The 53,699-nt window shown below is 33.0% G+C and overlaps 1 protein-coding gene across 4 annotated transcripts; it reads left to right on the plus strand.

Moving 5' to 3' along the window:
- The first annotated feature begins 13,292 nt into the window (after positions 1 to 13,292).
- LOC137396926 (uncharacterized) lies at positions 13,293 to 53,399 on the plus strand. 4 transcript variants are annotated; one of them, XM_068083215.1, is made up of 7 exons: positions 13,293 to 13,386; positions 21,781 to 21,894; positions 41,557 to 41,568; positions 41,720 to 41,792; positions 47,223 to 47,396; positions 50,616 to 50,749; positions 53,084 to 53,399. In XM_068083215.1, the coding sequence occupies exons 4-7, from the start codon at positions 41,740 to 41,742 to the stop codon at positions 53,248 to 53,250; spliced, it is 528 nt and encodes a 175-aa protein (XP_067939316.1). In that variant the 5' UTR covers positions 13,293 to 13,386; positions 21,781 to 21,894; positions 41,557 to 41,568; positions 41,720 to 41,739; the 3' UTR covers positions 53,251 to 53,399. The 4 variants fall into 4 exon arrangements, with proteins under 4 accessions (XP_067939316.1, XP_067939317.1, XP_067939319.1 ...); XM_068083216.1 differs by having other exon boundaries at positions 50,619 to 50,749; XM_068083218.1 differs by having other exon boundaries at positions 41,720 to 41,756.
- Positions 53,400 to 53,699: the final 300 nt, after the last annotated feature.

Below are 53,699 nucleotides of genomic sequence, written 5' to 3' on the forward strand. Positions count from 1 at the left end.
TTGTTTTAACATTTGCTGGTTGTCCAAAGGTATTTGTAGCGTCTGGTGGCAACAAGATTGATAGAACTAAAAGGTAAAGCAGTGAAATAAAATCGAAATGTTATTAATTATTGGTTATTGATTAATGCTATTGACCTTGACACAGTTATAAAAGGCTGTTACATTTATTATTCAAATACTATTACTATAACATATTACTATTACTATTGTTCGTAACAGAAGGCATAGTTTGTATGACAATACACCTTCAGGATACGGTTGCCCTGATATACGCATTTTTTACCTTTCGAAGTTAAACATGATGATTTTTTCACCTCCCTATACGAATCTTATTTCACTATACAAGTTCAACAAAATTTTCGCCCGAGTTCAAACTTAGCAGTTGGTGTGCTTATTTTTGTACGTCTAAATAACAAAGACACCAAAATGCTGTTTACCAAAAATTGTTTCACAATGTCTGAAAGAGACACGGTGACAAATTTTTTTCAGTCCAGCAATTCTCATGGGTAAAATGGTAGTATTGTCCCACTAGCAAAGTTGGAGTTGCGATCCCTTCATACAAAAGATCTTTTGTTGTAACAGCAACCTTTTTTTATACACACAGACTTCTATGCACAAATTGCTATTATTAATTTAACATATTCAGGGTTTTTATTTTGTTTTCTCAGTTCGTATTAGTTGCATCATTACCAAACCATCTTTTATGGTAATCGTAGCAAAACAGATTTAGCTATTAACAGTGATTTAGCTATTACCTGCTAATTATTTCACATTTACATTTAAACACTTTTATATTTGTTTTATTTTGTTTCTTTATTTATTTGACCTCCACAAAACATTTTTCTCATGATATGAAGTTTAAAAGTTGTTTGAAAAGTTTTGAAAACTTTTTTCTGATTTACAAAGTTTGAAAACCTTTACAGTTGTTTCATTTTTTCTTTTAATTATTTAAACTGCACAAAACACTTTTCGCATGACATGAAGTTTGAAAGTTATAAGCCCGAGCATTCACCTAGTAAAAGAATAATTATTGATTATTGATTGCTTTTATAAAATTATCAATTTACAAATTATTGTTCTTTCTCATAAATTATTTTTGTATAAAACATGAATTACTTGAGAGATTATTTCTATTTTTGTGCATTAAATATAATAATAGTTTTATTATGGGATTTGTTAGGCTCAGGATATATTGGTGTCTGTGCTCAAGGCAGTACAGGTGGTCTTAGTAATTACTGTGAGTAGGTAAAGCTGGATAAAGCTAGTGGGTAAAGCTAGTAGATTAGGTCGTATAAGGCAGTGTGGAGAGGATATGAGGAAGTGTAATGAAATGTTTGTTTTTCTTCCTTCTTTGCATCATGTAAGTTCATTCATTTATACAACAGATAATGTTGAGATTTTTTCATCTATTTATTATTTTTAATTCAATTATACAGATTTAATGAGATATTTTGTCAAATTTCATTGCATAACATCTCTCATTAGTGAAAAACTCCAAAAAAAAAGAAATTTATGATAGTCAGCTACCTACAAGAAAATAAAGTAATTATATCAGCCATCTTTGACTGTAATTTACTTTCATTTTGTAAGTTATTATTTTATAGTTTAAATCTACTATAAAATAAAAAGTGCAAACATCATTTATATGGTTCTTTAAAAATGGGTGATGGGAAAAAAATCCTGTGCATGACTCGTGACCTAACAGCTTATCAAGACCACAAATACATTTCCACGTCTTCAGGTCACCTGAAACAACAGCAGTTCTTTACCATTGCTGACCTGATGACAGCAGGTGTGAGCAGGTGTTTTATTAATCATTACTTGTATGTCAACAACTGGTACATAGTTATCCTTGCCTCTGGGTTAAACTAATCTAGCTTACTGAGCTGGACTCCTTTATGGGACGTAGCCGATTTTTTCTGAGCTAGTTTCATTGGAAACAACAAACAGTTGTTTATAAGTTCAATGCCGGTACAAAGCAGTCTTTTTGTTCTTATAACTTTATCGCTATGACAGGATGAAAAACGAGAAGCTAATTTTAATTTATATGTAACCTAATATAGTGAGTTAGTCAAACAACTTTTAACGCCTTTACACTGTATTATATTATTCTTATTTCATTCTTGGTTAAATACTAAAGTTTTTCAATCAACGTTAATTACTAATAAATAATAAAGAAACCGAAATTCAGAATTGTTTTCAAATCAGAATATTAAACATTTGATTGTTCTAAAGAAATTGATTTGCCATAAATCAATAAATCAATAAGGGTATCGTGAAGATCCTTTTTCTCATGAGAAGGCTTTAGGGATTCTGTTTAAAGAGATTGTTAAACTGGTGTTTACTAGTTGAAACCAGTTTAAACCAGTCTAACCAAACAAATGCATAAAAACTATAACAGCAGCTATGTTCTTTATAAAAAACCACTTGGTAATGAGGTGGCTTTTTGTAATCAAAAGCTGATTTCCAATAGGAATCAACAGTGAGAAGTAGCTTATCGCAATTGTAACAAAAAATAAAATATTTCACACACACTTTTTACAAAACTATTATTATTGTTTTATATATTGCTCTGCTGTAGACATATGTAGTTGCGATTCATGGAAAAAACATCTTGATTGCGGTCACAACATCCAGACAGTGAGATGATCTTTGCCTATTTACTTTGGCTGTTCAATTTCTCATTTGAAAGTCATACATTGACCAGCTTTTTTTATTGAACTCTCTCCGGCGTACAAACATGTTTTGGTAAAAATCATCAGGTAGTTGACATCCTGTTATTGTTTTTCCAAGAATTATCTTTGTCTCTGCAGGTCAGAATTCCAAAAGAACAATTTACAAAGATGGCTCCACTACACTAGACACTGAAGCAATGAATAAACCATAAAATTGTCTATACATGTAATGTATATCATTAGATTGGCTATTGCTGTCAGGAGGTTGGTTAGGCATTTTTTACAGAAATATTAATACTTCTGGTTTCAGAAAGCATCCCTAGCTTTATTGATAAGTAAATAAATATCTTGTTTCCTTTTACATAACATTCCGATATGTTTGTAAATTATTAAATAGATTGCTTATATCCTATTACATAACATTCCAATTTGTTTTAAATTCTAGAATATTATAGTTTACCGTAAATGGTGTAAATTAAGACACAAATTGTGAAGTTGAACAACCAAAAGTTCACTTTTGTGAGATTTTTATGAAGCAGAAACAAAAATTTGTTTATATGACAATAAATACTATTATTGCCTATTATTTATTGATATTTTAGTCAATATTACTATTTATAATTCAATAAATATTATTATTATTAATTTTTATCTCAATAAATATTATTACTGTTTGTTTAAATCTTAATCAATACAATATTCTGTATTTATATCTCATAAATACTAATAGCATTTATTCATAAATAATAATAAATACTAATAATAAATATTATTACTGATTAGAAGTAAATTTATAATCCAGATTAGAACTTCAAATAAAAAAACGTCTTTGTATAGAAAATTTGTTTTTATTTAACATTTAACAACCGTAATCATTCTAACTTTTAAACTTAATATTATGAAAAAAGTGTTTTGTGCAGTTCAAATAAATTAAGAGAAAAAATAAAACAACTAAAAGCTTTCAAACTTTTTTAAAGGTTTGCAACTGTTAAATCTTATAGCATGAACAAGTGTTTTGTGCCAATTTTAGTAAGAGAAAAAATAAAACAACCGCAACCACAAACGATGGTAAATTTATAATCCAGATGAGAACTAAATATATAAATATATATCTATAAATCTCTCGATAATCATATTTACATTATTTTAAAATATGGGTTGCTATAGGTGTCTGTAATCACTGAGGTCGGAAGATCTTTGTGGCACGATATACACCAATTTTAAAAATAAAACTATTGTAAAAGTGAAACTAAAGTGAAACTACTCACTTCAACACTCAAGAGTCTGATTTCATTTCACCACAAAAAGTGAGTAGTTTCACTTTTCCATGTGTTCTACATTGATACTTTTATCTTTAAAATTGGTGTATATAACATTGTGTATATCGTGCCACAAAGATCTTCAGACCTCAGTGATTGCAGACAACTATAGCAATCAATATCTTAAACTAATGTAAACATGATTATTGAGAGATTGAAAGATATATGTCTATATATCTTACATATGTTTACAGTGGTGATCATAATTATGGAACCACTTACAATAACTACTTTTTTTGGTAAGCTACTATTACCTCTACATTTACGACTACAATGACCTCTTCCAAGGTCTGTTAATATACTGTTGCTACACTGTGCCACTTGAAGGCAATACGTATTGATGAGAGCCACTGATTGGGCCAAAAACCTAAGAGCATATAAAAACCTATAAAAACCAAGGCACTGTAAGGCGCCATATAAGAGTACTAGCAATTTTCAAGCTTTGTCGATTGCCAATAAACATCGCCTTTTGAAATCACAATTAAAACCAAATTGTTGATATCCTTCCAAAATAATGAAAATATTGAGCAGCAAAACATAACTTTGCCGTGATAAAATTTGTACACCTTTGACTCGATTTGCGAGAAATAATTTTTAGTCTTTTGTATTATAAGATTGTCCTTCTTGATGACTCGACAGGCTCTGTAAACACAATAATAGACTCTGATATACTCTACTTATAGACTTGCTCTATAGTGACAGGCTTATTAATAATCCCTTCATAATATCTTTCAAGAAATAAATACATAGTAATCTCTTTTAGTAATAGTTTACCTATTGGATGAGATATTTGATTAAATGATTTATTATTATTATTATTATTTGATTATTGATTTCTTTATTTTTTTGCAAAGTTTTTTGTAATAAAGTGTAATATTCAAACTATTCAAAAACAACCTGTTTCAAAATATTTATTGTAGTTGGTGAAAGCAAAGCGCATACTAGCCAATAGCTATTGTTTTTGTTGCGTTATTCTGAAAGCTGTCTTAGATCTCTAGCTTTCATTACCGTGATGATGCTGGGATTTCTTTAGTCACATTCCAAAATAACTTTATCATGGCACAGCTCATCATTCGTGTAGTCTGTGTTGTTACCATGCAGTATTGAGTGTACTCCATTGTTTAGCATTGAATGTTACCATGCAGTCCTGAATTTGTCAAGTCTGTAGCATCTGATGTTACCATGCAGCACTTATAAGCTCTGTCGTAGTTGCACCTGACATTACCATGCAGTACTTGACATATTCCGCTCTAGGCCCCAAGCATCACTGAGTAGATCAATTTACAAATTCCCTACATTTAGTTACAATTTTTATTACGTTATATTGCCATTTGATATGCAAATATACAGTAATGTGTTAATATTATTTTAACACACTATATACAATGTTAAATTCCTAAAGCCATTCCACCAAGGTAAGGCATTGTTAATTTATGTGAAGTATTTGATTTATGAAGCCATGAGTGATTGTTGATTATTTTCTCACTCTTGCAGTAACGACAGCAAGTAACAGTTCACTTTGTGACGCCATTCGCTATTCATTCTGTGTAAAACGTGATAGATCTCTTCGGTAAGACAACTAGAATAATTGTCTGAGCTGATTGTAAATTGTAACAAATTTTTTCCACTCGCCATTAGCTTCGTGTGTAATTTCTCGCAATTGCAGTAGATGTGAGGATTTTAAAGCTGGTCAAACGGATGGAATAACTACATTCATAAAATGTGAAATAGAATTACTTGCAACTGTACATAATTATATGAAAGGTTTTCCTATCGAGGTCACTTGAACTTAATAATAACTGTTTATGGAGCTTCTCGAAGCATTTATTGATTGTATTATATTAAATTATTATTAAAGTGTTTTACAATACAAGTTAATACTTAATTCATAAGTTTGTTTAATAGTTTGGTTTTCATTCTCCAATATTTAATACCTAACTAATAGAACCAGCCCGGAAGTGTAGAGTCATATACTGAGAAAGACAGAAATTTGATATGTTTTACATAAAAGTGGTAAAATTTATTGATTTATAGTAATCTACTGTATGATTATTATTGTAGAACTATAGATCAATTGAGGTCTATCGTGTTGACTAGCCTCACACTTGCAAGTGCAGGTATGTTGTTCCTGCATCAAACCAAGAACTTGAGGCCAGTTCTTGGGGATTTTGTGTAAGTATAGTACCAGTAATGATCAGTACCCTCTTCATGCATATATTATTACTTACATTGCAGTGTGAAATAGACTCTTTGACAGTACTGTTACAGAAAATACTATAAACTATAATATCTATCTATATATCTACTAATAAATTATTTGAAAGCAATACTTATCTTTTTTTTCCAGCTACTGTCCAGCTAAAAAAAAAAAAAAAAAAAAAAAAAAAAAAAAAAAGATAAGTATTGCTTTCAAATAATTTATTAGTATATAGCTGCTCCAATATATTTGTTGAGCACTCTAATTTTAGTAATACTAGCCCATAATTCTTAGGAATTTATAGTTTATCTATATATCTATATATTATCTATATACACCTACATGTGTAGTCAACCTTTATAGACACGAATCAACACTAATATAGAAACATAAACATAATGCTACTAATTATTTCCAGGAGATCTTATATGGAGGTGAGACACTCGCTGAAAAGTGGCTCTCCGGTTAATAGTTTCAATACTACCTCCAGGAGGAGTACAGTGCAACCTCGGTTCTCGACCATAATCCGTTCCTGAAGGTTGTTCAAACACCGAAATCATTTTTCCCATTACAAATAATGTAAATCGTTTTAATCCGTTCCAACACCCTGAATGTTTACCTTGTTAGTACACATACATTTATTTGTACAGCAAAATGGCAAAGACACAAATAACATAAATGTAACTTGTAAAATGTAATGTAATTACTATTGTAATCTTCCATATGAAAGATTACGCTAACACGAACGTGTAAAAATAAAAAAAGGATAAAGAAAAGAATAATGAATAGGATTTTTTAGGATACAGGATGTTCTTTTCTCTTAAAATATCTATCCAATGACATTTGCCTCTGCATTCTTTTTAGCACTTTTCGGAAGTGGTTCATGATAGTGCCGTTAAAGTCATTGATGACTCTTGTGGCTGCAGCTTTATCGGGGTGGTGGAGTTCGCCAAAATTCTGTAACTCAGCCCATTTGCTACACATTTGTTTAATCTCGGACGTCGGGGCATTCTTTCTTGGCGACAACAGTTGGTCACGGTCAACGCCGCTCAGCATCCGGCGTTCGAACTCTGATTTTTGTTTGAACTACGAAGCAAGAATTGCTTGGATTTTTTTTTCGGACTCCGATTTGTTCGAACTGCGAGTCGTTCGAAAACCGAGGTTACACTGTACTGAATTGTCATCGAGAGACGTATCTGTCCAGACAATTGAGAGAAAACAGCAAAAGTCTAGACATGTAACCAAAGAAACAGCTAGTGTTGGGACTGAGAACCATCATGTCCTCCTATATATCCGCTCACAGGAGTTTTAAAACCACCATCTATTTACACCTACATGCCTCTAACAGTACAACAACAACAACTCACCGAAGCTGTTGCGATAACCTCTGAAGGTAAGCTGGAACTATTGTAGACGTTGTAATCTTTGTTCAGATGTGTTATTATTACTAGTATATTTATAATAATAATTTATAGCCATGAAAAATGCAAAATGGGCTGAGAAGCATCACGCTTTTCCCAAATGCACGCTCACCGGAGCTACAAAACAACCACCAGTGTGCCCGCACATGCCTCCACCGGAACAACAACAAAAACGGTATGAAGCTGTTGCAATGACCTCTGAAGGTAAGCTGGAACTAGTGTAAACGTTGTAATATGTGTTCAGATGTGTTATTATTATTCATATATTTATAATAATAATTTATAGCCATGAAAAAGGCAAAATGGGCTGTACTTATTATGCAACTATGATCTCCTCTTTTCTTTTTAATTTCTCTGTAGTCTGCCTCCCATTTTCAAGTTCTCTTCTCACCTTCAGCTTCCTCCCTATTAAACTCCTCACCTTCTTTTCACCTCTTTGTATCCTTTCCCCTTCTTTTTGACTCCATATTACCCGCTTCCTTTTTCGCTTCTCATGAAATTCTCATGATTAATGGATCAAGGTTTAGGAGAAAATTTTCAAGAATTGTTCAAACAATTCACTGATTTAACAAACAATGTACAACAGTATTACTATAAGACCACTGTAACCCAAACTGATTATTTTGCATTGCAGAGATTCTAAAAGACCTTCGTGATTATGTTATATAAGTACCGTGTATTACTGCTTGCTCAATTGGCCAGTTAACCTGTCGCTTGTTTAAAGGTATCAACCTTGACTGTTCAGAAACTACTAATAATTCACCTCTAGACATCTGATGGTAGAAATTTAGTTCAATTACCCATAGTGCATCTGATCTTCCTCACTAGTTTCAACATACGCCTGCATCTCTTCACTTAGGATTATTTTAACATTGACTAGACTAGCTCTTGTTTGTTACTGCGCCTAAGCGGGTCTCCTTTCCTACCTTTTAGTGACGTGACTGGAGATGACACCCTCGAGTATGCCAAGATGATGATAGCCCCTCAAAAATATCGGGATTAATCGTGCGTGTCAAAAGAGCCACAAGATTTTTTGTCTGCTGACGGTCGTGGAGATGGAAAAACTCTAATGTAATTTTGTCTCAAAGTATGAAATTACTTAGACTATTGTAAATATTAGTTTTATTTTATCCCGACAATATAATTATTTCTTTCCGACTCAACACCACCATTTTGATGTTTTTAGTAAGGTTTCAGGGCTTGGCATTCATAAAACTACCAAAAGCATACTGCAACAATTTGTTTTTCTTTAATGAATAGTTCCTGGCAGTCAAAAATTAGAAGTTATCTGCCTCAATGGATTGGCCATTTCAGATATTGGTCATACTTAGGCGCAATAATAAAATATTAATGGAAGTTGTCTGCCTTCGTGGAATGGTAGTTTTGAAAACCAGACATGCTTTGGTGCATAATAGTAAAATCTATCAATAGAAGTTGTCTGCCTCCATATCTTTGGGTAGAGGTAACATTTGTTCACACAATAATAAAATATTAATAAAAACAAATAAACACAACAGTTATCCTTCACATCTGACAGCTTTCACTAATATTATTCATATGCAGATCTGTTACACAATGAGATTGTACAGCAATATCTATCTTTGTTCATATCACTGTAAAGTCAACTAATTTAGCTGCAGATGTGTTAACAAGAACCTGTTAGTGATTGACAGAGAAACTGTATCTATCTGGAACTGACAGAGAGGAGCTCACCACTCAACTAGATACTTGCATGAATGCAAAGAGTGTCTATAAAGTCCTTGAGTGGCAGACTTGATATTGTTACTGGTAAGGCAGGTGTGTTCAGTTGAGACCATATAACAGTAATAAAAGTTTAACAACTTTGGATCGTTGGACAGATTGATCAGGGTTTCTGATGCGCTCTGGCAAAAAGGCCAGGGTTAACAAGCGGGTTATCAATCTGTGTTGAGAATGCAGGGCACAATAGACCGAGTTTTTGTCCAGTCTACGTGTACCAAAACCCGAACTCGCAACTAAATATTGAACCAGCAAGATCGAAATACTCAAAACCTCTATTACCCGAGACTCGAGAAAAGATAAACCCTAGAGTTCAACGAGTTTTATTACTCGTGTCCAGCACTAATACATGTATATACAATAAAAAGATTATTCCTAGACTACTGAAAACTTTTACAGTTTAATAATCAATCCAAAGTGTTCTTGGTGCTGGGGGGCTAGTAATTCAATCGATATGTACCCGTATATGTATATATATTTCTCAAAGTTTGTTTTCTGCTTTTGGTGTGTCCAGCTATAGCTATTGAAATTTTGAAATAACGATGCTGTTTTGCAAAAAAATTGAACTCAAAACTCACCGGTGCACCAGTCAGAAGCCATACCAACTCAGCCACACGGACTTGTTCACTTCACTACGCGATATATATCACTATATGGGAGCTAATACGCGACGGGCTTTGTGCACTACGCAGGGTGATTGCCTAACGTTACCAAGAGGGTAGCTCTTATTTAGTATGCTTACTCAAATTATGCATCGTTAATGTGCTAGGCTATTAGCAAGTGGCAGGCAGCTCTCATTACCTCTCATTGTTTATACGCTGATTTTGAATACCTGGGCAATGCCGGGTAGCACAGCTAGTCTTACTATATACTGTGTATACCTTTTTCCAGATTTTATACTCTAAATGACGTATTAATTGAAACTCTATGAACACTATTAATATTTCTTTGAAACACGATGCTTTTTCATCCTCGCCAAACTAGGACTAATTTGTTTTCTACAAAACGGTGATATTAACAATTATTCCACTCAGAATTAAAATTTGTCGATTGTATTTCAGTTCAGTGTCAACCGTTATGGTAAAAAGTGGTTCGTAATCAGATAAGTGATGAAATTTTAGTTAAAGGTTTACTAAAATGCATACTGAAAATTCCTTCAAGTATGTTCATAGTAAGCTAAATTCATATGCGTTAGATTCTGCATTTATGTTACTGTCTGTCTTGAAGGTAAAAACTCTGCATATAGTACATTGTAATGTTACATTTTCTTGCAGATCATAACCACAAAAGGCACTAAAGTTATTGTAGCCAACTATAGTTACTAAGATTAACATATTGTTTTGCTACTATTTTTTAAAGATGTTGGTGAATTTTACCAGGCAGTGATTGCATTAGATAATTGGGTTTCTAATGCAATCACTCTATACGCTTATACAATATTTTTGCCTTTTGATGCCAACACTGAAATGACCTGAAATCATATAATCTTCTACAAAATAATTTTCATTGTATTCGTAGCAAAACGGAATTTATTTAGCCGTTTCTTGTTAATGATTTTCCATTAACAGCTTTACAGTTGTATTTTTCCTCTTAATTTATTTCAACCAAAGCACCTCTTTCATGATAGGAAATTTGAAAGTTGCAGCTGTTTGAAAAAATTTTGAAACCTTTACAGTTGTTTTATTTTTTCTCCTAACTCATTTGAACTGCACAAAAACACTTTTCCCGTGATATGAAGTTCAAAAGTTAGAATGGGAAATGATGTATATGTTAACTAAAAACAATCTTTCTGTCCAAAGACTTTTTTATTACCCGGGCAACACCGGACATTTACCTAGTCATGTATAACATTGACTAAATTGAATCTATACATATAAACCTCAAAGTTGTCTGTACATCTGTGGTTTGTCTGTACATCTGTGGTTTGTCTGTACATCTGTGGTTTGTCTGTACATCTGTGGTTTGTCTGTACATCTGTGGTTTGTCTGTACATCTGTGGTTTGTCTGTACATCTGTGGTTTGTCTGTACATCTGTGGTTTGTCTGTACATCTGTGGTTTGTCTGTACATCTGTGGTTTGTCTGTACATCTGTGATTTGTCTGTGTGATTATAGCTCTAAAATTTTAGCAACGAAATATGCAGTTTAATAATATAAAAAATATATATATTTTGTAATGTAAAAAGTATATATATATTTATTTATATATATAAACTTATATATATATTTATATATACAAAATATATATATACATATATATATATACATATACACCATGCTACATTTCGACTATTGAAGCCTTATCAGTGCAGCTCAAAGCATTCAAGGGAGACAAGTTCCATTGCCAATGAGGGTAGACTTCCTGCCATTAAACAACTACGGTAAGTCACCTCATAGACTTTAAGAAAGTCAGTGTTGACACCAGAGTGCTCAAATCATAGGCGTGACGAGCTATTCACAAAGGCTAATAGTGACACACCTCTTGAAACAACTAAGGTGTCTCACAGACTATGCGCGCGTGTGCGCGCATGTGTATTTGTAGAGGTTTTACGGTATATATGTATATGGATATGAAATGACAGCAAAAGGCTGGATGACAATAAAAGCCAATGTAAAATATTGGTGCTCTCTGCCTGATTGCTAATAATCATCAAATGCACTTGTACACACATGTCACTACAGGTGTCATACATGTGCGCTTTTATTTTTCCACAGACGGTCAGCAGAGGTCAGGTGAGGTGAAAGACCTAAAGTAAAATATTTTCCTCTAAATATCCCTACATATACATGTAGATGTCGATTATGATGCCTTCAAAGTAAATTATATAATTTTATTAGCAGTTTTGGTAACTTTATTTTTTAAACAATTAGCATTTCAAGCTGTCTTAGTGTTGCTTGCAACAACCATGATAAATTCACTCGATATTTCTCCAATATACACATACATATCGGTGTCTATTATGATGTCAATCAGAAAAGACTTCAACACTCAATAAGCCTGGTTTCATTTTACGCAAAAACCTACATTAATAATTTTATTTTTAAAGTGGTGTATATCGTGCCACAAAGATCTTCAGACCTCAGTGATTACTGACAACTATAGCAACCCATATTTTAAAATGCATTTGATGTAAACTTATTCACTCAGTTTTTAGGAGTTGTTCATCCTTCAAAGAAGTGATTGCAAACAATATTTCCTGCATGATAATGTTAAAAGAAATGTTATTGACCAACTTGTTGGACCAGACACTAAATTGGAAAGTCATACGCAGTGCAGGCCACTATTAAACTTTAAGCGAATCGTGTGAACAGCATAGAGGTATTCTTATTTTAAAGTGGTGACTATTGCGGGTTGGTATTTTTTTAGCCTATTTTCTATTGCATTAACTTAGCCTCATTACTTGTATTATAAAAACGGCATGTTGCGATAAAAAGAGTTATTCATATACCCAGCCTGTAAACAAAATTTTTCCAAAAATTACTTTATTGTTCTTGCCACTGCCTCCAACAGTTTCACACACAAAAAACATTTGCCTGTAATGAGCAGTAATCTCAAATCACTCAGCTGGTAGATGCATATCAATTAACTCTGTGGTCATTGCAATAAGCAACAACAGCCTCCATAATGGCATACTAAGGCAACTGAGAGAGGTCACCTGTACTTTCCTGTCAATTCTACTATAACTGGACATGAGTATTGCGCCTGCCAGACCAGTTGCTCCTGAACGTCTTTATTGTCCCCCTTGCTGTATCTCTTTCTGGTGGTTGGGACATTTGCGTCCAGTCATAGTAGAATTGACAGGAAAGTACAGGTGACCTCTTACTGTTGCCTTGGCATGCCATTATGTCAACTTATGTAGGTTGTTGTTGCTTTTATTGGCCTGCTGAGTAGTTTGACCACACAGAGAGCTAGTTGATGTGGGTCTACCAGCCAGTGATTTGAGGTTACTGCTCCGAAGGCATGCGAATCACAACTTTTTGTCTGAAACTTATGGTAGTAGGAAGAACAATAAAGAAAGTAAGTTTTTTGGAATACTTTTGTTTAGCAATTCCTTAGAGTTATTTGAGGCTATTTGAGGTAAAAAGTGGCAGATAGTTTGCCATAGATATTTTCAAAGCATCTATACAAAGGTTATTATTAGTTAATATAACTATGTTGAGTCTATATTCAACATTAGACATTCCTCCACTAATATATCCACAGCAAAAGTGCAACCGTCAATAGTTGCTAAAGCTGTTAGTATTTTAAGAGCACAGGCTAGTTAGCATCATAGAGCACAGGCTAGTTATTAGAATAATATGAAGAAAAATATTCCTAGTATTTGTAACACGGCAGCCATCTTGAAGTCTTTGATTGGTAAGAGAAAGTCTTGGTACAAGGACAGTCTGATACCACTAGGGCTTCGATGGTACACAATTCTTAATGAAGTAGGCCAGTTAATTGTTGTTCTTCATGCAGACTAGTTTGGACGGACGACGCACTTGGGAGACAAAACGGCATACATGGTTCTCTATAACACGTATATATACTAGTGCCTTGAAAGTATGGTGTGCCCTGCGCGTTTGTTAGGTGGGCCAATGAAGCACAGAGATTATGTGTGTGCACAAGTATTCAGAAGTACCTAAAGGTGGTCAATCGATGCAGCTGTTAGAGTGTCAGTCTACCAAGATGAATGTTTCGAGTTTCAGTCTTATTGAAAGCAACTTTTTTCCTCGCAACTAACCCTGGCTTCGGACAAACAGACAGATAGATACCGCTACCTATATATATATAGCGGTGTTTGTCTGTCCATAAAATATATATTCGCAAAATATATATTTTTGATTTATTTTAGACATTGACAATATTTTTAATATGCAGTAAACCCTAGGACACTTGTGTATTCGCGTCATCTAACTTTCGCGTTTTTGCGGAGTCATCCTCTTGCAAAAATTTCATGACTGAAACTAAACTATCATAACAAACGAGCGAAAACGCGAAATTTAATAGCTTTGTTCATTGATAGTCCAAGAAACAAATGGCAGCAAGCAATTTGCATTATTGATCTCGCCCACACATTTCTACCTGCGGTTCATAATTACAAGCTAGTCCCAAATCGAAAAATCTTTTTCTTACCAGTGAACTGGACTTGAGGAATCTAATAATGTTTTTTCCACTGCATTTATTTTCATATCACTATATTTCCGTACTCATCAGAGCTGCGAAATTAAGTTGCAGCAAAATTTTACCCTGTATGCTACTCAGGAAACTAAATATAATATATAACTAATATATGGGTCCTAGGGTAGACCTTGCTGTCTTAAAAAATTTAGAAAATCAATGTAAAATAACTTAAAAGGGTAAAAGGTTAATAGCTTAATAGGTTAAAAGGTAAAAGCTTAATAAATAAAAGGTTTTCGCTGTAATTATGTTAACGTAAAGTTACTGTAATCATGAGCAAAAAAGTCAAAAATGGTTTATATTAATACTAATGATGCCACAGTCACTGTACAGGCATTAAATTAAAATTATAAGTTTAATTTTTGGCTATTTGAACGACATTAGTGGTGAGTTAAAAACAATCTTAGAAATGGATTAGGCAATTTACATCTATTTTACGTTTTGCGCATTGTGAAATCTGTATAACATTTTTTGAATAGATTATCTGCATTTTAGGAGAGTCTACTATATTTTTAATAGAAATAATCTTAAAAAAAAGTTATACAGTCAAACATGGATTACTCGCCCACGGATAGCTCAAACACATGGTTAATTCGAACGGTTTCTTTGGTCCGTTTCCACGTAATGATAAATTGCTATAGATAACTCGAACTCAACACTGTTAATTCGAACTGTTTTTTTGCCAAACGGCTACCGAAACGGTTGTTATCGCTTTAGAAAATCACTTTATTCAAAGCCATAGAGGTAAACCTCATCTTTTCATAATTCATAAGCGTCGTTATTACCACAATCGGCAAAATATTTTTGTCAACGACTTTTCTAAAGGTTTGGTGAAATTTGATTTATACTGCTATACGATGAATAGCACGGGCTAGCCGGGTCACGCGCGCAAGGATTTTCGCCACGCACATACAAAACAAAAACAGCATGTTGTTTTTGTTTTGTATGTGCGTGGCGAAAATCCTTGAGTGCGTGACCTGGCTAGCCCGTGATGAATAGTTTTCTGACGTTGATTCTGTGTTGAATCAACATCGGAATGTTGAATGTTTAAAACGTCTTAAAAATTGTTGTAACTAAAGGTATACGTTGCCTTAGCTAAAAAAAACTATTCATCGTTTGACCTAAACACAGAATACGTGTGTACATTCAATAAGTATTCATTCAAAAAGCGTGAGTAATATACAATGTACCGTAAAACCTCGTAAAACTTCTAATTGAACTGCCTCGGAGTGTTGCTCTTAACGAATTCCAGGTAGAGTAAGGTAATCTTTGCATAAACTTCAAGCCATTTGTGCTTTTGATTTATATTATAGTTTGTATATGTACATGTATCTACTAATAAATAAGTAAATACATGGACTTGTGACAGTGCTCTGATAACTGGAACGCTCTGATAATTCGAACACTTTTGCTCGGTCCACTGAAGTTCGAGTTATCCATGTTTGACTGTATATGACATCAATTGCTAGCAACAAAAGTTACAGAAAATATACTCGATAGTTAATTGACTTATTGAATCTGTTTTGGTTTCGGCATCAACTCACAGTTACCTCAAAATCAAAGTTTTCAACAGACAACTTATATATTTAACAAATTTTTGTCTCGACTTATGATGCCCGAAGTATTTCTTACTTAACTTTCTGAGTAAGTTTTCATACGTAAAATAAGTAAAGTTTTTATAAGTAAAATTTTCATACGTACGATTCTTCTCTAACTTTTGCATAACTATTTGTCACCTCGGCTAGGCTCCCACTGAGCATGCCATATAAGAAATCGATGTTTCCTGGAAGGTGCCAGCAACAGTTTTCTGTTGTGAGCCAGAACAAGTGAAGTGTCAGAACAAGTGTCTGTTGTGAGCCAGAACAAGTGAAGTGTCAGAACAAGTGAAGTGTCAGAACAAGTGTCTGTTGTGAGTCAGAACAAGTGAAGCGGTTACAGACGTCTAATGTGGTAAAACATTAGCTCTCACCACTGCTCTTTCTGAGGCAATATTTTACACAATCTTGACAAACTTGATCAGTTGTCGAATTTGTCTATTGTTTCGGTTTGGTCAGAGAGTTATCTGATCCACAAGTGTATGCATTCAGAACCACGGATTCTCCAATCCACTTCACGAGTTCAAGAAAAGACTATCATGAGTATATTACGCAAGGTTTTCTTTTATAGTGGACCCCGGGTTACACAAATTAGTTTTTAAAAGGTTTTCATAGTTGAAAGTTGACATGAAAGCAAAGTGAGAAGTGTCAGCTTCTCAAGTAGGAAACAAAAAAGATGATTAAAAATTAAGAAGTTGGAGTTGTTGTTTCTTGTCACTAAACCAGAACTGAATTGAAGGAAATTTGAAATGTAAGGAAGATTTGAGCCAAGTATTTGCCTTAAAGATACATATAAAAATTTGAGGTTTCGAGCCTACGGGACGATTATTGATGCGACTGTTACGTAGCCAAGTATGCCACTTACAAGGACAGCAACGCTCTGTCTTTCCTATTGGATCAGTTCTTAAATTGCATATATTCATATCCATCTCACACATATATCATCATATCACATTTGGCCGTCTAGTCCTCCATCACGTCTAGCCATGAAACACTCTAAATAGCTTATTTTTGTGTTTAGAAGTATTTATGTTACTAACATGATCTGGGAGTCTATTTATACAGTCATATCTCTCTGTCAGGAGAAAGGCTAAAAGTACACACGTACTATCATCTTACACGCGCCATATTTTGACCCATGTGTACTCCATCTTTTTGTTGATCCATTAGTGTAAAGCAGACAAAGTCAGACCATTTGTTGACTCTCTGTGTTATCCTAATTGTCTTACCTTGCTGTCAATTGGGTTACTAGCCTCTCAGCACAAAAGACACTTCAGATTGATTATAAAACTGTAAAAGTTTCAGCAGTTTAGGAATTATCTTTTCTTTGTATTTACAGCAGGCGCTTTTACAATCCGTAATAATCCGCTACAGGAACATTTATATTATAGGGATTTTACGTTATACAAACAGTAAAATACATTTTACATAAATTTTACAACAATACGTATAAATATCAAATGTACAGCGTTTATTTTGGTGTTTCCGACTTCATGTGACCTTTGCTGCCTTTCTGTGGCAGGCTAAGAGTACACATGTACTATTATTTTACATGCCCCACATTTTGACTCCTGTGTACTCCAGCTTCTCGCTGCTCCATTTGTGTAAAACAGCCAGTGACAGACCCTTTGCTGATTCTCTGAGCAATCCTAATTGTCCCACCTTGCTGTCGATCGGATTACCAGCCTCTCAGCACCAAGAACACTTCAGATCGATTATAAAACTGTCACGATTTTCAGTAACCAGAGAATCTTCATCTTTACATACATGTATATATTTAATAGCCTTAGTTTTTTTATACTTTTAGTTGATTGGTTTCTCTTGACTAAATGCTGACCACCCTTGAGAAGGTCAATTGTATTCAAGTAGCCAGACATCTCAGTAACGTTCTCCATATATAGCTGCCTCTGTGGTTGTCTCCTGATATCACCAGCTCTTTAACAACTCATCCATAAGTCGTTCCAGCAATATCACCGGATGCGCCAAACATAGCAAACGTTTTGTGAGGAAAGTAATTGTCACGTCTGCAGTGCGTGCAGAATTCTTGTCACCAACCGCTGCTTCAAAAGAGATATTGCGATCACTCGATCACGGATGCGTGGCGCTTCATAAATTATGTATAATAATGACTAAGTTGATTGATGGTATATATATTTTAGTTTTGGTTAACTAAATAATTTTTGAAAACTACCAAGTTTTTATCTATTTGACACTAAATCTAAACTTAAATAAAAACTTTGGTACTTATAGTTATCTCAAATAATAAAGATTGTATAGGCTACAAAGCAAAATGCGTGCTATTCTATACTTTCTGGAAAAACTTTCAAATTAACATCAAACCTCTATTTGAGAGCCACCTTTATTTGAACGCCACCTCTAATAGTGCCACTATAGACAAAGGGTTGAAAAATACAAGGCCAATCTTAAATTGAATCGCCAATATTAAACCGCCACTTTGACATTCACTATATTTGATCTTTAAAAGCACATGGTACAAAGTGCTCAGTAAAGAATTGTCCATAAAATGGTACAATCATACTTCAACATACGAGCGCCACAACTTATGAGATATGAGCAGACTTTTGCCCAAGATTATGCCTTGAGATACAAGAACCCTTTGAAACCTTGACCATTAAATGGCCAAATATGTAAGAGGCAGTTTTTTAGAATAGCATCATACTTTCCAAGTCTCCCGGTTTGGCCGGGACCCTCCAGTTTTTTAAATCAGTCTCCCCTTTGCACAAAATCTCCCATTTTTCTCCAACTTTTTCAATAAAAGTAGTGGTTTAATTTTTTTACTTGTCGTTTTCCCTTTGTTTACTAGTTGTGAGCCTTCATCATCATACAAAGTTAGCAAAAATGAAACAGATCGCTATTAAACCGTATGTTTGTCATAAAACCTGGGCTATTTGGATTTATCAGCATTGATGTCTAACGATTTGCTCTATAGTTTTTCATCAATAAACAAAGATTATACATGGAGCGGTGACATATTTTGGCAAACGACCATGACCTCACATTAATAGTAGAGTACCTAAACATTGAATAAAATCGTAGAAGGGCTTCCTAAGTAGGTACCAATGAAAAAAAAACTAAACAAAGAAATCTAGGCTTCAGATTCAACTACTACATTTTCCGTCAATCTCACGCTTTTTTTTCTCAACTACTTGACAAGTATGAGTAGCATCGCTCAATCTTTCTCATCAAATCAGTTTGGAAAAGGTTTTATAAGGGTCAGCTAAAATTTATAGTGAAAGTGAGGTACAGAGCACCTAACCGAAAACAGTCGATATAAAATTGAGACGAAGACAAAATCAAAGTTAAGTTTAGTAAAAAATTAGCTGGAACGCCTGGCGTTGCCCAGGTCATAAAAATGTGATTGGACAAAAAACTATTTCTATTTAATATATACAACATTTACTATTCTACCTTTGAGGCTTCATATGACGAAAAAAAGATTTTTTTGCGTTTCAAACGAATTAAGAAAAAAATAACACAGCTGTAAATGTTTTAAAACTTTTTTAAACTGTAAATTTTAAATTTCATATCTTAAAAGAAGTGTTTTGTTGAAATAAAATAAGAAAAATTAAATCGTAAAGGTATTTAAATGTAAATGTAAAATCATTAGCGAGTATTGGCTAAATATAGTCTGTTTTGCTACCATTACAATGAAAAATTATTTTGTATACATTTATATGATTTTAATTCGTTTCAGTATTGGCATCATAAGGCAAAAGTATTGTATAGAGAGTTTTATAGAAACCCATAGTAATTATCTAGTGCAAACACCTGGTAAAATCATCATCATTGAAAAATAATAACTTCTTAACCTTAGTAATTATAGTTACCTTCAATAACTTTAGTGCATTCTGTGGTTCTGTGGTTATCTGCAATAAAATGTAACATTACCATGTACTACGTGCAGTACGCACCATGGGGAGTTTTTAATTTTGAGACAGATGTGTAACATGAACGCTGATTCCAACTTAAATGAATTAAGCTTACTAAACACATACATGTAGCCTACTTAAAGAAGGTTTTAGTATTCTCTGCAAATTTTTAATTAAAATTTCTCACATATCTGTTTGCAAATCCGTTTTTATCACGACGAATTATACTGAGATAGTGGGCGATGTAAAATAAAATACTTGTATATCTATTTTCAGCGTCGTAGGAGATATTTCGGCAAATTGCGTATCAACATTTTTGTTATTTCATCGCGATCAGCGCAACAATCTTTTGTCTAGAAGGTAAGAACTCCATTCCGTACTGAACATAAAAATGTTACATTTTACAACAGATCATAACTACTCAATAAGTATTTGTTACTTTGAGACTATAGGTACTGAATTACAACAATTAAATACACAGTTTTTCATGGTAATTTCCTGTTTTTAGGTGGTTTTTACATAGTATGGAAACAAATTAATTTGTATTTAATTATTTTATATAGGAAATATTGCATTGAAATGGGAGAATATTGACATATTAGTCCCAGAACGCATTAACCCTTTCGCGGGCGAGTTTTCAAAACTAAATCAGACTCCCATGGGCGAATTAATTTTCCAAAAAATAAATTTTTCTTAAAAGGTTCATACACTTTTCTGTGAGTTATTATGTGTATATATCTATGTTTAAAGGTGCATATGTATACATGTATATGTCCATAGGCAAATATATATTATAAAAAATAAAAATGTATAACATAAAATATATGCTTTTCATAATAATTGTCTATTTACGAATGATATTTTCGAAAGCATTCTCCTTTACAAAGGCCCACATCACAGTCTTTGCATCATGTACTTATTCGTGTACCAAAGAGCTCCCGCAAAGAGCTCCCGCAAAGATGTACTTCCTGGATTGACAGGCTCAAACAACTTTTCAAAATACTCTACTGGTTGAGCATCTACTGGAGTAAACACTGGGCCTGTCACTGCTATAAACTGCTAAAATGTAAGAGATTTATCTCTGTTTATGTTGGTTATATTCTTCCAGGCACTGGCATCACTCCTACTCACATCCTCATTATTACTGCTACCAGCCTTTTATTCACTGTCACTTCCAGATGTAAAGTCATTACAATCAAAATCCGAACCTGATTCACTGTCATCGCTTGCTACTAAATCTAAAAAGTCACTGTCAGCTCTGGATCTTCTAGTAATTTTGGTACTAGTGGTTACTTTATTAGAATAATCTCGGAAGTTCTTTTAGAAGTCGCCATGATGGTAAACTAAATTCAAACTCTCAAAAAATTCGGTAAATAAAAGCTAAAACCGAACCAAGAAAAATAAAAGTTGATAAATTATTTAGAACAATTTTCTAATTTTTTTCGAAAGTTTATTTGTTCATCACTGCTAAAAACGATCGTTTTGTTCACAATTTTAAAGTCAATTTTTGAGGCTAACAGAAACTACAATATCGTAGCTTGCTATTGGTAAAAAAATTAAATAAAAAACGGCATTTAGTTAACCAGAAGCTGCAATAATAAAATATGTTACCGAAACGACAAAAATGTCGCTCTGCCCATTAGCAGCCGTATCGCAAAGCGACAAAAACGTCGCTCTGCCCGCGAAAGGGTTAAGCTCGAGGTATGACTGAACTATTATTGTCTCGGTTACATCAATAACAATTAATTCTGTCATTGTTGCTGTAGGGGTTGCCATGGTTTTAATGACGGAATGCATGAGAAGATCGATCATCTCAATCATCAGGACTACACTCTGACTTGGTGTAAATTCGATCCATTGTCTTCATACTCATCCATCAGGTAGTTTACAACCTGATCGGAAAACTTTAAAATATTTTAATGAATGATAAAAATACTCTTTAGGTACAACAGGCAAGGCTTGGCAGGTACTTGGCAGGTACTCGGCAGGTACAACAGGCAAGGCTTTTAGGTTTGTTTTTGAGCTTTTATAAGAGCTTGTAATCACATTTCTACATATTTTGCACCTAAAACACATCAAAGTAAGACATGGTGAACTAGTGCTGGTCACGAGTACTTCTTGGTCAACGGGTTTAGACCCGCCCCCTTCTGTTCGGGTTTTTCGAGTATCGGATAGCTAGTAGTGCTAGGCTCGGGTATTTCTATGCCTGCCTATGGGTTTTTCGGGTATCGGGTTTGTTGATATGGATTTTATGTTTAAATTTTCTAAACACATATATCTTCAAATTCACAAAGCAATTATATTTCTTTTTAATTTCTTTATCATTTTCACAGTTTTTATCGACTGACATTCGTACTCGCAGCGTTAACAGGCGGATTGTTAAACAGTCAAGATAGTCTGAGGCCACAGGGTATTTTCGTGTCAACAGGTGGCAGAAGATAGGGTCTATGGTAGCTTAATACTTAAGCATGTTCTATGGACCTCTCTGACTTTTTGTAGATTTGTAGATGGTGCTCCAAATCTCATAAAAACGGCTTTTTTCGTTAGTAAGGCTTGTTGGCTTAGTAAAACTTGGTTATAATGAATTATGTAATCCATAATAGCTAGCTGTGGTAATCAATTTAAACAGAGTTATTAAATTTTCACTGCTACTACCAACGCTGATGGCAGTTTCTAACAAGGCGATAGCGGAAACAGACTAAGGACCTATGTGTTATCGGTGAAAGCAAACACGCCCCGTATTAAAAATGGCATAGATTTGTTTATGAAGCCGATTTGGCTAATTGCGCAAATAAAGTTTGATGTAAGTATTTCTTCTCACCTTTTAATGACAAGTAATCACTGCTTGACTACAATATTTCTAGTAGGTATAGTAAATAAGGTATGATATATTTTATTCTATCTATTAAATTAAAGACTCGTTAAACCCCGTTGTCGGGCCTCCTTAGCAAAAATGACACAGAAATGCCCTGTGGCCCCAGACTAAGAGCGCAGGGTGCAATAGACCGAGTTTGTGATAACACTACCCGAAGGATGCGTGTACCAAAACCCGAACTCGAAAGTCAAAACCCGAACTCGAAGGACCCGAAATCTCGATTACCCGATACTCGAGAGAAGATAAACCCGCGAGTTCAACGAGTATTACTACCCGTGCCCAGCACTATGGTGAACCTTTTGATACCGAACAACTGTAGTGTGAATTTTTGGCAAGTCAACCTTCAAGCTACTCTCACTCTGGTGTGGTGGTTGTGGACCTCTAGTCCTAAACATGATAACGCCTTGAGAATCAACGTTACAACCAGGTTCAACTGGTACGCCTGCGGAGCATCAACAATTGCACACCAATGAATACAAACATACATTATATGTGGCTTTGACTAGATGCACCACCTGTCATATACATTCATATACTTGCCCTCATTGTCCATATTCACATTATTTATCTATATTCTTAGACTTTCAAATATTCTTAGACTTGTAAATATTTAATCCTAATATTCATATTAATATTATTGGTCACGGATTATTATTGAGTCACCATCATTATTATTATTATTATAATCTCATATTATTACTATTATCATCGCCATTTTCTATGTTATTGTTAGGTGATGACTCGTACCTTTGTATTGATGATTTATATTGTATGTATGTATGGAATAATACAATACAGTGCACTCCAACTTACGACAATTATTCGTTCCGGTCACGTTGTCATCGTAAGGCCAAGTTGTATAGAGTGATATAGAAACCAATAGTACTGTAGTTATCTAATGCAAACATATCTGGTGAAAACAACAAAATTTTATATATGAACATATATATATTTACTGTACATATTAAAAATTACTAACAAAATAGTATATTAACCTGAGTAACTATAGTTACCTACAGTGACTTCAGTATACATAGTTGTTACGATCTACAATAAAATGTAATATTTCTATTTATAGTACGTATCGTATGGAACTCTTACCTCCGAGACAGAAGTATAACATAAACCTTGAATTTAACTTGAATGAAATTAACTACCTAAACACACACTAAAAGCTCAGTTGTATTATACTAAACTTTAATTTTGTCATCATTATTACCTGTCAATCTTGTCAATCAAATGTTATGTCATTAATCTTCATTACCTTTTTTGTTCCGTTTTCGCTGTAAGTTATAACAAATAATGCTGAACTGAGAGAGCGAGCATTGTATCTTTTTAGGGGTTTGGGATTAGCTTCGGCAAATAGGTAGCATATTGGTTCTTTGTTTTGGCCAGATATGAATTTGTTTGACATGATGACAGATGACAGATGACATTTTTGTTTATGTTGTATGGGGAAAAGGTGCCAAATGGGGGGCAAAATAAAACATTGTGTTTCACATCGTAAGGAGAAATAACCGTACAACAAAGATGTCGCAACCCAGGGGCTCACTGTACTACAGGAGAGCACTGTACTCTCGTTAACCTGACCAGGCTTAATACATAACTTTCGAGCCTGTTAATACTAATGTCTGTGACATTCCTATCAGTTTTACGTAGTAAAACTACCCTAGGACACTTATGTATTTGCGTCATCATACGTCATTTGCGTTAAATAGTAAAACTACCCTAGGACACTTATGTATTTGCGTCATCTAACTTTTGTATTTTCGCAGAGTCATCCTCTCACAAAAATTTCATGAACGAAATGAAACTATCATTACGAATGAGCGAAAACGCGAAATTAAATAGCTTTGTTCATTGATATCCACAATAAAATCGCCATATAGAGGGACCTAGACATCATTGATAGTCCAAGAAACAAATGGCAGCAAGCGATCAAATTGAATTATCGATTTCGCCCACACATTTCTCCCTGCGCTTTACAAATACAAACTAGTCCCAAATTGAAATTATTTTCTTACTAATGAACTGGACCTGAGGAATCTAATCTGTTTGTTCCACTGCATTTATTTTCACATCACTATATTTTCGCACTCGTCAGAGCCGCAAAGTTAAGTTGCAGCGAAATTTTACTCTGTGTGCTACTCACGAAACTAAATACTAGCAAAATAAAAGTGTCCTAGGGTAAGTATGAATTTATCTCACATGACTTACCTTGACTTAACACAACTTACCGCTTGCCGAGTGATAAGTAATTTTACTACTTCTCAAAAAATGTCATAAAATAAATTACATAATTTAGTACAGAGAATGTTGCAGTATTTATATCCTTAATATTTTAACAGATTGTTGAACCAATCAGAAGCTGAGTTTTAACTATTTCACCACCCCAATAAATTCTGTCTCAACTTATTATTACTCTGCCCAAATTAATTCAAACGGATTTTTCGGAAAACCTATTTACTGCTAGTATTTAAGCAATATCTCGAGAATAAAAGCAGATATCGTTTTACTGTAAAATGCATCTTACTCAGAACAAAATTTTCTACAAGATAATTATATAATTGTTTAATGAATCTCACTTTCGCAAAATCTCTTACACTTTTTTGCGTTGAACGGACACGGTGTGTTTCTTATTGCCATGACAAAAATGATCTGGTTTTCCCGTTTTGAATGATAATTAAAAATGGAACTGTTGAATCAAAAAATATTTCATCAATTACACGTGATTGGCAACAAAGTTGTCTCATCGGAGACAAAATTTGATTGGTCTAGCTAATGTGTGGATTTCGTAATGAAAAGTAAGTGAAACCTTATTGAGAGGCCGATCTATCGGCATACGGTCTGTATTTATGTCACTGCGAATTGTATGAAATAGTGAACCAAAGAAACTTTGTATTGGTTGCACCTGATTGGCAACAAGGTTGTTTCATTGGAGACAAATTTTGATTGGTCGAGCTAATATGTGGATTTCATGAAAAGAAAGGTGAAACCCTATTGATAAGCTGATACATCGGCTTACGGTCAGTCCATATAATACCGCGAAAGCCGATACACCGGCTTATGGTAGCAAAAGAGTTAAGATGCTAAAGATGTATCATACCTTAGTTTGGTAAAAATCATTATGCCCTAGGACACTTATGTATTTGCCTCATCTAACTTTTGCGTTTTTGCGGAGTCATCATCTCGCGAAAATTTCATGTGCGAAACTAAACTATCATAACGAACAAGCGAAAACGCCAAACTAAATAGCTTTGTTCATTGATAGTCCAAGAAACAAATGGCAGCAGCGATCAAAGTGCATTTTTGATCTCGCCCACACCATTCTACCTGCGGTTTACAATTACAAACTAGTTCCAAATTGAAATTTTTTTTATCGTTGAACTGAACCTGAGGAGTCTAATTATGTTTGTTCCACTGCATTTATTTTCACATCACTATATTTTCGCACTAATCAGAGCTGCGAAATTTAGTTGCAGCAAAATTTTACTCTGTATACTACTCACGAAACTAAATACTAGCGAAATATAAGTGTCCTAGGGTATTACAATAATTGCGTAGCGGTCAAATAGAGGTGGTATTCGATCGGAGAGTGGTGGTATATTTTTCAAACTTTTTCAAAGGGTGGTGGTCAATTGGAGGTGTCATTCAAATAGAGGTGACATTCAATTAGAGTATTTACAGTAATTCATAATGTCACATATAATATGTAGCAATAGCAGTATTAAGGGTAGTGGTCAATTGGAGGTGACATTCAAATAGAGGTGACATTCAATTAGAGTATTTACAGTAATTTATAATGTCACATATAATATGTAGCAATAGCAGTATTAAGGGTGGTGGTCAATTGGAGGTGGCATTCAAATAGAGGTGACATTCAATTAGAGTATTTACAGTAATTTATAATGTCACATATAATATGTAGTAATAGCAGTATTAAGGGTGGTGGTCAATTGGAGGTGGCATTCAAATAGAGGTGACATTCAATTAGAGTATTTACAGTAATTTATAATGTCACATATAATATGTAGCAATAGCAGTATTAAGGGTGGTGGTCCATTGGAGGTGTCATTCAAATAGAGGTGACATTCAATTAGAGTATTTACAGTAATTTATAATGTCACATATAATATGTAGTAATAGCAGTATTAAGGGTGGTGGTCAATTATAGGTGTCATTCAATTAGAGGTGACATTCAATTAGAGTATTTATGGTAATTTATAATGTCACATATAATATGTAGTAATAGCAGTATTAAGGGTGGTGGTCAATTATAGGTGTCATTCAATTAGAGGTGACATTCAATTAGAGTATTTATGGTAATTTATAATGTCACATATAATATGTAGTAATAGCAGTATTAAGGGTGGTGGTCAATTATAGGTGTCATTCAATTAGAGGTGACATTCAATTAGAGTATTTATGGTAATTTATAATGTCACATATAATATGTAGTAATAGCAGTATTAAGGGTGGTGGTCAATTGGAGGTGACATTCAAATAGAGGTGACATTCAATTAGAGTATTTATGGTAATTTATAATGTCACATATAATATGTAGTAATAGCAGTATTAAGGGTGGTGGTCAATTGGAGGTGACATTCAAATAGAGGTGACATTCAGTTAGAGTATTTACAGTAATTTATAATGTCACATATAATATGTAGCAATAGCGGTATTAAGACAAGTTTCTAAAATTATTGCACAAATAAATTTTTTCCAAAAGAGTTGTTTTTCCTTCATGTTTTACGTTGACTGCTGACTTTGTTGTTTAATATTATTAGCTGTTTTGTTATTAGAATCCCTCACCAGCGTTATAAGGTTAAAACTTGTTCTACCAAATATAGTGAGAGTTTGTAAAAAGACGCATTGGCTTTCCAACTTTCTATTTCACCATGATACACTGTAAGCAAATGCTAACCTGTGACAGTTGGCCATATCTTCCCTAAGAGCTTAACTGCAAGGAGTTGTCATAAAATTTAAAAATTACAGCCTCACAAAATGATACAGGAGTTTTATTTTATACAAAATTGGATACTAGGGTGGTCTTTCTACTAGCAGTTGAGGAATACAAACAAATTACATTCTTGTGTGATGAATTTTAGCTGAAAGTATTTGCACAGAATTGAGAAAATGTTTGAATGTTATGTTTTTGTGACAATGTATACATGTATTTATCAATCAAATTTCTTCAAATGTTTATCAATTTATCTGAACAAATTTCAGCGCTCGTCTTTTTAAATTTTTGTCTTTTTGTTAAACCCAGTATCCAGATATAGAAATTAAAATTTAGCATTCGTCTTTTCAAATTTTTGTCTTTTCATTAAATCCAGTACCCAGTTACAATGTATATCAATTAAAATCTAGCAGTGAAAAGTTTACACAGTTAGGTATTTGATCTTGGAAGTTCCGATCTTGAGGCATCAAACTTAACCACTAAGCTACACCAAATACAATAGAATCTTTGAACAGATAGTCATTACATTGGTTAAGATATTTTTGCTTCAAGTACCTGCTTGGAGTTAATAACTAGCACTGCTGACTGTTGAGGTTAAGGATTGTTAAGCTGGCCCAAAACGTGATTATTGTTTTAGTAAAAAGCTAGCTTTTTAGGTAGGCTACTCAAATTCATTAAGTAATCATTCTAAAACCCTTGCGACGCTGGGCGTTTGGCTGGTTATTCATCTGACAAGAAAAGTTGACATTTCCATATGCTGTTACGGTTTTTTTCTGGACGTTGACTCTGCTCATAAATACTGCAATCACAATGCAGCTGTGTTTAAACATTTGTTAAAGTATTTATACTTACGGGCATTTTCAATTATTGTTAAATGTAAGGCACACATGTACAGTACGATTGCAAATGTGTTGCAATCGTACATAGACACGATTTACGAAAGCAAACTATGTTTTTCAACCTTATCATTTGTGTCCTAATTGACTCCCATTACAGTAAATTAGAATATTCTAGAATTTATAAATATGTTGGAAAATTACATAATAAAATATATAAGTAATTTATTTGATAATTAATAAAACTATTGATGCTTCCTGAAGCCATAAGAATTGTTATTCCTGTAAGAAAATGTCTAACCAACCTCCTGACAGCGATAGGCTTTATCTAATAATATACATGTATAATATAAACAACTTATGGTTCAATCATTGATTCAGAGTCTAGTGTAGTGGAGCCATCTTTAAAAGTTGTTATTTTGAAATTCTAACTCGTAGGCAGAGATAATTCTTGGAAAAACAATAACAGGCTGTCAACCACCTGATGATTTTTACCCAAACACATTTGTACACAGGAGAAAGTTCCATAAAAAAGCTGGTCAATGTATGACTCTCCTTTTCAACCTCTTTTTGCTGTAAAACCTTCTACAGTTTTTGCCAAGAAACTGGACTTTAGTTTCAAGTCTTTATTTGTGTTACTTTGGTGAGAAATCAAACAGCCAAAGTAAATAAGCAAATGTAATTTCCCTGTCTGGATGTTGTGACCGCTGTCAAGGTAACTTTTCTATGAATTGCAACTACGTTCGGCTGTAATAGAGTTGGAACGAGACAGGTTTTTTAAGTTCGAGACGAGACTCGAGACACTGTTTTGAAAAAATTCGAGACTCGAGACAATAAAATAACGAGCATTTGGTGATGATTTCACTACACGAGGACTAGCGAACTTGATATACATGTATAAAATTGATAAACTTCTTTTTAAATTGAATTTTTTCCTGGTGTAAACGATTTTTATATATTTTATTTTTTGTATATTTTTACCATCTATTGAATAGGTCTTACTTGATTTCCTGCAAATTTATTTTCCTTTTTCTGCACCCATGTTTTAACAGTCATGCATAGGCGCTTTAGTTATATTTCCTGTTAGAGATTGGCAATAATTAGGTTGAGACGAGATTGATCTGGGACGAGACAGGTTGATACTCAAGATGTCTAGTGTCTCGTTCCACCTCTATCTACGGCGCAGCCATATATAAAACGATAATAACAATTTATAACAATAATATCACCTCATGTGATATGAGTTGTCAATCCCTGTTCGTTGGTTTTCTGTTCAGTTTTGTCAAGTGGAAAAGCACAAAGTTCTTGCTACAGCGACAGCCTTCAACCTTTAAAATCATCTAATAAACATAAGAAAAAGATTAAAATGCTTACGATTAATAAAAAGTCGCTTTACATTTTATTCGTTGATTAATTTTTATTTCACGGGTTTTAACATGTCGCGAGGCATATCAGTCTCGGTCAATCACAAAAAATGGGGCATTACCGGGAGTTATTAACTTAATGGGGAGTTATCAAATCAATTTCTTTGAATATTTGAAATACTGAATAATCTGACCCGAATTGAAAACTATTTTGAATTCCAGTTTCATTCTTTATTGGTAATTACTATCAATTGAAAAACTTAAATATCCAACCAAGTATAAAATAATAATATAATACAGTCTAATGACATTAAAAGTCGTTTGACTAACTCACTATATTAGGTAATATATAAATTTAAGCATTTGTTTGTCATCTATAAATCTCAATGTTTGTCCACCTGCTTTTTTGTACTTTGGTGTGTCCAGTTATAGCTACAAAAATCTTGAAAGTAAAAGCTCACATCGCGCTGGATTTGCACTCACAAAGATTGATTCTGCATGTTTGTAAACCCATCGTCTAACCACAGGTCTACGAAGGTTCTTACCAATGAGTTAGTCTTACTATATACTGTATACACCTTTATCCCTATTTTATACTCTAAATGACGTATTAATTGACACTCTATGAACACTATTAATATTTCTATGAAACACGATGCTTTTTCATCCTCTCCAAACTAGGGCTAATTTGTTTCCCGCCAAGCGATATCCACAAAAATCTCTCCCAAAATAAAATTTGGAGATTGTACATGTATCTCAGTTCAGTGTCAACCGTTATGGTGAAAAGTGAGTGAAATAAGTGATGAAACTTTAGTTAAAAGTTTACTGAAATGCATATTAAAACTTCCTTCATGTATGTTTTTAGTAAACTAAATTCATTTAAGTTAGATTCAGCATCTGCCTCGAAGGTAAGAACTCTGCACGTAGTATATTGTAATGTTACATTTTCTTGCAGATCATAACCACAAAATACACTAAAGTTATTGTAGGTAACTATAATTACTAAGGTTAACATATTGTTTTGTTACTATTTTTTAATGATGATGAATTTTACCAGACAGTGATTGCATTAGATAATTGGGTTTCTAATGCAATCACTCTATACGTTTATACAATATTTTTGCCTTCTGATGCCAACCCTGAAACAAACTAAAATCATATAATCTTATACCAAATAATTTTTCATTGTAATTGTAGCTAAACAGACTATATTTTAGACGCTAATGATTTCACATTTACATTTAAACACCTTTACATTTTTATTTTCATCTCAAGTTATTAAAAAGAAACACTTCTTCTATGATATGAAATTAAAAAGTTTCAGTTGTTTAAAAAAGTTTAAAAATCTTTACAGTTGCTTTTTTTCTCTTGATTCATTTGAAATGCCCAAAAACCACTTTTCCAATGATATGAAGTAAAAAGATTAGAACGGCAAGTGCGTTATATGTTAAGTGAAAATAAATTTTATGTAGAAAAACTTTTTTATTACCCGAGCAACGCCGGGCCTTCAACTAATTAAGTATAACCTTGAACCAATAATCATGTCTTTTGTATGCAGTTTTCAGTGTAAATGTGAAGTTTAAACCATAACTGTCACGAACAACTTTTATCATATTTATTAGGTAAATCAGACACGCTGATTCCGATTTTGTACTCAAAATAAAGATTAGTCCACTAACTTTCAGAGTAATGAAGGTTTTTTTACAGCGTTTAAATATCGGTCTCGAAAACAACACGATTGGCATAACAAGCTCCGCCCATAAATACGTGTCGTAACCTAGCTTTTTAGGAACAGAAGTTACGTAGGGATGTTTAGACCGATTTAGAATAATAGAGATGGGTGTTTTAAAATCCATTAATATCTAAATTCAGCCTTAAAAATAATATCAGTCTTTTCTGAAAGGTAAATAAGCTATTTAACATTGCATATTTAAAAAGGGCGATAACAACGCGAGCTTGTGATAAAACCGCGCTTTTTGAGCTCATTTTTCTCGGCGTTCAGCCTATTTAAACGTCATGTAACAAGCTACGAGCAATTTTAAATAGTTTATATACCTTTCATTAAAAACTGAAATTATTTTACAGGCTGGATTTAGATAATAATGGGTTTTAAGACACCCATATCTAGTATTCTAAATCGGACTAAACATTCCTAACTTCCATTTCTGAAAAAGCTAGGTTTCGTCACATATTTATGGGCGGAGCTTGTAATGCCGATTGTGTTGTTTTCGAAACGAATATTGAAAGCTTTAAAAAAGCCTAAATGACTTTGAAGGTTAGTGGACCAATCTTTATTTTGAGTAGAAAATCGGAATCAGCGTGTCTGATTTACCTAGTAAATACAATAAAAGTTGTTCGTGACAGTTATGGTTTAATAGTGGCACTAATGACAATCACTTACGCAATCACCTTGCTTATTGAGCGAAGCCGCTGGGTATTTGCTATAATATAATGACTTATATGGACAAGTTGGCAACTCAATCTAATTGGCCTACTGGGTACAGCGTCGGACTGGTGAATGGTAGAGCTGAGATCAGTTCTTCTTGGGTACGGAATCTTTATTCCAAGATTTTAATAGCTATAGCCTGAGGGGAACACACAAGCATATTTTGAGAAATATATATATAGAAGACTACTGAATGTCGTGTACTAAAAGATTTTGCACAGGAATTTTTTTTTATTCAACATATAACAGCAGTTACTATTTTAACTTTCAAGCTTTGTATCATGAGGAAAATTTTGTTGTGGAGGTCAAATAAATTGAGAAACAAAATAAAATGACTATAAAAAGGTTTAAATGTAAATGTAAAATAATTAGCAAGTAATAGCTAAATTAAGTCTGTTTTGCTACAATTACAATAACAGATGATTCGGTAATGATACAATTGATACGAACTGAAAAAAAAACAATTCTGAATATGTTTAATTAATAATAACAACTCGTGCATAGCAATGTGCCTGCATAAAAAAAGGTTACCGTTCCAATAGAAGCTGTTCATCAAAACTTTGAATGCGACAATACCACTACCTCTCGATTCTGATACAAATGTAAAAATGAGATATCAGACTGTCTTTGTCTGACGGGACAGAGAAGAAATGTGTAGTATTCCTTCTCGAGATAATACAATTGTCCGCGTGAAAAGCCTTCTCCGCGATTTAGCAATTGAACCTTACAAAAAATCATAAATAGAAATTCACGAAAACTTGAAAAGGCATCGTGTTTCATATATTTAATAGAGTTTCAATTAATTCGTCATTTAGCGAGAAAAGGCAATCGAGAAAAGGTTTTATACAGGATATAGTTAGAACTATATATCGTAATAGCCTTCTTGAACTCGTGGTTAGACAATTGGATTACTAACCTTCATTTGTGTTCATGAGTTCAAATCCAGCAGAATGGGAACTTTTGATTACAAAATTTTTAAAGCTGTTGCCGGACATACCGAAGGACACACATACACACATACAGACGACAACGATTGTCGCTTATATAGTAGATAGATTTATGCAGCGCCACCCATTCATTTTTAAATAATCATAATATCTTTTTGAAGTGGCGGTTTGTGACATGAGTTCTTCACGCACTTCAGACGTGACACAGTCTCTTTCCTCATAAAACTTTTGATGTGTTTGGCGTGTCCGGTGATACTGCCGGAACTACCTATGGGAACTATCTAAATATGGAGAATGTTACAGAGGTGTCTATGTACTTGGATACACTTGACCGCCTCAAGGATGATTGGGATTTAGTCAAGAGAGACTGACTTACCGGGAGTACAAAAGAAATAAGAATATGATATAATACAATGTGTATTTATATCAAATAAGTACATAAATAATATAAATAAATAAAACTAAATATTTAATATATATTTTTCCGTCTATCAATATTCCTATTTACATAATTTTATAATATGGGTTGCTATAGTTGGTAACAGATGAAAAAGTGAAACTACTCACTTCAACACTCAAGAGTCTGGTTTCATTTCACCACAAGTAGTGAGTAGTTTCACTTTTCCACTTGTTCAACATTAATAATTTTATTTAAAATTGGTGTATATCGCTCCACAAATATCTTCAGACCTCAGTGATTACTGACAACTATAGCAACCAATATCTTAAACTAATGTAAACATGATTGAAAGATATATATTTATATATATATTTACATATATCTACCGTGGTGATCATAATTATGGGAGTAGTTATTCCAAATTATCATAATTAATTTTGAAATAAACATATTTTTTGTTGTTAATTCATATTTCATGCTTCGTCAGTATTATTATTAAACATTATTATTAATTATTACATATCATTATATTATTATTATTCACATTATTCAATATTATCGTCGGTGATTTATGACACATCAATGGAAAGCTCAGAATGTACTGGATGTTATGTAAAACTAATTGATATTTGTTTGATTAGTTTGATTTTGGTGCAATATAGCATTTTTGGCAAAAAAAGGTACAAAAATTCAAAACAAATATTGTTTAAATTTTAAGTCAACTATATTTTTAGTGCAACAAACCTCTTTTGCACTTGCTTCCTTGCTTATGTAAGTGAATGATGATTGCTCGATTTTCCTCAGACAGGTGTGCAGGCATTTGGAAGTAGAACTTGGTTACCAAATGACCAATTTGGCTGTACTTTATACCACCTTTGTATTACTTGTTGTGCTTTGTAATGCACAATATAATGTCTTCATGATTGGCTAATAAGAAGCAGAATAATTGGCAAACAATCTAGAAAGATAAGAATTTCTACAAGTTTGTTATACCACGGAGTGCCTGATGGGATTACACAGACACCACAAGCCTAGACTGATAGGATTTAATGGGTGTCCATTAAACTGATTTTATTACTAGAATACACCCTTGGTGGTAGACCGAATGACTAGAAAATTTGCTTTTCAAATATGTATAATATATATGACCTGAGATTAGAGGGAAAGGAAGTTTATGTCATAAACGAAAAATAATATAAAAGTAACCAGGCGGTCTCATTATTATGATCACCACTGTATATTATGTATTTTATTTGATATATTTTGACACATATTTAATATATATATTATAGCATATCCTTATTTCTTTTGTACTCCTGGTAAGTCAGTCTTATGACTAAATTCTAATCATCCTTGAGGTGGTCAAGTGTATCCAAGTACATAGATACCTCGGTAACATTCTCCATATTTAGATAGTTCCCATAGGTAGTTCCGGAAGTATCACCGGACACGCCAAACACAGCAAACGTTTTATGAGGAAAGAAACTGTGTCACGTCTGAAGTGCGTGAAGAACTCATGTCACCTACCGCTGTCTCAAAAGAGATATTATGATTACTTGAAAATGGTTCCATGGCGCTGCATAAACCAAGTATAATACTGACTAAGTTGAATCTATGTATATATAACTCAAAGTTTGTCTGTATATCTGTGGTTCGTCTGTGTGATTATAGTGATAAAGTTTTAGCAATGAAATATACTTACGTAGTTAATTTGAACTCGCGGCATTTATATCCCAAGTCTACTAACAAGCGTGCATAACCACAAGACTGTCTTATCATTTCTATTGCTTTCACCATGTACTGTATATCCTTTTCGCGATCGCTCACGCCAAATTTGCAATTTTATTCGTAATAAATGATCAAAATTTGTCAAAATTAAACGCCAAATTTGTATTAAATGGTCCGCCCTCGGGTTACGATGACCTTGCTATTCAATCCTTTTGCCGAAGTAGAACATAATATTTTATGTTTTCGACATAAGCGGAAAAAGTTTTTCGGTTTTATCCGCCATATGAGATCAACAGAAAATGAAAATTTGGCGGTCGACGTGCTGATAATGGTGATATAACAAAGATGCCGATATGCTATTCGATATAGAAAAAACAAAACCGAAAACAGATGAGTGATAAAGTTTTAGCCCTTGTCAAGGTCAAAGTTTAGTTCAGTAAAATACATACTAAATCTCAGCTTTAAGTATGCGTTTAGTAAACTAAATTCATTTAGGTTAAAGTTTTAGTATAATATTCATGTTATGCGTCTGTCTGTCTGTCTGTCTGTCTCGAAGGTAAGAATGCCCTAAACACCCAATACCAACACTGCAACGAATTAAAATTATATACCTGTATACCAAATCATTTTTTATTGTAATTGTAGCAAATCAGACTTTATTTAGCCATTACTTGCTAATTATTTCACATTCACATTAAATCAACATTGAGGTTGTTTTATTTTTTGTCTTAATTTATTTGAACTGCACAAAACACTTTTCTCATAATATTAAGTTTAAAAGTTAGAATGATTACGCTTGTTAAATGTTAAATACAAACAAATTTTCTATACAAAGACGTTTTTTTTATTTGAAGTACCCATCTGAATTATAAATTTACCACCTTCTAATCAGTAACAGTATTTATCATATATGAATAAATACTATTAGTATTTATTGAGATATGAAAAAATATAATTATAGTTATAATTTATTGAGATATAAATACAGAATATCATATTTATTAAGATTTAAAAAGTAATAATATTTATTGAGATAAAAATGAATAGTAATAGTATTTAGTGAGAATAAAATTAATGATAATAATAGTATTTATTGAATTATAAATAATAATATTGACTGAAATATCAATAAACAATAGGCCCTAATAGTACTTATTGGCATATAAACAAATTTATTTTTCTGCTTCATAAAAATCAGAGGTTTCATAAATAAGAAGTTGAACAACCAAAGTGAACTTTTGTTGTTCAACTTCACAATTTGTGTCTTAATTGACACCATTTACGGTAAATTATAATATTCTAGAATTCACAAACATATTGGAATGTTATGTAATAGGATACAAGATATTTATTGATTTATCAATAAACCTAATGATGCATCCTGAAGCTAGAAGTATAAATATTTCTGTAAAAGAAAAAAGCCCAACCAACCTGACAGCAATAGGCTTCATATAATGATATACATTATAAACAATTTTATGGTCAATCATTGCTTTAGAGTCTAGTGTTACAGTAGTGGAGCCATGTTTGAAAATTATTCTTTTGGAATTCTAACCCGTAGGCAAAGATAATTCTTGGAAAAACAATAACAGGCTGTCAACCACCTGATGGTTTTTACCAAAACATGTTTGTACACTGGAGAAAGTTCCATTAAAAGCTGGTCAATGTATGACTTTCCTTTTCAACCTCTTTTTGCTGGAAAACTGTTTACAGTTATTGCCAAAAAACTGGACTTTAGTTTGAAGTCTTTATTTGTGTTACTTTGACAAGAAGTCGAACAGCCAAAGTAAATAGCCAAAGGTAATCTCACTGTCTGGATGTTGTGACCGCTGTCAAGGTGTTTTTTCCATGAATCGCAACTACGTATGTCTACAGCAGAGCAATATATAAAACAATAATAATAGTTTTGTGAAAAGTGTGAGAGAATTATTTTATTTTTTGTTACAATTGCGATAAGCTACTTCTCACTGTTGGTTCCTATTGGATAACAGCTTTTGATTACAAAAAGCCACCTCAAGACCAAGTGGTTTTTTTTATAAAGAACATAGCTGCTGTTATAGTTTTTATGCATTTGTTTGGTTAGACTGGTTTAAACTGGTTTCAACTAGTAAACACCAGTTTAACAATCTCTAAATACAGAATCCCTAAAGCCTTCCCATGAGAAAAAGGATCTGCACGGTACCCTTATTGATTTATGACAAATCAATATCTTTAGAATAATCAAATGGTTAATATTTTGATCTGAAAACTGATCTGAATTTTTGTTTCTTTATTATATATTAGTAATTGATTAAAAAAGTTAAATATCTAACTAAGAATGAAATAATAATATAATACAGTGTAACGGCGTTAAAAATTGTTTGACTAAATATAAATCTAATCTGAATATAAATCTAAACTTGTTTCTCATTTGTCATCTGTGTATCCAGTTATAGCAGTAAAGTTATTAGAACAATCTGACCACTTCATGCTAGCATTGAACATAAAACAATTGTTCTGTTGTTTCCAATGAAACTGGCTCAGAAATAAATGGCTACGTCCCTTAAAGGAGTTCAGTTCACTAGGCCAGATTAGTTTGACACAGCGGCAAGGATAGCTACGCACGAGCTGTTGACATACAAGTAATGATTAATAAAACACCTGGTCACACCTGCTGTCAGGTCAGCAATGGTAAAGAACTCTCTGTTGTTTCAGGTGACCTAAGATGGCATGGAAATATTTTTGTATTGTTAATTGTATTGTAATTGCTGTCAAGTCGAGAGTCATCCACAGGGTTTTATGTTTTCATCATTCATTTTTTACTTTTTAAAACCATATAATTGTTATTTGTGCTTTTTATTTTTTAGCAAAATTAAAAATCGGAAACCATTTATAGGAAAAATAGGAAATAATTTATAAGATAGAAATAAATTATACTCAAATGTGGCTAATATTATTACTAATATTATGAATATTCTCTTGTAGGTAGCTAACAATCATAAACTGCTTTTTTGAACTTTTTCACAGAAAAAAGATCTTATGCAATGAAATTCAACAAAATACGTTATTAAAACTGTAGGCCTAATTACAAAAACCTTGAAATTGTAAAATCTATTTTTATATTTCATTGAATAAACTGCAATGAAGATAATGTCTCAAATAATTTGTGTTTTATACAAATTTTATAGTGTGAACATGGAAATGTTTCCAAATATTTTGTAAAAATTTTACCTGATAAGTTTTTTGATTTTATCCATTTTATTATTTTTTATTTTTGATCTGAATAAAATTGTTCAGTTAGTTTAATAAGATGATTTGTAATCCACAATAACTTAATATTTAATTATTTAATCACAATAATTTAATATTTAATTATTTAATCACAATAATTTAATATTTAAATCTGTACCGAAAATAATCAATAATCTGTAAGTAAATGTAATTTATCGCTTCAGTCAATACTGGTGTTGCCCTACCTTACTTGGTGCGTTCCCTTATTGGTTATAAGAGCGTGTGACTTGAAGCAATAATTGTTACCTAAGCAGAGGTTAAACATGAACAGTTTGTTTTAACAGAGATATAATTTCTCCGTTTAAAATGCTTTATCAGCTCCTTAACCGTTTGACCTCATGAATTTTTGACCTTGTTTGAAACTCATGCAGATAAGTGCCAGTAATTAGCCACAAGTATCTTGTAATTTGCAAGTATCTGTGTTCAAATAATAAGTAAATGCCCGGCGTTGTCCGGTAATAAAAAAGCCTTAAGATAGAAATTTTATTTTTAACATATACAACATTTACCATTCTAACTTTTAAACTTCATATCATTGGAAAAGTGTTGTTTGTGTTTTTTAGTGTTTTTTTTTTCAAATGAAGTTCAAATGACTTAAGAGGATAAATAAAACAACTGTAAAAGTTTCCTAATTTTTTCAAACAGCTGTAACTTTCACATTTCCCATCATGAAAGAAGTGTTATTGTTGAAATAAATTAGGAGGAAAAATAAAACTGTAAAGGTGTTTGAATGTAAATGTAAAATCATTAACAAGTAATGGCGAAATATAGTCTGTTTTGCTGCGATTACAATGAAAAATTATTCGGTATACAATTATAAAATTTTAATTTGTTTCAGCGTTGACATCATAAAGCAAAAATATTGTATAGACGTATAGAGTGTTTTAGAAATTCACAGTAGTTATTCATTGCAATCACTGCCTGGTAAAAATCATCATCCTTGGAAAAATAATAACTTATCAACCATAGTAGTAGTTAGTAGTTATAGTTACCTACAATAACTTTAGTGCGTTTTGTGGTAATACTATGCGTATTACTGTGAAGACGTCTTACTTTTGAGACACATATGTAACATAAACGCATAAAGCAAACATAAAGCATAAAATGATGTAGAGACGTATAGAGTGTTTTAGAAATTCACAGTAGTTATTCATTGCAATCACTACCTGGTAAAAATCATCACAATCATCATCATTAAAAATTAGTAACAAAAGAAAATGTTAACCTTAGTAACTAGAGAAATTACCTACCATAAATTTAGTGTATTTATTTATTATATTTATTTAGTGGCTATGATCTGCAATTAAATTATTAAATGTAACATTACAATGTATTACGTGCAGTACATACCGTGGGAAGTTCTTACCCTCAAGACAGATGTGTAACATGAACGCTGAATCTAACTTAAATGAATTTAGCTTACTAAACATACTTGAAGGAAGTTTAGTATGCATTTTAGTAAACTTTAAACTTTTAGCTAAAATTTTATCGCTTATCTGTTTGCGAACCCGTTTTTACTATAACGAATGACGTGAACTGAGACGACGAGCAATGTATATCTCTTTCCGGCGTTGTAGGGGTATTTCGGCAAACAGCATACCAACATTTTTATTATTTTGTCGTAATCAGTACAACAATCGCCAAATTTTAATTTTGGGAGACATTTTTGTTGATATCATACAGTGGAAAATAAATTCACCTTAGTATGGCAAGAACAAAACAGCACTGTGCTACTCAGAGTTAGGTGAAAAATATGTATATTATTAAAATATTTTATAACCAGTAGATGTAATGTATCAATTAATACACCAGTTAGTTAGTGTGTGCAATTGAAAAAAGGACATACGGTATATGATAAAAGCAATAGAATTGTAAGGACTGTGTAGCTCAGTGGTTAGATGTGTGGTTAGAAAATTGTGATACAATCTTGGGTGAGTACAAATCCAGCATGATTCGAGCTTTTCATTCTAAGATTTTAATAGTTATGGCAGAACTCACCGATTCACAGAATCGCCAACGACACACAAATTCTCTATATATATATATATATATATATATATATATATACATATATATATGTATATATAAAAAAATATATATATATATATATATGTATGTATGAGCATATATATATATATATATATGCTCCCTATATATACTATATATAGGGAGCATATATAGTATATGCTCCCTTACTTCGGTTAGGTTGAGCACTCTGTGAGAGGTGCGGCACTACTAGCCTTTGTGCAAAGCTCATCACTTTTGTGATTTGAGCACTCTGGTGCCAGCACATTGACTTTCTTAAAGTCTGCGAGGCAACTTAGTTGTTTCGTGGCAGGAAGTCAACTCTCATTGGTAATGGGATTTGTGTCCCTTGCCTAAGCTCTGAGCTGCGCTGATGAGGCTTCAATAGCCGAAACAGTACTGTCTGTAGCATGAGTATATATATACATTTTCTAATATATATAATATATGCAAATTAGAAAATTAAATAGTTTACTTATCTTTTTCAGCTACTAGCAGTTTTTGCTTGCGCAATCATCAGGCTGTAGACTTCAACTACCAGATAGGAGTTGAAATGCTAATAGAGTTGATGGGAGTTAATTTTCTAATTTATACTCCATCCTATGTTCAGCACTGTGATTTTAGTTGTAAGTATGATAAATTTAAATACATAAATATATATTTGTTGAACTCACAAGTATGATGTTTATAGGTGATGCTGGGAAATGCACACGTCAGCTATGTACTTGGCTCATTTAAAGGACATTCTCTTCCAAAGGTTGAACCAAATTAAAAACTTCCAAGTTTTTGGTAACTGACAGCTATGACACATTATCAAGCACACAGGTATGTAGTGATCACCTGTTAGTAGTCTCAATTCTTGACCTCTCCAGTAATGGTACCTCATGCTATGTACGTATGTCACATCTCCCCACAGACTCTTAGTAGGTAATAATTGATGTTATGATTAGTTCTATGAAAGGCAGCTCCAGATGTTTCCTAGCTGACAAAAGTGTTTTCACTTTGACCTTGTGTCAAGTACACCTTATGTAAACCTTTGTATATGTACCTTATATAAACCTCATGTAATATCTCAGAGTTTTGTCCAACTGGAATTTATAAAAGGGAAAGCTATTGCTAGGTTTGCTGTTGCTAGGTTCCAAGAACTTGTTACCCTAGGACACTTATGTATTCGCGGCATCTAACTTTCGCGTTTTCGTGGTGTCATCCTCTCGCGAAAGTTTCATGTGCGAAACTAAACTATCATAACAAACGAGCGAAAAAGCGAAACTAAATAGCTTTGTTCATTGATACTGTAGAATGGAATTTTATAACGACATTTATTTTAACGTTTTTAACGACCACTATAGCATCGTTAAAATATAAACCAACAAAATAATTTGACTATCAAAATTTATTACGTTATTATTTTGCAATTAATTATGATTATTTTCCCATTAAGAATGATTTATAATGATAGGAATTTGATGTCAATGCACACGAATTAGTAGATTATCGTTTGCTGGGGACATCAATCAATGCAGTGAGCACCGTGTGTTGAAAGAAAATAAGACACATGCAATGACACTCGCAGTACTACACAAGCAACATGGCTCTGGATTCACCACTGGCACCTCTTCAATAACTTGTAATTTTTTGAGATTTGTTCTGTTTTAAGTGATGTGACTGACGAGACGTTTTTAAATTAAAATATGCAAAACATGACCGCAGTTAAAATGCTCAGAAAAAGACATCTTTTTCTTTTGAGCGTTTTAACAAAGATCAATTTTGCGGATTTTATTTTAAGTTCATTCGGAGGCTTTTACGTTTTCGATGGGACATGGCCAAGCGGGTGTTTGATAAAACTTAATCTTCTGCAAACCTTTATAAAAGTCATTAACAAAAATATTTTGCCTCTGATGATGATAATAATGATGCCTAAGAACTACTAGAAGTTGAGGTTTGTCTCTATGACTTGGAATGAAGTGATATTCCACAGCGATAAAAACCGCGTCCATGGCCGTTGGGCAAATAACTTTTCGAATAAATGATGTTGAGGTCGAGTTATCTGAAGGAATTTATCATTGCGTTGGAATTGACCAAACAAATCCGTTTGAGTTGACCTTGTGTTTGAGATGAAATGTTACATTTTATCCGAGGGCGAGTTATCCAAGTTGGACTGCACTTACCGTAAAAAATTCCCAAAAAGTTGGGGCGGCTCAGCCGGCCAGCTAGCTGCCCCAGTGAAAACGGGCCTGTTGATAGTTCAAGAAACAAATGGCAGCAAGCGATCAAATTGCATTATCGACCTTGCCCACACCATTCTACCTGCGGTTCACAATTACAACCTAGTCGCAAATTGAAATTTTTTTTTATCGGTGAACTGAACCTGAGGAATCTAATTATGTTTGTTCCACTGCATTTATTTTCACATCACTATATTTTCGCACTCATCAGAGCTGCGAAATTAAGTTGCTCCGAAATTTTAGTCTGCGAGCTACTCACGAAACTAAATACTAGCGAAATATAAGTGTCTTAGGGTAGGCTGTAATTTTGAGCAGTATTTTACCGTTCAATCAAATATTTGGGTCATGATCACAGAAACCATAGTTAAGTCGGGATTGTAAGATTTGGAGTTATCTACATTAGCAGAAGGAAAAGATTCTCACAGTTATTTTGCAAATAAAATTGATTTTTGCTTAATTACAGCAGATTTTATGGTCAATAAACTGGACGGCGCGTTTACCATTAGTGCGAAAACATAGTTCCAAGAAAACTGGTGTTATAGTTTGAGAAACGAAAACCAATGCACAATTTTGTTTACATTTCAAAACGTCATAGCAACCAATATCAAGAAGTTGTGATATTGATCTAGATTTCTGTGTTTATATCAAAAAAAAATATGCTGAATTTAAAAATCTTAACAGATTTTAGTTGGTTGTCGTTGAAATAGCTGTATATTTATAAGAAAATGTATTACTTAATTTCGCAGGTGATAAAAACGGCTTGGCAGTAACACGATATCGGGCACAGCCAAATCCTCAACAAATTCTTTAAAAAAAATAACAACAGTAACATATTGCACACCATCAATCACTATATACTTTGATCTTGGAAATTTGAATAATTATTCTTATAATTAAATCTGATAATAATCTTATAAAATCGAATAATTATTCTTATAATTAGATATTGTAATAATATTTTAAGAATCTTTAGGAAAATATCATCGTAATTCCCTTTACTTTTACTGTTTTTGACATCAGTTGGAATACCTGAGTACTCATTATAATTGTCCAAAATGTCAGAGTTATCTTTAAAATCGGCAAAAAAGAAACGATTATATTTACTGGACGCCATTTTTCAGTACTTCCTGTTTAGCATAGCAACGGTTTTCGGTTTTAAGAGTTTTTTTTTTCAAGGGTCAAAGACTTCTATTGGCTATACTGACTTCAGATCCAGAAAGATCTCTCTTTGATTGGTCCAGATGCACATGTTACAAAAATCGTTTACCAATATTATAAATTCAGTTGGTGCAACTTCAAAGTCGGATAACTTAACTTCGTGATTTGCGATTTAACCATGGTTTCTGTGACCGCGACACACTTGGTTCATTTAATACATCAGTCTGAACTGGCTTAGTTGTTCATCTTGTATCAAATCATACGGAGTGTGTTTGAAAAATTTTATTTTTCACCATAGGACGTGAGGAGCTTGACTTGTCTTTTGTATTTGTGGCCTAATGATCGCAATTTCCTAAATGTTTCTTTGAAAATATTTCAGTTAAATACTGTTCCTCTTGTGTGAATGCAGTTCTTTACTTCTCTATTGTGAATGTTTTTTTAAGCTAAATGAACAGATAATTTTTAATTTTAATTTCTTCTTTAATAACTTTTGGGATGTTTTGGTTGATGTAGCTTATATTATTAATTGGAGTCATTTCTCCTCGATTATGCTAAACGCTCTCTTCATATTGTTAGCATTTTAAACTTATACCTGAACAATAGTATAACTATTGCATTGTCAAAGGTCTACATTGCTAATCGTTCAATACATTGATAGAATGAGAAAAATGGAACAGCTAAGAATAAAACTGAATAACCGTAAAACCTCTAATTGAACGCTACCTCTAATAGAACGCCACCGTAGGAGAAGGGTTGAAAAATACAGTGCCATACTTTAATCTAGGCAAATGACTTGCATACTCAACTTCTCTACATTCTAATCAGATTTTCTTTTCATCTCTCCACCGAAGTCGTCAATTTTTTCTTAGTAACTTTATCTTATGGGTTCCTTTAACATTAAATTGAGCAGTAACTTTATTTGAACGCCATCTCTATTTGACTGCCACTGTCAGATCAGTGTTGAAAATAGTGCCACCCTTTAATTGAATGTCACACTATTAAAGTGCTATTCTGACTTCTTTAACCTTTACGAACTCATTTGTAATTAGCAGAAATGTGTCCACAAAATAGTACTAATAATGACCCAGTTACATCGATAACAATTAAACTCTTTGGTTATTGCTGTAGTGCTACCATGGCTTTATTGACAGTGAACCTGAGAGAACGTATTGTCACAATAATCATAACTACACTCTGATTCGAAGTCAATGTTATCTAAATTAAATCAATTTGTCTTCAGATTTGTCCATAATATAGTTTGCAATCTGACCTGAACACTTGAAAGCATTTTGATGAACGATGAGAATACTCATCGGGAACACCATACGATGAACTAGCAGCCGTTGATGTTGGTGTATCGAAGTCTGTTTTCCAACTTCAAAGTTTAGTTTTTCTTTAGAACTTCAAAACCTCCAAACTTTTCTTTTGTGTTTCAAGTTCTAAGAAGTGGGAGGAGTTGTGAGAAAAATATAATTCCTACAAAATCATACAAAGAAAGAGTAGAAAAAGTTATCAGGTATATTTGGACCAATTATTTCAAAAAATATTTGCCGGTATCAAGCAGTTATTATGAGGAAAGTGAAAGTAATGCAGGTAAAACAAAAATATGAATATGGAAAGGCTATATAAAAGTCATTATAATTATAATCACCTCTACTTGTAATCGTCTCAACATACAATCAGACCTTTACTTATGATCACCTTAACATACAGTCAAACCTCTACTTATGACCACCTCAACATACAGTCAAACCTCTACTTATGATAACCTCAACATACAGTCAAACATCTACTTATGATCACTTCAAGATACAATCAAACCTCTACTTATGATCCCCTCAACATACAGTCAAACCTCTACTTATAATCATCTCAACATACAGTCAAACCTCTACTTATGATCACCTCAACATACAGTCAAACCTCTACTTATGATCATCTCAGCATACACTCAAACCTCTGCTTATGATCACCTCAACACACAATCAAACCTCTACTTATGATCACCTCAACATACAGTCAAACCTCTACTTATGATCACCTCAACATACAGTCAAACCTTTACTTATGATCACCTCATCATACAGTCAAACCTCTACTTATGGTCACTTCAACATACAGTCAAACCTCTACTTGTGATCACCTCATCATACAGTCAAACCTCTACTTATGATCACCTCAACATACAGTCAAACTTCTACTTATAATCACCTCAACATACAGTCAACCCTTTACTTATGATCACCTCAACACACAGTCAAACCTCTACTTATGATCACCTCATCATACAGTCAAACCTCTACTTATAATCACCTTAACATACAGTCAAACCTCTACTTATGATCACCTCAACATACAGTCAAACCTCTACTTATGATCACCTCATCATACAGTCAAACCTCTACTTATAATCACCTTAACATGCAGTCAAACCTCTACTTATGATCACCTCAACATACAGTCAAACATCTACTTATGATCACCTCAACATACAGTCAAACCTCTACTTGTGATCACCTCAACATACAGTCAAACCTCTACTTATGATCACCTCAACATACAGTCAAACCTCTACTTATGATCATCTCAGCATACACTCAAACCTCTGCTTATGATCACCTCAACACACAATCAAACCTCTACTTATGATCACCTCAACATACAGTAAAACTTTTACTTATGAACACCTCAACATACAGTCAAACCTTTACTTATGGTCACCTTAACATACAGTCAAACCTCTACTTATGATCACCTCAACATACAGTCGAACCTCTACTTATGATTGCCTCAACATACATTCAAACCTCTACGTAAGATCACCTCATCATACAGTCAAACCTCTGCTTATGATTGCCTCAATGTGCAGCTGCATGTGCATGGTAGCTTGCTTGCTCACGATAGACCAAAATTCCTTTAAAATAGAAAGTGTACCGCTTTACAGTAGCCAATCTATAGTTGTTTATCTTGGCAGCAACAGCATGAGAGAATGTATAAAAGCGCAGCTTTTAGCTGTCTCTATCAAAAGAGCCAGAATCATGCAGCCATTCTTGTTATTATTGATTGCTGCCAGCATCAGCATACCACTTGTCTACTGTCGACCTGAAGATTCAGCTAGTCAGCAAGATTCCTCCAAAACATCTGACAGGTAAAGTCAATTTCTTTACAAAGATATTAAAAATGAAAGACAATAAATGTTATAGTTTACTTTTATGGTTTATTTAGCTGAGTATCTATTATATATTATATGTCATAAATACATATTATATGTCATAGTTACATATTATATGTCATAGTTACATATTATATGTCATAGTTACATATTATATGGCATAATTACATATTATCTGTCATAGTTACATATTATATGTCATAGTTACATATTATATGTCATAGTTACATATTATATGTCATGGTTACATGCTATATGTTATAGTTACATATTATATGTCTTAGTTACATATTATATGTAATAGTTACATATCATATGTCATAGATACATATTATATGTCATAGTTACATATTATATGTCATTGTTGCATATTATATGTCATATTTACACATCATTTATCATACTAACATCATAGTAACAGAGTTTGAAATTGAAAAAAACATTGTATACATATTATGAAACATTATCGGCAATATTCAGTGAAGTGGCTGGCACTAGGCCGATAGCTGAATTCGTACATGGTTGGCAGTGAAAGGGTTAAATGAATAGGGAACGCAATAAAAATCGTTATGACCAAATACAAATCAGTACAACAGTCGCCAAATATTTATTTCGAGAGAAATTTTTGTTGAAATGGTTTAGCGGAAAGCACTGTGTTTTATAGGGGCATATTGACCTGTGGACGCAATGCATCGATAAATACATCATCTAGCATAAATTTATATCATTTATCTGTTTGCAAAACCGATTTTACCATAACGAATACCGGTGAACTGGCCATGGGGAGCATCTTTTACTAACGTATATTATAAAACACAAATCACCAAATTGTAGATTCGATATAAATAATTGTTAATATCTCAGGGCGAAACAATTTTTCCCTAACGAAGAAAGGCGAAAAAGCATCCTTCTGCATATACTGAGGTCCCAAAATATTGTTAATCAGGGGTATCGTAATGTGTAGGCGCAATGCTAAAATAATTCTACTTTGCATACGGTATACGATATATGATAACAACTGAGATCATTATGCCTTGCATGGCTCATTGGTAAAGTGTTTGGATTCAAATCTTGCGGTACCAATGTCCGCGAGTTCAAATCCATCAGTTCGTGGACTTTAAATTCCAAGATTGTAATAACTATAGTTGGACATATAAAATGATTAAAAATTTTAAAATCGATTGTATCGATGTATATTGATTCAAAGAAATTGTATCAAGCCGTATAAATCCCTAAGAAGTCACTATAAATAAACTAACTACCATTTCTTTGATGTATCATTTACTTACAGTGATTTTTTAGCACTCATCTTACGTTCCACAATCATTAAATGCGAAAAAGATCTGCTTTTTTATATAGATTACCTTTTGCATTTGTTAAGTGTTTTCAAGTTATAATCATTACCTTTTTAATTTGTAATTTTTAAATGTGCTTTCTCAATTGTGTGACTATAACAGCACAAATTCAAACTTCAATTTTCAGTTTTTCCAAAAGGCATTTGCTAGAAATTGCAAAACTAAAAGCTGTCCACATCGAAACTCTCGAGTAAGATTTGCCACAGCATTTTCTCTCCATTCAGTCAGACAAAGTACCTTTGTGCGCTTAACTGGTATGTTTAATTTCAATATCTTGTTTTTACGTTTAAATCTGTATTGAAAAGAAACAGTATCTGTCATATTCAAAGTTTTGATAACTTTTGCTGTAGCAGCAACTTTTTGTATACACACTCGTCCTAATAATACTTTTTATTATTAATCTATATATATTTATTTATATTATTTACCATATATATTTATCAAAGTTTGTCGTCTGTCTGTCTATGTCTGTTGGGCTATCTGTCTCCTGGCTATAGCTATTAAAGTCTTGGAATTAAAATCTCGCAACCTGGATTTGAACTCACAGTTATTGCGAAAACAGGTTTGCAATCCAATTGTCTAACCTCTACGGAAGCTTTTACTGTATACTTTGTACACTTTTTCATCGATTTTATACGCTAATTGATGTAAGAGTACAAACTCTATTAACTCTATGAAACACGATGCTTTTTCAACTTTTTCTGAACTTTTATTTCCGGTTTTTTTTGTAAGGTTTACTCACAGGTTTCGATACATGCATCTACATGTAGGTACCTGTATCTACATGTAGATACATGTAGGTACATAGGTACAAGCATTTAGCTTTTACAGATTTGCTGAAACCGGAAATATGAGCAGAGCATTTAAAATTTAAATGGCCCATTTGAGAGTTACAAATTAAAAAATAGAATGTAATGGTAAAAATATTAGCTTTTAAAGAATTTCAAAAATAAATAACACATGCGAAAGATAATGTTAATTAATAATAAAAAGTGTACATTTCACATGTGCAATCTAAAAAGGATATACAGTAAAAGGTGAGAGCGACGGAAACGATAAGAAAGGTGGTTGCGTGCACTTGTTAGTATAGACGCGCTACTTGAATGTCGTGGTTTCAAATCTAGTATGAAGGTGATTTTTCGTTGCTATAACTTTATCACAATAAATAGATAGACAAAGAGCAGACAACAGACAAACACTGACTTATATAAGTTTATAAAAATATAAATTAGCTTCAAGATTTATGCCGTCATAATAATTATCGGTGAATTGCTGCCAAATATAATTTTACTGGATCAGAGTCTATTTTCAACTGTTTTCCATCATAGCTAGATCTTTTATTTTTTAAATCAGACATTCAAAACATTTTAAATATCAATAAAGCTTATTTATTACGACTCGAAATCTTTTCAAATTTAAAATTTTTTGATAAAAAAAATTGTTTTTTATCAAACCTGTTTAATTAGTACAAAGTGGTCGTTGGAAAATTTTTCATTTCTGCTGGCACTAAAAATTTGATGTTAGTCTATTCCTGGAATTTGTACCTGCACTAGAAATATGACATTAGCCAATTTGAAAACTTTGATTTGCGCTAGAAATATGGTATGCAACCTTGCGATTTTTTTATACATGTTCATAAAACGCATTATATAGCTGGTCAAACTCACGAAGTCATCGACACAAGCATGTCAGTGTATCAGACAGAAGGAGACAATTCTATATTAATTTTTGTCATACCTAAATACAGCTATTAAAAAGCAATGTCTCCTTTAAATCAATGATTGTGCAGTGCAATGAGGGTAACTTTTTTACACCAGATCATAACTTGTTTTATTTTCAGTAGAAAACCAAGATTTTGTGATCAGGGAGAGAAGGGGTGCTGTCTCCATGAGTTCTCCAGAGCAGCCCGTGATCTTTCCATCAACATTATTCAGCCAGCACGCATTCAGATGAACTATTGTGATGGTCATTGTGGTGAGTTTCCTTTCTAACCTTCAAGATATATTAAATTTAGATTACAGACTTTCAACAATAACTTGGGAGATTGCAAGATTTTGAAATGTTCATTTAATTTGTCTCATACTAATATTTATGGAAAAAAAAAAAATTTTACAAAGTTTTCAGCAATATTAGAAAATGCATTTTGACATGTGAATCGTGAAATTTCAGATAACTACTATATTTTGGAACAATGTTTTATTTCAAAAGAAATTCATTTCATTTGTAGTATTACATTTTATAATACATTTTCACGAATTTATCATAAAACTGATTGATTGTCATGTCGCTCTATTTTTCAACCTTTTATAGGTCAATTGGAGGCAGCATTCAAATACAGGCTGGCCGTGTATTTTTCAATTGGCTCGTCAGAACTTTTGGAAGATTAATTTAGCCTTATTGCGGGCAAAGCGAATGTTGCCTATATTTTGCTCTCTTTTTTGGCCGGTGGAGCAATATTACACCTTTCGGATGCAACAAATCTGCTAACTTACCTCCAACTTGTCAAAGATTTCCTAATAATTAATATGCATCGAGGAACTGAAAAATATCTCTACCAGTTGATATCTATTGCTTGCAATTGATCTGCAATAATATTACAGGCTGTGACTTTCTTTGCTATTTAATGCCCTTTTCAATTTTTATTACATTCTAAATTTTGAGATATTTTTTATATCTATATTTAACAATGTTGAATAAACGCTCATTGCACTCATTGATATGTTTGCTACAGTTTGCAGCCAAAACTAGCTTTTTATGTGCAGTAGAAGTAGAGTTATGAGCATCGATCCATTCTAAGCAAGGATGCTATTAAATAACATGCTATAAATATGCATACTTATAATTTATATAATGATAATCCATCAAATGATAGAAATATATATTCATCAAAAAGTGGCATAAATGAACCATATTTAAATTACATGCAGAAATTAAATTTAACGTTTTTAAAACAAAAATATTTCCATCGTTTGCTTAGATAGTTGCGTTCTGATTGTTGCTTTTGATGGAGCGAACAGCTTCTAGTTGTCCAATATCTTCCACATTATCCTCTGGCCTCACCTCTCCCTGTGCATTGCTGAACTAGTCGATATTAGCGTCCAAACAACTTTTAATCGAGCAAAACCTTTATGCGTTGCATTTAGCCCAAACGCAATGCGTAAATGTTTACTCGCTAAACGTAAGCCTTGGCCCAAAACTTGCAAACCATTTTTAAATGCATGTTCTTCGAAGTATTAGGACCGCTGTAAACAAGCAACTACTATTAGCCTGAGACAGTTATTGATTATTTCTATGGTGTTGCTTTCAAAGTTTTAACAACAAAAAAAGTGAAAAGCTTAGGAGTTGGACAACAAAATAATTTATTGTTATTAATAGTAAAAAATTATTGTTATTAATGTAAACAATTCATTATTAACTCAATTTTGTGGACACTTTTCTACTGGTCACTTGATATTATGGGTTCATACAGATCAAAGATAGTCAAAGTGGCGTTCAGATGGAGGTGGCGTTCAAATAGAGGGTGGTATCTATTTTTCAACCCTTCTCTTCAATTGGAGGTTTTATGGTAAATTTTATTACATGACAACTTACAAGGGTTTTTACAAGGGCTTTTTGTGCAGTTAAAAAAAAATAAATCAGAAAAATAAAACAACTCTAAAAATTTTTGTAACTAAAATTTTAGTGCTATAATCACACAGACAAACCACAGATGTACAGACAAACTTTGAGGTTTATATACATAGATTTAACTCAGTCAATATTATACATGACTAGGTAAATGCCCGGCGTTGCCAGGGTAATTAAAAAGTCTTTAGACAGAAAAATTGTTTTTATTTAACACATACAACTTTTTCCGTTCTAACTTTTAAACTTCTTATCATGGGAAAAGTGTTTTTGCGCAGTTCAAATTTAGATAAATGTAAAACAATTGTATAAGTTTTCAAACTTTTTCAAACTGTAACTTTTAAATTTTCATATATAGTTTCAATCAATACGTCATTAAGCGTGTGAAATTGGAAAAGGGTGGATACAGTATACAGTAAGAGCCATGCATTGTAAGTCTTTGCAGACTCATGGTAAGACGATTACCATTAATTAACAATTAAGGATTGCAAACCTCTGGTTGCCATCACCGTGAGTTCAAATCCAGCACAACATGAGATTTTAATTCCAAGATTTTAATAGCTTTAGCTGGACATACCGAACTACAGACAAACTTCGAGATTTATATATATATATATAAATATATTATATATACATGTATATATATATATATACATGTACGTATATAGATTACTTTATTGGTAGATCACACCCTATCAAGCTACGAACAAGCCCTTATGGGCCTGGTACCTGTCAGCTCGTGCTGCCGCGCCACAGAATCTATTGATGTCCAGCTGCTGTACGCTGTCAACGATACTGTAATGACACATTGGCTTCCTAAAAGAACTGTCACACGTTGTGGATGTTCCTAGTTTATAGCCTCTGTAATCGACTCTCATTCTTGATCTATGACATTTGTCTAAGGAATGGACTTGTCCGCTGCTACATTTTTCATTGTGCTGCTACTTTTGTGTATAGAATGTACTTGACAGCTTCTAAATTTTTCATGTTAGTCGAAAGATTTTTTGTTTAAAAGAAATAAATAATGACAATTATATTTTAGTGTTTTGTTTATTCTTGGTCAATTAACTTTGTTTTTATTATGAAGTAGAAAGTTGTCTATATAGCACTCTATAGAGTTGGTTATATAGAGTGCTATATTATATATAGCACTCTATATAACCAACTCTATAGAGTGCTATATATTATATATAGCACTCTATAGAGTTGGTTATATAGAGTGCTATATAGCCATATGCATAGCAATAAGGAAGTTATCTAGAAAAGCATAGCTATCATGGCAGTACAGTGTAATAAATCT

This window comes from Watersipora subatra, chromosome 5 (genome assembly GCF_963576615.1).
Source record: "Watersipora subatra chromosome 5, tzWatSuba1.1, whole genome shotgun sequence".
NCBI lineage: Eukaryota > Metazoa > Bryozoa > Gymnolaemata > Cheilostomatida > Watersiporidae > Watersipora > Watersipora subatra.

Bases quoted from the DNA above. Each gene is read 5' to 3' on its own strand.
- LOC137396926 (XM_068083215.1), top strand. From the start codon at position 41,740: ATGGTACCTCATGCTATGTACGTATGTCACATCTCCCCACAGACTCTT. The intron at 47,397-50,615 runs GTAAAGTCAATT...TTTTATTTTCAG, and splicing joins TCCTCCAAAACATCTGACAG to TAGAAAACCAAGATTTTGTG. The intron at 50,750-53,083 runs GTGAGTTTCCTT...CTTTATTGGTAG, and splicing joins CTATTGTGATGGTCATTGTG to ATCACACCCTATCAAGCTAC.